The 69,691-nt window shown below is 41.7% G+C and overlaps 5 protein-coding genes across 7 annotated transcripts; 3 read left to right on the forward strand and 2 right to left on the reverse strand.

The window, feature by feature from the left end:
* Positions 1-4,386: 4,386 nt before the first annotated feature.
* LOC115829865 (pyruvate dehydrogenase (acetyl-transferring) kinase isozyme 2, mitochondrial) lies at positions 4,387-11,967 on the reverse strand. 3 transcript variants are annotated; one of them, XM_030794037.1, is made up of 12 exons: positions 11,668-11,967; positions 10,880-11,021; positions 9,330-9,401; positions 9,031-9,215; positions 8,403-8,492; positions 8,216-8,293; positions 8,107-8,109; positions 7,835-7,911; positions 7,617-7,715; positions 6,740-6,850; positions 6,284-6,397; positions 4,387-6,024 (listed from the first exon to the last, which is right to left on the reverse strand). In XM_030794037.1, the coding sequence occupies exons 1-12, from the start codon at positions 11,783-11,785 to the stop codon at positions 5,881-5,883; spliced, it is 1,233 nt and encodes a 410-aa protein (XP_030649897.1). In that variant the 5' UTR covers positions 11,786-11,967; the 3' UTR covers positions 4,387-5,880. The 3 variants fall into 3 exon arrangements, with proteins under 3 accessions (XP_030649897.1, XP_030649895.1, XP_030649896.1); XM_030794035.1 differs by lacking the exon at positions 8,107-8,109; XM_030794036.1 differs by lacking the exon at positions 8,107-8,109 and having other exon boundaries at positions 8,198-8,293.
* Positions 11,968-14,275: 2,308 nt separating this feature from the next.
* On the forward strand, positions 14,276-24,627 carry LOC115829197 (CMRF35-like molecule 7). Its single transcript, XM_030793259.1, has 7 exons — positions 14,276-14,324; positions 16,536-16,865; positions 17,176-17,471; positions 19,049-19,143; positions 19,774-19,793; positions 23,364-23,393; positions 24,620-24,627. The coding sequence occupies exons 1-7, from the start codon at positions 14,276-14,278 to the stop codon at positions 24,625-24,627; spliced, it is 828 nt and encodes a 275-aa protein (XP_030649119.1).
* Positions 24,628-34,598: 9,971 nt separating this feature from the next.
* Positions 34,599-40,018, forward strand: LOC115829875 (TANK-binding kinase 1-binding protein 1-like). The gene is made up of 9 exons (XM_030794046.1): positions 34,599-34,823; positions 35,399-35,524; positions 35,779-35,883; positions 36,796-36,979; positions 37,492-37,676; positions 37,894-37,952; positions 38,328-38,519; positions 38,882-39,536; positions 39,890-40,018. Exons 1-9 carry the CDS (start codon positions 34,599-34,601, stop codon positions 40,016-40,018), a joined length of 1,860 nt encoding a protein of 619 aa, XP_030649906.1.
* Positions 40,019-43,996: 3,978 nt separating this feature from the next.
* LOC115829198 (oxysterol-binding protein-related protein 7-like) lies at positions 43,997-54,367 on the reverse strand. Its single transcript, XM_030793261.1, has 22 exons — positions 54,230-54,367; positions 53,765-53,908; positions 53,628-53,681; positions 53,384-53,497; positions 52,697-52,873; positions 52,249-52,381; positions 51,807-51,925; positions 51,371-51,440; positions 51,232-51,245; positions 50,877-51,030; positions 50,143-50,276; positions 49,112-49,204; positions 48,748-48,925; positions 47,841-48,130; positions 47,077-47,214; positions 46,748-46,811; positions 46,392-46,470; positions 45,728-45,872; positions 45,195-45,345; positions 44,826-44,952; positions 44,494-44,616; positions 43,997-44,108 (listed from the first exon to the last, which is right to left on the reverse strand). Exons 1-22 carry the CDS (start codon positions 54,365-54,367, stop codon positions 43,997-43,999), a joined length of 2,751 nt encoding a protein of 916 aa, XP_030649121.1.
* An 11,151-nt stretch (positions 54,368-65,518) lies between these two features.
* aspdh (aspartate dehydrogenase domain containing) lies at positions 65,519-68,936 on the forward strand. Its single transcript, XM_030793478.1, has 8 exons — positions 65,519-65,585; positions 66,184-66,246; positions 67,189-67,333; positions 67,460-67,544; positions 67,801-67,950; positions 68,055-68,278; positions 68,394-68,533; positions 68,815-68,936. Exons 2-8 carry the CDS (start codon positions 66,192-66,194, stop codon positions 68,850-68,852), a joined length of 837 nt encoding a protein of 278 aa, XP_030649338.1. The 5' UTR covers positions 65,519-65,585; positions 66,184-66,191; the 3' UTR covers positions 68,853-68,936.
* Positions 68,937-69,691: the final 755 nt, after the last annotated feature.

The following is a 69,691-nucleotide window of genomic DNA, read 5'->3' on the forward strand; positions in this document are numbered from 1 at the left end:
AAAAATCACATTGTCTATTATTTGTATTATTGTATTATAATACAATTCATTTGATTAGTACAATTTATTATGAAAACTTCATTTTTCTTTCTGCATACAAGATATCATGACATATATCTCACAAATGCTATGGTAGGTTACCCGCATATAATTCACCTCGTACAAGCCTGTCTGTCTGTGTTATGAGTCATCGTGTTTGCAGCTTCAGTATTCACTAAGTATTCAGAGAATAATTGATAGTCATATCGTGTGGCTTAATGTCGGGGGGGGGGGGGGGGTGGGAGGAGCTGGTTGATATTAATTTCTAACTTCCTCTGTCTCTCTGTCTCTCTGTCTCTCTCCCTAGCTCTCCTTCTCTCTCTCTCTGATAGCAATGTTTACATAAACCCAGTAGATGCTTACTTAGAAGCTACACCTTCTGGAGTGGAGGAGAGTTTTACACACAGTGCAAACATTTAGTTCAACGTCCAGTTCCGAGCTCTCGTTTAGTCTCCAGTTGAACTGCTTGATGACTATTGTATCCTGTTTAAATGCTTCTCTATGGCTATCTCCACAAGGAGACCCTGAAATCTCTCAGCGGACTTTCTGTGCATTGACATTCAGATTTCTTTCTGATTTCAATGGTTGAAATATTCTAGAGAGCAGGCCACTAAGAGGATAGACTAGAATAGAATAGAATAGAATAGAATAGAATAGAACAGAAAAGAATAGAATAGAATTCTGGTGTAGATGCAAATCGGAAATTTTCTAGTGAAAATCAGCATACAAACATAACCTCGCGTAAGACTACACACTGTTGACAAACAAGCTGTTGAGAAACAGAGCAACTCTTATGAGTGATCTTGCAATGTTTGTGAAACTACTACGTTACTAGAATGGCCGTGCCTTAAGGGGACTGCCAAACAGCAGGGAATCTGGGTGTATTTGCTCTGAGTTTTGTTTGTATACCGGTGCAAGTTTCAATGCAGTCTGGAACAGTCTCGATAAGCTTGAACATGGCGACCGCAATTGATAATACTCGTGTTTAAAGCAACGATCATTAATTCACGGAGAAATAAATGGAAGATTATTTACGCCGTGCAAACAGTTCGTGTTAAAGATGCTATCATATGCTAAATGTGTCAAAGCAATATAGTTAAGCGACTTCCAGGTCACGATAAAGGGAGTCGGTTCCATCACATTTATGCCAGCGGGATGGTAAACGACAACACCCTGGACTTTGGCTATGAGTAATCAGGGTTGCCTATCGTGATCATTTTTCCGTATGTATGAATAGACCTTTTTGTGACACCTGTTGTTTGACCTCTGAATAAAAATACGTGTAGAGAGGCATATATAATTTACAGAAAGGGAAACCGTTACCATGGAGGCAGGGCACCAAAGCACACAACACTAACACACACACACACACACACACACACACATCAACGCAATTAGAGGTGTTCCAATGAGAAGAAGAAGAAGAAAAAGAAGAGATAACTGGTCTCAGTGGAAGATAAAGTCATTTGGAGACACTGAGACAGTCTAGAAAATGAGAGTAATCCAACCAGTGTTTTTTCTTTTTTCTTTTTTTTTGGTGGGGGTGGTGGTTGTACATTTTGCACCAAATGTACCCTAGAAAACTGCTGGTGAAACGGATTCCTACATTTCTCCCAGCAGCCTGTACAAACCTCTGTTTCCATCTGCTATCAGAAACAGAGAGTAACTAGAAGCCACTGGTTTTAAACTGGTTTCGGTTTGATTCAGGGGTTTGTGGTTTAGAGGTTTTTGTTTTTTTTCCATAGTATTAGTAGTAGTACTTGTGCTGTTTAAAGAGAATTCTGCTTCTACGTGTTAGACCCCACATTTTCCCCCAAAACTGTCATTTCTCTTTCCCAAATGTGCCCATCATTCACAGATAGGTCTTGTGTGAATGTGTGAACAGACAGGAGAGACAAAGGGAGGTAGGGTTTGTGCAGGGTACTGAATGTTTTAAATGCTTATGTAAGACGTGCTTATGTAAGAAATTCATTCACAGGTGAAAAAGATGTGCAGGTCTGTGTTTCAGATTTAAAAACCAACTATGCTCCTCTAACCCGAATAAAACGACGACTCAAACCTGCAAAAAAAAAACGGACCCGCACGGACCCTTGGATTTAGTATAGCTTTTAAAAAGTCATATTGAACAAGGCCAGATTGTATACGAACTCAACCCAGTTTTCGTTGGGCTTTTTTTTGGGGGTGGTTTTATGCATAACAACAGATGGTTAAAACTCAACGAGAGTGAACGACAGGACAGGAAACCGAATTGTCTCCTCCTTTTGCCCCACTGCCACAGGTTCCATGTGCATGGCCTTGGCCCCTTGTCTGCTTTTGTGCAGGTTTGATCTGGAAACTTATGTAAGGGTGTGCGTGTGTGCGTGTGTGTGTGTGTGTGTGTGTGTGAGTGCATGCGTCAGTGGGAACGGTCACAGTCACTTAAAGCCTCGTTCGCTTGGCTCCCATTTATCAGTCTGAGGTGTGTCTGCCAGCGCACGAATAAACAACATGACATGTTTACGAGCAAGTACAGTCCGCACGACCAAAGTCCCTCCAAACGGCAGCCTACACAAGAGCAACAAGTGGTGCCAGTTCTGGGAAAAAACCCAACCCCCCCCCCCCGCCTCCACCCACCCCCTCCACCCAGCCCAACCATCCCAAAAAAAGTATTGCTCTAGAACCTGCTTCTCCTTACTCATCAGGGCATTTCATACTCTAAGAGACAGAGCAGAACTATTTATTAATGGGTGGTGTAGCGCAATCTATTACTAAGACACCTGGTGCTAAGTTAAAGGCGGTTCGTTTAAGCAAGATGAAAAAAGAAAAGCACTTTCTTGATTTCGTTACTGAGAGCGCTGATAGCTCACTGCATGCTATTTTCAGGCTAATGTAACACAGCACAGATATACACTCTTGGAAGCAGCAGAGTCTGACAACCTCGATTCAAATATACACTCCACACAAGACATGGAAAAGAAGACTTTCGATGTCCAAATGTTGTGAACTGTGCTGAAGTGACATGACCGTGCAAAGTACTCAATTGTGTACCGCAACCTAAACTCCATGTGAGATATTTATTAACTAACACAGCCTTCACAGAGTCTAACCATTTGTGGATATTTGTATGCTGTTTGCTTAGCAGGTCTTATGCTAGTAATTATTCATTTGAACAGACTGCCTCTCAGCAGAATGAGTTTTTGAGATGTAACTAATGAGATGTAATTAATGGCGAGTGAAAACGATGTAATCTGGGGACAGTGGGGGAGAGAACAACTCTGATGCCTTTAGTTTAGGGTTCTTGGGCTCACATCATCCCAGTTTGATGTTAAGACGCCTACCGTAGGGCAGTGGTTCTCTGAGGGAACCCTGCTTTGCACGTTTTCCGTTTTTCCCTGTTCTACCTACCTGACCGATTAGTGTGATTAACATGCTCTTGAATAAATCAGGTGTGCTCAACCAATCAAAAGTGCCACTGATGAGTTCAGTCAGGTAAGCAGAGCAGGGCTCCCACCAGGAGCAGGACTGAGAACCACTGCCATAGAGGATTCAGAGAAAAAAAACTGTGAGAATAGTGAAGGTGAGGTTTAAATTATTAATGTAAAGGCCACTGGGAAATTGAGGTGTATGTATAGTGCGTGCGTATATTTATGTATATATAAATATATGTGTGTGTGTGTGTGTGTGTGTGTGTGTGTGTGTGTGTGTGTGTGTGTATTAAGGGTGTAACGGCTCCGAGACCAAGACCGAAACCGCGATACAAACGTCCACGGTCTCGTGTTCCATATTCCATATTCCATACTCCAGAGCCGCAGCCCCCCCCCCCCCCCCCCCCCCCCCCCGCCCCAACTCACTGCCAACCGCTGCAGGTGCAGCCTGTTGAGCTCTCATTACATTACTAATGTAACAAAACTCATTTTTCATTTCACAGTTAACACTGTAACACATGTAAATCATGAAATTATTATTCTATTTAAAGTTACATCAAGCTGTGTGTATATATATATATATATATATATATATATATATATATACACACACACACACACATACACACACATACATACATACATATGTATGTATGTGTGTGTGTGTGTATGTATGTATGTATACACACACACACACACACATATATATATGTTTGTTTCCACTGTGTGTTGAGGTTCAGGCATGGCCTGCCTACTAAACCAGTCATTAAGAATTCTATGTCTAATTTTCTGTCACTCGTTTCTCCCATCCTCTGAACGACATCTGGAAAGTCGATACACTACGATGAAATCCCACGTAGGTAAGTGATGCTGGCACAAGCGTGTGTGAGGCAAACACTGAACGGTTCTGAATAAGACAGGACAGAGTAGAGGAGTCATTGTCTTCATATTCAATCTGGTTTATTTTGAATCTGTTTTCATATAAAAATAAAGTATGTTCAACATGTTTATGTTTTATGTACACACAGTACAATATACACAAACAAAAGGTCATCTTCAGGAAATATATATATACTGTATATATATACTCAGCTGGACCCATTTTTATGGTATCATAACTGAAATTTTTTCCTCCTGAGTCACACAATAGGGTACATTTCTCTTCTATTTGGCAAATGCACAGAAAAAAACACATCAACTGGTTGTTAACAGCTACATTTTGCTCACAAAGAAAGCTGAATGATTTTTAAAAAAACAAAAAAACAAAACAAAACACTGCAGATAGCATATTGTGATGGTGTAGGTAGCACTCCGCATTTTCAGTATGTTTGCTCTCACAGCAAAATTGTTTTAAATGGCTTTTCACTCCTTATAAATCTCAAGAAACATTCATACAATGACATGTTTTTCATGACAAATGTAAGCACACAGCAGTAGCAAACATTGGGCAGTTTGTGTTCATTATTCACACGACAGTAAAATGTTAGACCTCCCGATGTAAGAATACAATTAATAACACTCTGGGAAAGTGCACAGCTAAATACTTTTTTTGCATTTCATGTATCCAACCCATGTTATATTGAAGCAAGCGACTGTATCAAATTTGCTGTGTAGACAATTCTGAAATGGCTGCCCGGACAATAGTGGGAAAAAAAATCAGGCGCTCAAGGTCATGAACAGACACGATCGCTCTGCGTTTCTGGACAAAAGTCTCACTTCCTGAACACACACACACACACAAAAAAATATTACACACACCCAGGGGTCAAAAAGAAGTATAATTACACGCTCAGGCCGGCGTAAAATGTTGAAATGAGACTGTTTCCGTGCATCCCTACATGTCATATCCCTCTGTACCTTACAAAGACTTTCAGTATTTCCCCCTATGCTTGCTATCGTCCCCTGCATTCATAAAATGCTCGTACTCCAGCTCTTGTGATTCTTAGTTCAAACCCTTTGTTTCCTGACTGCTGACCGAACTACCCTAATCGATACCCTCCACTTGCTATTAAGGCATGGGCCTCCCTTAGTATCTATGACGTTCTCCGCTGTTGCTGTCCTGTCTCAGAACAAGCAACCTCCTGCTGGGATGGATCCCGCCCTGGGAAATTGGTGGAGGATCATTGCCGCTTCCCATCTGAACCAAAAACTGAATTCACCCTGGACATTTCGGAATTTCAGTCTTTTGCATCGGCACATGTTGGTCGCATTGTGGCCCCAACGCAATTTCATTGGATTACCCATTCAAGGAACATTGGCAGAAGCTCCGAGAAGTCTGTAGTCCAATTAAGGAACACTGATCAGGGGCTGCAAAAAGCTTCCTTCAAGCTTGGTCCCCCCTTTGCCACTGTCCGTTGAGTTTAGTCAGTGGTTGGTCCCATATCGACCCCTCCTTTGGGTCAAAAGGCCATCTCTATGGCCAGCTGGACTGATGAGTTCACTTGGCTGCCCTGTAGACCGCCAAGTCTAGGGGCTCCTTGCTGGGAACACACCAGTCATTGGGTTCCTGGCTAACTTTATAGTGCCGTAGGGCGGTCTTGTTGAAAACGGGGAGTTTCTCCACAGAATCTGTTGACAGTGCCTGAGAAGAGAGACAGACCTCAGAATGTTAATGACTATGCAAATTGCACAAAAATGTATGCATATTATGGTTTTGTTTTGTTTTTTTACAGGCTATAATGTTGTTGTATTGTCGCTGACTTGAAGAGTTTAGGTTGTATCATGTAGGATTTATTGGGTTAGCATACATGGACGGGGTGCTATAGCATATGGCACAGGCTAGACACATTATAATCAGGAACAATTCCTTTTCAGAGTGCTGAATCTTTAGATCTACATACCTTCATGTGAATGACGGCATCTACACCAAGACCTTCCATTGGATAAAGCTGGAGATCACCTTGGAAGTAGCGGGCATAGAGTCGAGAGATTGGCAGCCCATACCCAAAGCCAGCCTGGTGAGAAAGAGATCATATCATGTATCATACCCAATACACATCCATCACTACAACCCATCACATCAGTACCAGCTAACCCAGTTCTAGATGACCCAGTGCCAGCTAACCCAGTATTAGATAGCCCAGTACTAGAGCAATGCAAGACAACGAAATCAGTGCTGAGCTAGATAACCTAATACTACCCATTGCTAACCCAGTACCTTATTTTTGCCCAAAACAGTGGATCTGCTGTCTAAGAGGTCAGCTGTAATACTTGACGGTACATGTAGTACCCTACTTTGAAGTGGTGAAGACTGTTTCCTATGTCTTTGTGATTTTATGTGTTCTCTGTACACTTACCAGTGGGGCCCGCTGGTGGTTTCCAATAGCTGGTCTAGGTGCTGTGGAATACATGTAGCTGAAAAGTCTTTCAATTTTTCTGAAAGGGACACCGCCACCTCTGTCGCTCATCTAAATGATACAGAGAGAAAGAAAAAAAAGAAAAAAAAACCCCCAGACTTAGAAACCGGAGTCAGTGAACGGAGGTTCAAGAAACTTTTTTGTTAATCATAACCGAAGAAATTGCAATTACAAATTGCAAAGCCTGTGGGCGCAGAGTTAGTTTTAATTACTCTGTCGCACTGGCACGCCCAGAATCTCGACTGGCCTGGTTCCAAGTGGGGCAAAGGTTGAAGATATTACTCATACGCCGACCGATATGATGTTCCAATAATGGCAGCACCAGTTTCCTTAATCCATTTAATCTGATCCAGGATTAGGAGTATTAACGCCAATTATTGGTGTGAAAACGACCTTATGTAACCTACTGAAATGTGATCTAGGGCAAGAGAACAATAGTTTGGGGGTAGCTTGGGCTTGTCACGTGGTGAATTATTGCAGGAATTCTCTCACAAAGTAGCGATTTGTTTGGGGGCAAAGACTAAGAAGAAATACTTATGATGTGATACCTTCGTGATCACGGATCTCAACTTAAAAACAGGCCAGGGTTACATAGATTTGCTATATTTAGATTCCGCTTACATGTTTAATTTTTTTCTTTTTTTCTATAATCACCACTCAGATTTGCTGCCTGCCTTGTGCACGAAAAGGCTCTTAAGGTCAGTGGTAACTTCACCGCTAGTCTCTAGATCGAACTGTGCATGTTGAGTCAGTTGAAATAAATCTAGATGTTGGCTCTAAGCCTGATGACAAATGTCGCAACCTTTCCCCTACTCACCTTGATTGACAGGTCCTCTCCCCCCAGAGCCACCATAACTTTGATTGGTGGCAAAGTCTTGCTAGCTTCATGGTTCTCAATGGTCGCTCTCATGGCATTCTGAAGCAAAGAAGAGGTAAGACTTAGGTTCCCATTCAAACAAATTTAAAAAAAAAAAAATGTCATCAGTTTATTCATGTCCACCCAAAAGGGCAAAGTTCCTGCTAGTCCGGACTTACCTTGAAGAGTTCGAAGAGCATGTGGTAGAGATGAGATGGCACATATGATATATAAATGGGCAGAGATTTGTTGTTCGCTGCAAATGAAACATTAATGCCATTAGATAAGCATAGCACAGAAATCTCCTTTCTTGCTGAATGGTACATTACTTAGGGGTCAGAGGGTTAGATAAGAGCTTGATAGTTAGATCTTATCTAGATCAAGCTGTTTTTTTTATGATTTAATTATGGGTACAAAGACTTTTGATTTGTGTCCAGGGATCAAAAACAACCAGCTCACAATTCAATCCAGGTAAAATCCAAAGTGTGCAGAGTGTGTGTGTGGGTGTGTGTCAGTAGGGTATTGTGCATACTGGTATTCACAAAGCACCCATTCCTTACCATTAATCTCTCTCAGTTCCAGCTCAGGGGCACCGAGATAATACTGTTCACAGAGCATTTTTGCACTCTCGTACGCATCTGGAGAGGAGACAAAGGAGCAGCTATTGAGCGAACCCGATCTCCAGCATACTAACTGTATTAATGCGTTGGCGAGGACACCGGATGATTTTTTAAACGACTCGGTTACCTCGGATGACTTCCGTGACGTCACATTGTGAGTCGATGCAGCCGATGGTGCTGGGGTGAGCGGGGTTTGTGGTACCATCAAAGATGAGAGCTGCAGAGGAGAGCGCAGAGGAGGAAGGTAAGAGGGGTAGAAAAGAAGAGAGGGAAAGAGAAGGTCAACCACATGATGTGCGAGAGTAAGTCTCCTGTGGCAACGGTTCAAAAGTTGACCAAAAAAAAAAACACAGTTTGACCCAACTCTGCCTGTTTGACCCCAGTGTTAAAAAATGATTAATTCAGCGAATTACAAAGGTAAAAGACCTCACACTGACATCCCTTTTGGTTCGAAGCCCAGAGAGTAAAAGGGGGGGAAAACAACATTTACCTCTATCCCACTGAACCCAAGATAGCCTGCAGGCAGTGGCTCGTTTACGTGGACTAAACTCACTCTTTTTAATATTTATAATCTGGTGCAATTTCAACAAGCCAGTTAGACAAAAGATTGAGAAGGTATATATTGCAAGTAAAGTCATTATGCCCTAGATTCCAGGCAGTTTGGTCGAACGTGTCGTATTGGTGGTTCATGCCAGAATGAACTGATGCAAGGTGAAGATTGGCGGTTAAACTTTTCAGAGCCTGCGGAAACTCACTGTGCTGGTTGATGAGCATGCGAATGGAGATGCGGCTCATGTAGAAACGGTCCAGGAAGTACTGTATGTTCTGGCTAGTGACCGGATCCTGTCCGAAGGCATCCTTGTATTCAATCACGCCCTGGGCCATGGTGGGCACCACATCGTTATGCCTGTTTCTAATGGTCACCAGGGTCTCCACAAATCTTTAAAAAGAAGAGGGTAAATAAGTGAGCAAATAGGCAAAGCTTAAGGAACGTGTTGACAAACTCTCACACATGTGGTGGACACACGGGTCGAGCAAACAGGGAGGGACTTACTTCTCTAGGACACTGTGGTCATCTGGGCTCTTGTCAAGAAACTCTAGGATCTCCATGAGACTTTGAATGTACCTGAGAAATAGAGAAGAGGGGGGGGGGGGGGGGAGAAGGATTGAGAAAGGGAGTCCCAGCACCCGGTGTCAGTGATGATGAATGAAGACACTTTTCCACTGATAGTTTTCCAGTGTGACCGCCCAGCGCAGTTTTGGATAGTCTAAACGGGGCTCATATTACCAGACCCCTCCGCATTCCTATGGCCTGCGTATATACACACCCTCAGACACACACACACGCACTCAGCTGCTCATGAGAAAAACAAGCTAAAGTGATGTCACGAGCTTGCAATAGTTTCGCACGAGGCGTTCTGTTTAACCAAATTTAGAAGCGTGCTGGTCAGAAATAAGGAGGAAGAGTTTATTTAGCCTACGCTGATCTACGAAGTCATATGCAAACACGTGAGAGCCAGACACTCAGAGGAAAACTGAGCTCTGTGTTACGCTACGTTGATTGTGTCAGCTGCGGATGATCCGTATTTGATATTTGAAAGTTGCAAATCGTTCAAGGATCAGTTCTTAGGCTGCGTCAGGAGTCCTCCGAGAAAATGCTTTGCAGCTGTGAATGACTGGCCATCGGCCATTACATGTTCCAGTTTTTTACATTTATTAACTCAGTTTTCTTCAGCCAGGTAATGATTCCTCTACATCGCGAGAATATATTTTGGCATTGCTTAATAATGGCCATTGAGGGTGTGCTAAAATAAAAATAAAAATAAAAATAAATAAATAAGATGGATGGACAGATCCGTACATGGTAGCTTGACCATCATTTGACATACAATTTTGAACAATTTTGAGTTTGTAGTGTAAATATTTTTTTTTACTGTGGGCCAAAATTCAGAATTCGGATGAACTCTCTGTCACCCTTTCACCCAGTCACCCAGACACAGGGCCTGTTGTCTTAATTGTTCAGAGATTCGGTATTGAGGACGTAGTGTTCCTGTCTTGCATTCGAGGACAAAAACAAGGCGTGCCCGAGTGTCAGATTTCAAGCCCCCATACGACCACTCTTCAGTACGCTGTGTGTGCGCGTGAGCCCTCATTGGCGTAAACAAGTCCTGGCCTATACAGTATCTAAGAACCATACAAACCCTTTTTCTTTCAAACCAACAAAGCTGTTTAACTGGGTATAAAATACTGATGAACCAGTATGATATTTTGCATGAACTCAGCACTGAGTCTTTGTCAGGAGTCCCTAAAAATGCTATGCGCAGAGCGGAACTTGAAGCGAAAACAACGCATGTGAGAAACTGGGACAAAGTTCACCGTGTGGTCCAACAGTATATCACATAAATAGCTATACTCTACATTACACAGGCGCGCGCATTAAAAAAACTTAGTGCACCAGATTCTGTTTTTCTATCTCATGTAAGGTTTTCAGACACATTTTCTCCAGTGTGTTTAACTAAGAATTCAGCAAAAAATAAAGTACACTCTATTTGCAGACCCTGCATCGCTCTGTTGTTATGCAACAGTCATCTTCCGGGTGCTTACCAGCTTTGGACGAGTTGTACTGATGGAGTAGAAAGCAAGCGGTCGGGTAACAAATCTATCTCTCTCATGATGTTGGAGAGCCTTACTGGAAGCTCTTGTCTCAGGAAGGCAAAAGAAGTCTTTTCACAGGCATTCGTGGAACCTGTGAAACCATTCAAAGAACATTTAATTTCGCTTTAGATATGAAATGAAATACCCATAAGAAGTTTCAAACGATGTTCGGCACTTTCTGGGATATTCTGTTTAGAAGTTTCACTCTGTTTAAAAACAGATTAAAATGGATGTACATACTAGTAAAAGCACAAGCACCATTGCCATCAACACCACCACCAATAGCATAACAACTCTATTATTATAATTATTATTATCATTATTGTTGTTTTTGTTGTTGTTGTTACTATCATCGTTATTTGGAATACATTTAGTTTATCCTCCACAGAAAAAAATAATGGAAATTTTGCAAGCACTACAGTCGTGGATTACAACAGAACAACTGTATATTTTATAAGTAAAAAAAACAACAACAAAAAAACACCTCTCTAAACCAGGGGAAAAGTTGGTCGTTAAATTCTATTCTATTCCATTTTAATATATTCTAATCGATTCTGTTGTACTACTCTTCTTTTCTACGACGTCAACCATATATTAATATTTTTCATGTTGAGACCATCCCTTTGAGACCCGGGTGCCTGCAGAGCGCTGCATTACACAAAGTTCCCTTTGCTTGTAATTAGCCTCCAGAGACATTGCTGTATTTGACATTATTCAAACTGCAACTCATTACTTACCGAAGTCCAGGAACTGCTTCATGGACAGTGGAGACGGAGAGAATTTTGAGAAGTGGTCGATATGCTTCGGCACATTGGCCAAGGCAGTGTTCTTCATGATAAACCGTACGAACTTCATTATGCCCAAAGTCCCAAGGATGCGTTAGAAAAATCCTCACGTGCAATCAATTATCGAGGGATGCTTAGAATGAAAAGTTACAGTAACGCAAGATTTTTCCTATTTCGAAAAATTCAAACAAAAAATGATGCTGCCGTACGTGATTTGTCTTCAATTATCCGTCCTATTTGGTTCATAGATGTGTGAGTACTCCTACCGTGGGTGAAATCTTAAAGTTTACTATGCAGCAAAAGGAAACGCCCACCAGAATCTAGAAATGTCCAATGAGACTGAAGGGGCCAGTACCTCGAGGCCCAACTAGAGGACGCCTTGTCAACAAGTAAGGCGAAAACACGAGGTGGAAAGGAACGGCAGCACTGATTTACATAATGTGTTTATGTCTCCGCCAACATGGAAAATTATCGTCCCAAGCTGATAGCAAGGTCAATTGTAAGCATCGTTGAGAATGGACATAAGCACGACTTAGTTTGCCGTTGTTTTTACCGTGGAGTTCTTGTCAACAAGGACGTCCTCCCAAAATTAAGAACAAGAACATGTAATAATGGAGCCAGTATTCTGTTGTAGCACACATCAAAAATCTCACGCGTAGACTATTCCAATTTGTTTGACAGATCAGTCAGTGACTTCAAGTAAAAAGATTTTCACTGAAATGAATCATTTAAAGGGGGATGACGGGGCCACCTACTGAGTATACTGTTAATGCAAAAAAATAAATAAAATATTGCAAAAATCCAAGCATCCACATAAACTGGTTTGGTTATTTTTCCTTTGCATTATCTTCCTAAGATAAAACAACATGATAATAAGTCCTTGACATATGCAGCACTTACACAACTCAGTATTTTTTTAGATTAACAGTGTTTACTAATATGGGCTGACAGGTCAGATGTGGACTGATGTTGTCTTTATATTTAAATAACATCCAAGTGCTAGTAATTCATTAAAAACAAATGAATCATTTTTTGTTTTAAAACAGCTTTTGACACTCCATTTTGGATAACGAATTGTGGGAAAGTCATAAGATATATATTTTTTTTTTTTGGGGGGGGGGGGGGGATGTTGATTAAATGTTGTGCAGGACTAAAATGAATAGCACGTAATAATGTTTCTGGGAAAGGCAGAAGAACAGTTGCAGAAACTACCAACACTGTGTTTTGAACATGATGCCAGTGGTAGGGAAAAAAAACCAAAAAAAAAAACCTCTGACCTGTTAAGCTTAAGTGTGGCTACATACCACCCCCTAGAGTAGTTTTACTGCAACAAGTAAAAGCCGTTGACACTCAGTTGACCCTGGAAGGGCAGCTGATACACTCTAGCGGACCGTTTAATAACCGTTTAATTACTCGAGTTAGGAGGTCAAGAAGACATGAAAACAACTGTAAGGTTTACCGTAAGCATGGGTCTAATGCTGTCGAGAATTCTGAAGGAAAAACGACTAAAGGTCCTGCTAAAACAACCAAATATGAAAAATAGCCAGTGAACTTCAGAGCGTTCTCTTATTTCAATTCCAGTCAGCCCATTGTGATGGAGGGCTAAAAAAAAAAAAAAATTAAAAATTTGCAACTCATGACTTGACTTCCACTCTGTACTGAGCAGCTCTTAATAAAATAGCTGTGTAATAATAACCGTAATCTGAAGTAGATGCTTAAGAATTCTGAGCAAACTACAAGTCAGCATATAATTATAAGGGATTTCCTTCCATTCATTTTTTTTGTGTAAACTCAGCTTCTGGCAATTCGTGCCCAAAAGCCTAGTTCTCTCACAAAGCCCTGAAGTATGTTAAAGAGGAATTGTCAACAGACTTTGTCTTTATTTCAACAGAAAATACTTTTACGTTGACTGAAAACTCTAAACCCGTGTCTGCAGGGACTTGGGAGGAACGCATTTTTCCTCGTGTAAGGATCAAGCATTTGGATGATTTTCAGTTTTTGTCTGGTTCCGTTTCCATCTTGGGTTTGTTCTCCTCCCAAATTCGCTCTCAATTTTTTTTTTCTTTCTTTCTTTTTTTTTTTTTTTAAGCCTTCTTTCATTAATGCTGTCTGTGTACATTTTTGTGTTTGACATGTCTTTTCGTCTTTTGAGGGTTTTGTTTTCTTTGTGTGTACTGACTTGTTAAACACCAGGTAGAAGACTGTGTCTGCATGTGCGTGTGCGCACGTGTGGTTGTGTTTGTGTGTGTGTGTGTGTGTGTGTGTGTGTGTGTGTGTGTGAAAGACAGGAAACATAGAGCGGATGTGATTTAGAAATTTTGAAATCAGGCTATGCAGCAATTTATGTGGAAGTGAGATTTGGTTCAAATAGGGCTGAAGTCAGGAACTAGACCACACACTGTCCTTATTCAAAGACTTAACCACACACTCAAATAAAGAAATTCTTTTGCTCTGAGACCACGGTTATTTGCTACATCCAGCTGAACCTTTGAGGGAAAGAGAAACTTTTTCTTGATGCAAAAGTAACCAAATTGGTACACACTCAAGATAAGAGACCCACATGGAATTTCTTCTGGCTCTCATCGTAGTATTTCTCCACGGCATTCCAGGTAAGTCGTTTCTCTTTTAAAAAAAACAAACCAAAAAAAAAAAGCCTTTTCGTGCCCTAAAATGCTCTCCGTAAACCAGCCCTCAGCCTAATTGTCTTGGCAACATCATAGCAGTCCACATTACTTTTAGTCTCACGTTGCGATAGCCGGGTTTGCTATTTACAGCAACAAAGGATTGCCAGTATTTCTCTAAAAAATGAACGAATGAATGAATGAATGAATGAATGAGGGATTCCTGTACTTGACAATCTAAAACTGTTAGTCCTCAGCTCTAAAGACAACAGAGTGTTGTCAGTCGGAGGCTCCTTCAGCTCCGCTGTAATAAGGACTGCTACAGGAAGTCATTCCTGCCTACTGCAATAACAACATACAATGACTCCCCTCTGTGCCAGGAGCGGAGACTTATTCCCTGAGTGGCAATACACAATGTACATTCTATATTTAAATTGTACAGTTAGAGTCAGATATGTTGGGGTTTTTTGACAGACCTTATTGAGTGTTTTGGTTTTTGTGTAAGTTATGTGTGTTTTTTGGATTTATATGAATTGCTGCTGCAACACTGCAATATCCCCTGGGGATCAAAAAAGTAATCTATCTATCTATCTGTCTATCTGTCTGTCTTTCTATCTATCTATCTATCTATCTATCTATCTATCTATCTATCTATCTATCTATCTATCTATCTATCTATCTATCTATCTATCTAAATGAATATCACATACGATGCATCTCATTATTTTGTGGTATGTTTTGACAGAAACAGAAATCATCAGGTCATTAACAGGGTTTTTCTACATAAAAAGGAACCTTTCATAATTTTTCTATATGCGTTGTGGAATGCCTCATTGACAATGAAATTCCAGGTTCCAGGTTTCAGTTCCATGATTTTGGAAATGTTCCTGTGACAGTTCCTGATAATTACTATGAAATCAGACGTTTAGAACAGACTTGTCTATAAACAAATCAGAAGCGAATTACACCGACAACGTCAACAACAATAACAACAACAAAAAAAAAATCCTTCGACATTTTCTTCGTTGCCTTGATGAGACATATTTTGTGAGGATTATCACGGCCTGACTGTGCCATATAACCCGTTGTGGTTTACCCCTCGTCACATAGTTGGTGAAATTACCAATTTGTGTAGTAATCCCAACCTCCAAAGTATTACAACAGCCTGGGGCATCTTCTGACGTCAAGCGCTGCATTGGTCACATTTCCCCGTGTGGTAACAATTGTTTCAAAATCTAATGTCCAGAACAGTCCAGCAGACTTCCCATTCAGAAGGGTCGCTCATTGAAAAGACCTGTGCAAGCCAGAGTCTGTTCACCACACCAGTGTTATATCAGGAAGTAAGAGCATTTTGTTTTCCCAGACTCTTAAATTTGCACTTACAAATGAGCTAGACCAGGGGTTTCACTCAAACTCTTAACACTAATCTAAAATACAGAGCGATCAGAAAATATTTTAAAAATAAACAGAAGAGGCAAGAAAGACGCAAGCTTCCATGTAAGTAAACAAACAGAGATAGAGAGAGAGAGAGAGAGACAGAGAGAGAGAGAGAGAGAGACAGAGAGAGAGAGAGAGAGAGAGAGGGAGAGAGAGAGAGAGAGAGAGAGAGAAAAAAAAGACATTTCATTTTAGATTTTAATTCAGTTTGTTCATTCAGGAGATGTTCTTATCTGGGGTGACCTACGAAAAACGAATCTTTCTTGATGATGTCATCACTTTTCCTGGTTGTGCAAAAATGGCAGAGACAGCAATATGAGTCACTGGTAGGAACTCAAACGGTGGGTTTAGCCGCAGTTTATCATTGACCCAACTGAATGTGTCTCTGTTACTTGGCTATTACGCAGTGAAACTTTTGAAAGCCACAGCAATGTGCCAATGAAATAATCTTATAGAAAAGAGCTGTATGAAATCTTCCACTTCAGTGAAACACACATACACACACAACTCCATTTGTGTGATGTGGTATGACTAAAGCCAGTATCCAACATCCAGTTATCAAAGTTATGTTCATGGCCTGCATCCAATAGTCTGGCGGTATGGATTTTTATGAATGTGGAGTGAGTGTCAAAAATGGTATGAAAAGTTGCATACACAGCAACTTCTCACTCTTGAGTACATTGATAGGGCATTGCAACGCTAAGAATGTTGGAAAACTGATTTCCACTTATATGACGATTCCAACATTTATCTCACCCTCAGGTTCCAATGGCCTATGGACCGTTAGCAGGCTAACGGCCAAAGCTGGCGGATCAGTCACCATACCCTGTCACTATCATAAAATGTTCCGGAATCACGATAAGTACTGGTGTAAGGGCAAGGGCTGGTCAACATGTATAGTCCTGGGGGGAACTAACACTAGACAGAGGAGAGCCAACATGACAGTAACGGACGACCCGACCGAACTGGTTATGACAGCGACCATGTCCAATCTGAAGACAACGGAAACGAACCGATACTGGTGCGCAGTGAAGATTGGAGGCTTCATGAAACCGGACGTCAGGACGTCGCTGGAGCTCACCGTCACTGACGGTAAAGACGTGACCAAAGTGTGAACGATGCACCGAAAATTTGGCAAACTTAGAATTAATGGAGAAAACAGTGACCGAGCTGTCCAGACAAAAACCCCCAGAAATGACACAATTTAGAGATAGCGCATGTATTGGTATGAATGGTCATTGTGAAATGGTCAATAACTGCTATTGCCTATTGAATGACATGAGAATCAGCATAGCAGCTCATTCTAAAACCATGGACAACTGTGAACATTTTGCCGCCAAAGAGGTTCAGACTAATTCCGATCTAAAATGACATAATAGAGCTGTTTCCTGTTTTTGTTTAGATCTTCCAGATTTGTCGGCGGCGAACTCAATGTTATCCGCCCAACAAGGAGGCAACGTCAGCGTCCAGTGTCTCTACCACAACAAGATGAAATACAAGGAGAAGAAATGGTGTCGTAGTGGGGATTTGCACTCGTGTCGGTCACTGGATGACCTCGAGCCCCCCCAGCACGGTTCTCTACAGATCAGCGATGACGAAAACGGAACGTTCACCGTTACCGTCGGCGGGCTGGAGAGGGAAGACATGGGCTGGTACTGGTGTATGGCTGGGGATGTGCAGTACCCAGTTCACATCACTGTAACGTCTAATGGATCTCTCGGTACGTTTTACTGGGTGAAGCTTTTGTGGCGCAGAGCAAATTCTGTTGTGTTAAATCTACTCCGAGAGAGTTCGTTTTAACACCGTACTGGTGTTTGTTTTGTCTTTAAAAGTGTTCATTTTAACACTTCCTAAAGTGTTAATTATACAACTCAGACGCAGTGTTAAAATAATTCTATGCATCGTTAAAAATGAACTGTGCTTATCACCCAAGTGTTATCTACCTGCTACAATGGTTTCATAACTCTTTAGTACAAGTTGAATCTCCAACACTTCTCAGTGACACCAACTCTCATATGCAATTGACTCCTTTAGTGTTACATCATATTTTTAGGGTGTCAATTCAACTGTATATTTAATACTTTTGTTTAACACTGGAAAATCAACTCTGAGAATTTTGCTGTGTTTGATGAGCCAGTTATGACCTTAACTGTGTTAACTGTGCGAGAGTTTTAACTGTGCAAATCCTCAGCAGCATTAGCTTTCTGTTTCTTCAAAAGGCTCCGGCTGGAAACTTCTAGAACAAATTATACCTCAGGGTTCAAACCTGTACCGACTGGTTCCTTATATACGCAGCAAGACATACATTGACGTATTTTCATAAGAGCATAAGATGCACAGCAATCACACCTTCAGAAGGTGCGCAATCCACCCCAAGCAAAGGTCTAAGAATCTCTTTCATTTTAGGCACGATTCCCACAGGACCAGTTCTACCTCCACTGAGCTCCACTCAACCAACAGCAATTTCCTCATCGACGGCTGCGCCAAATACATCTCCTGCTGGATCGTCCCCTTTACCAAAACCTACAACAAATCCAACCAAAACACAACCTCCACACAAAAACGCGACCTTATCACCAACACCACGTTCTACCACAACGTTGTCATTGTCTACTCACCAGCTATCATCATCCACAAATAAAAATTCCACTCTGACCCACGGAACAAGTAAAACAGTCACCCAACATCCTGTCTTTAAATCTACTTTGCGAATGACTGTTCCACTGACCTCAACATCTACCCAAAGGACTTCACACGCCACAGTCAATCGTGAGACCAGAGATGGGTAGGTCATTACAGGGAATTTCCCCAGTTTGCTATCACTAATCTTCATTCAGACTCCGTAACAGGGCTATCTAAACCGAAATCCTGAAGGACCAAAGTCCAGCCGGTTTTCATAGTAGCTAACTTCTTTGTCATCTGTTTAAGCGGTGTAGGGAAAAACTAAGAGGACTACGGCTGCCTTGAGTTGGATCGGGGCAGAGTTTCATGCTATGTTATATCTGTGTTCTGTTATTGTGTTTGAAAGATAAGGCTTGTTTAAGAGTTCCCATTTTCAAAGGTAACATCTGAGAGGGATGTTCGATGAAGAACACAGTAGGTTTGAATCTGGAAATAGCATAAAGGCGAAGATAAAAAACAAAATAACATTTGATTCCCTCGTCCAATGATTTAAAAGTTGCACGCGCATATTTGCCTTTGATGTGCGTCAGACAGCATTTTATTTAATACAGACTGAACACATGTACGTAACCCATTTCTCTCATTTGTTTCAGAGTTCAAAGCTGGATCACAGCTTTGACTGTTTCTTTTACCCTGTGTCTTTTGATGATATTAATCGGCGTTTCCTGGAAGTGGTGTCGACAGAAGAGTAAGTAGAACACCCCCCCCCCTCCCCCCAAGACCCACCTGAAATCTTAACTTCAGTTTTCTTTAATCTTTACTTAATCTTCCTCCTCATCTACATAGATTTTTTTTTAATCATACAAAGAAAGACTTAGAAACATTTCATTTTAAATGTGTCAGATTTCAGTTTGGTATATATTTTCATCTTGACCTGCATCATTGGCCTAAATTTTGTGTGTGTGTGTGTGTGTGTGTGTGTGTGTATTTCTGTGTTTTGAAATTGAAGGTGACGAACAAACCAGAGAGGAACTTGACAGCATAATAACAATAGAACGCAACGTAAGTCACGTAACAGAGGGCTGAAAAGGCTACAGATATTTCACGTTATTACATTTCGCAACCCGATCGAAACCGACAGTTACAGCACACCACAGAAATCAAACACCGCTGCGCTGAAAAATCAAAAGAGAGGTGATTTTTTTTTTTTTTTACAATATGAGACTCCGTCTGATCTAGTTCCATTTCTTTCAGGGACGGGACAGCATCAGTCTCGTGGGGAACGAGTGGAGAGGCTCCCTAGGTATCCGGGCTGGTTCAGACCCCTTTGCTGAACTGTGATGGGGCCCGTGTACAACCAGAATCACCCTGTGCGTAGAGATGAGCTCAATGCCAAACGTGGCCAGTGTCATACAAACACACTTCTCCGTTACACAAATATACTTCACAATGAACAAATGTTGCTGGGGGCTGACCTTCAATTCAAAACAACCAAGGCTTCTTATCTATGACATGTTTGGACCGGTCAGCTTCTGGAAGCTGTCACAAAGCTGGTATCGTCGACCTTTGTAATCTTGTAATCTTCTCCTGATTAATCTCATTTCGTCCCCGCTGATACAACTGACTTTTCATCTCTACGGCTTATTAATTTATTAATTTTTTTTCCCCTCACAAGCAGCGTTCATATAGTTTGTACGTGTTGTTTTATATTTTTTTATATGAATTTTTATACAAATTATATATATATATATATATATTGGGTATTGTGCTGTATGCATTTCTAGATAAAATCATGAAAACATGTTTACAGTGTATGCACTGGTGTGGAAAGTTCAGGAATTTTTACTTCCCTTGATGTTATTATTATTAAACAACCACTGCAACCCTTTGTTCTACTTGGTATTTAATGACAGACATATGCTTTCAACAGAGTTTAAGTTCATAGTTTATAAACTGATTAAATATTGGATGGACATAAATTGATTTAGATTAAAAAGAAAATACAGAAAAACGTGAAATAGGGTTTGGTGTTTGGATTTCTCTGCACTTATTTTATTATAATAAGTTTTTCTTATTATAATAATTATATTGTTTAATTATTATATCATTACTCTCTTTAGAAGTGCTAATGTGGAAATAGATTAATTTGTCCATCCGTGGAGATCTGAAATCAGTGATTACATTACCTACCATCATAATGGTTGCAATAAGGACAAATACTGGCGAAGCTGTAAGACAGCTGATCTTGGATCAGTTTACCTTGGTCCATGCAGTGGTATTTATTAGAATCATGAGAGACAAAAAACTGCGCTCAGTTAGGCTGAAAGACAAAGAGATAAGTATGAGTTTTGATGGAAGATTGATGAAGTGAAGTGTTCTGTTCAGTTCTGCAGGCAAAAATAGCATTCACTTGAGTAGAGAGTTAAAATTGAGGTCAAACCACTTGAAACAGCTCGAAGTGCGGCGTTATATAAATGCCGATTTGGATGGCATCCAGGAAAATTCTGTCTATGGTACACTGGTTGAGTTATCTGTAAACAGTGTTAGCAGTTGTACTCCCGCCGTTCCATTCACCCGTATTCTTGTACATGCACGAAGCTCTTCTACGACAAATACCCGCATCTTTTTTTTTTCTTTTGCAGTTCATTTTGTTCTGAACATTGAAAACATCACAATTTCACAGCAGTCTTGTGTCTGACAGCAGAATAAAATATCTTTGTTTCAAGCTAACAGGTCACGCAGACCGGTTTCATTGTGCACCAAAACGCGTTTTGTTTTCAAACCCACATAAACGGTGACAGCGGCGTAATCCACATAAAGCCCTAAACAAACGGCCACAAAAAAACAAAAAACAAAAACCCGACAAGAGGATTACGTAATCTTGATAGGTAAAAACACCATTTTGCTTTTGCTTCTCTTGTCTGATTGACTTGTAGCGACTTGCTGTGTAAGCAAACTGACCAATGGCAGGAGTCCAAGGGCCTGCACTGCACTCCACAGCAAAATGGATGCCGGCCAACCTGTTGCTTTAAGGCCACAGAGAAGAACGCAACAAACTCAAAGCAAGGCTAACCCTCTCGCGACCACAAATCAGTATATTCCCCAAGCTATACCCACGAAAACAATGAAATTCAGGAGTAGAAATCTTTAAAAAAAAATCGTCACCACCACTGATGACTAAAATACAGAAGTAACCAATAGGTTCAACGGACAACGAGCTCGCAAGGCAAATTTTTGTTTTATGTTTTTATGTCAGCAATAAACTCATGGATGAAGGTACATGAATGACGCGTTTAAGTAGGTTTTATGAAAGGAGATATTTGTTTTCTGACACACAGGATTGGCTCCCTGACCATCGCAGATTCCTCATATGACTGGTGTTGTTAACTGGAGTCGGCAAAGGGATGGACAGTGAAAACTGAGATGCGTTTGCTTCATAATACCAGGATGTGTTGATCTCAGAACATCAACACGCTCCACCCCCACCCCCCAACCCCCCCTTCTAGGAAACGCAGGTTCTTTTTTGGCAGTATTACTCCCTCCCAGTGCACAGCACCCCTCCACCACCACCTCGGCAGGGGTGGTGGGTGGTGGAGGATTGATGGTGTACTGCTTGAACTATTTCTTATTTCAAATGCCTTTTGAACTTTGCCCCTCCGTTGTTTTAAATAGATCTATTGCGAGTCATTCAGTTTTTTAACCTGCTCTGCATTTGGTGAACATTCCAGTATGGATTTGTGCCACAAAAAAAAACAAAAAAAACCTCGAAAATATTTTTGACACAAAATGCTACAACTGCACTTTTATTGATGTAAAACTGTCGAATCCTTGCACAGTATTGCCTCTGAACTATTGCACTCACAAGGTGTCGCAAGGATGTGGTCAGGTTGAAAGCCAAGTTTTTAGCAATTTGTGTCAGTCATACAAAGGCAAAACAAACAGTACTACTGGGTTCTCATGTGAAACATATGATAGTCAAGCCACAAACCACTCCTCATACACAAGATTCATTAGATACATTCAGTCTATTTAAACTATTAGATAACTGCCAAAAGTTGTAATTTTTCTCCTCCGGGTCATTCAAATAGGCACACATATGGTGTTTACAGTAAACAAACTTCTCGAGCCATGCGTTTGTTTTCATCACCACGGTGCCGTGTCACTGAACCGTGGATTCATAAACCAAGGGCCTATGGGTAATCCTGGTACCAAATACATTACAGTGCTTTGATCAGTTAAATTGATGAAGTAGTGACTGATTTTAAAATAATGAAGTCGGGGAGAAAAATTGTGTAACCTCAGAATGCCCGCCTTAAAACAAGGATCTTTTGACGTCTGAATAGTGTTAAGCCTGTGTCATCAAACATTTTCATATTTGCCTTTAAGAAAACACAATTTCTTTGTACTAATTAATCTTCAAACCAAATGCGCTTACTCATTTAAACCTAGTTCTCACAAACGATAAAAAAATGGCTTAATGAATTCACACCACACTAGTCATGATACAGTTTTTCCCCCCCGTAGGGTTCTACTAATTTGCAGTCTAAAATACTTAAATGAGTCGGTGTCTTGTTTACAAGAGTGAAGAGCGCAGGTGAGTATATCACTGCTCACGTTATGTTATCTGCTATCTCTCTCTATATATATACACACACACTGTGTATATTCTATCTATGCCCCGCATCGTTTTACCTCCACGCATGTTTCAATCCTCACGTGTTGTTCTGAATGCGTTTTGAGCTTTAACGTTGACGCACATTCAGATGTCTCCCTCTACAGGATTGTTTTGCCCTTGCATTTACATAAAATGAGTTCAGATAATTGGCTGCGTTTGGCGTCTTTCTATCCACCTCTAACGGAAAATAAGTCTTTGAAATGCTCACTGAAAATTTTATTATAATTGTATTCATGGATCTGTAAACAAGGACAAATTAGCATTGCCTTAGGGCTTTACTCTCTGATTTTACACGGATGATATCACGCTATTTTGCATTGTAAGTGAGTTATTTAGCAGTTTGCCTTGCTAAGCAACCTCCGGATTCAAATATCTCCTTAATTTACATTCCCTAAAAAGCGTCTGAAAAGTTATGTGTAAATGGACTGCTTGCAACACAGTTGGTAATGAAGATATCGGATAAATAGGAAAACACAACGCATCTTAATAGTGTAAATCACATTTATGAAAATCGTTTCATTAGTGAATCAGTCAACTGTTCATTAACGACCAAATCGATGTTGAATATAAATTTTTCAAACTCTAAGTGACAACTCACATGTAACTCACCCATAGCCTATACATTTATTATTTTACTACTAATAATAATAATAATTAAAAATAAATAAATAAATAAAAGGGTGGTGATTAATGAATGAGTGAGGAAAGCGCTTGAAATATTGGACAGGTGAGCTTTTGATTCGTTTCCAACTCTTGGATGCCAACACGTGCTCAGATGTGCTGTGACGGGGTTAAGGGTGTTTGGAGTGGAGGTTGGAGACCTTTAAGGGGGCATTTTTGAATATGAGAACACCGTTTACATAATCCAAAACGCTTCGGCAAACGTGAAATTCTAAAACAGCAAGTAACTTACACTGGGGTACATCATGAGTGTTTCTTGAGCACAGGCGTCATTGCAAAGAATGCAGAGGTTTGATTTTTCGAAACTATTTAGGTCTATACCCCGCACGGTAGGTAGGCGACGTATAAACTTAACAGATTTAAACAAACAAACAAACAGTGGTGTAAACTTACGCGGTGGCAAATCTGAAGCCAATAGAAAACCCAAATAAGTTAAATGGAATTACTGCGTGGGAGTTCTGGGTTCTCTCGGAAGTCTTAAGCTCTGCGATTTGCCTCTTCTATAGGGTGCAGCCGGACACCATTAATCATATCACTTTTAGTTTAACATGGGGAAAATTTTATGAAAAAAAAAAAAGATAACTTAATTTTTGTGTTATTTGTGGCTTAAATATTTCCACCATGCACCTTAACACATACATTGTGATAGTCTTCAAATATCCACATGTAAAAGAACGCTATGGTATGTTCCGTGGCACAATTTCTTAGGCCCATAACTCTACATGAAGGGCAATCTAATTACACTCTGACGTCACCCATCCCGGTGTCTGACAGAATTTTTTTTTTTCTGCTGATGCTGGCACTAGTGCAACGTGAGACGTAAAACACGTTGATGAGCTCTGTGTGACTCTCGTATTCTTTCTTTCAGCCTTTTGAGGTGAGAAGTGGACAGTGTTCAATTTTGCCTTTTCTGTAAATCTCACTGAAGCAGGCTGTTTGTTCGAAGTCTCCTTCAGTCCCTCGTAGGGTCGAGACGCGCCTGATATGCTGCACTTGGTGCAGTTGGGGAATTGCTTTTATTGATTGTAAAACGTGGGAGTGAGGTTCGGTTGAGAGGCGTATCAAGCACACTCTTTCTCTGTGGATGTTCGCCGCGAATGTACAGTCCTGACCCGTTTCCTCGCCATGGCTCTCTCAGCGTCCTCCAGTGAGAAACGTAAGTGCAAAAAAAAATTTCATTGTTTACGTTAATGTTACGACTTGGAAATTAGGTGACTAATACGTCAGTGCGGCAAGCCGCAAACGAGCATATCCTGAGATGATACTTAAACGCCATAGTGGTTTACAGCGAATGTTTATGTTACGATGAGAGTGAACCGAATACGCGCATCCAGCCATGTTGTAGCATGCAGAGGGTAGCACTAGGTGGGAAAGGAATCAAATGATCACCGTAGCACGCCACTGCACGGTACTCGTTTTCTGAATGATGGAGGCTACAGACTCAAATGCTACGGATGAGCAAAACAGTAGCAGTTGTTTTCCTTGTGGTTTTTACCGATATCCGCTCTCTGTGACTGATTGTGTATTGACAAGACTTCTTGGACCAACTGAAGCGTTGCTATATAGAAGGTCCCATGCGTTTTAGTTTTCTGCTTTCCATTCAAAAAACTGATTTGAGATGAGCTTTCTTCATCCTTGCCTCGTCCATTATCAATAGCTGAAAATCTGTAAACAGACCTTGGATGAGTTGCACAAAGGCGTGAGGTGTTGACAACGACAGAAGATTAGCACCACGGCAATGGACAGCTCCCTCGCATTGCCGGATTCGTCTGGAGTGTTTTAACTTACTGCCAGTTCTCAGCATAACCGGGGAATGTATTTTGTGGCGAATACTTCTGGTGCCTATCGGGCATCGGTATGTAGGACGAAGAAACACACACGCACGCACGCACACACACACACACACACAGAGAAAGAAACCGTATTTTCTTAAACCGTCTTTGTACTTGGAGAGAACACTGACTTTACTTGTAACCGTGAGTAATTCGTTCCCCATTAATCGACCGAAGCGAACCCGTTGCAGATTATCACGGAGGGGGTGGCAGAAAAAAAAAAAAACTTTCATATTCCATGAACGCCCGGGCAGTACCAGCGAATCCGAAGCACTGACCGTGAAAATCTCAGGACACGGTTTTTACACAAGTGGCGAAGTGGTGAATATATCAGGCATACGGCCCTCGGTGATCATTTAAATTCATAAAATCACTTCGTACAGAGATGGTAAACAGTAACTTGTTATGTGAACTCGAGAGGCCTTTTACACAAACATGCGGGGATGCTCAAGCATACACAACAATAGTCATAAATTCATCCCATCAGCTGTCAGGAACAAACAGGAAAATGATAATATGACAAACAGAGGCAATAAAATGATAACATACAGACAAATTATACACCATTTGCTCAGCACACAGCAAATGAACTGTAAGGCATTTATGTTGTCTTCACAAGCAATATATTGTATGACCCATCTCGACAATATAGACCACAATTCCACAACATATTCACATTCAGCGCTGGGTAATTGGAATTGATTCACATTGTATCAAGATAGTTGTACTATCATTACTGTACAAATGACCAAAAATCAGTTATCAGACTGTTGTACTTGCATCCATTGGAAGAGTGCATAAATTGTGAAAGCCAGCCAGCACAGACAAACCTGATGTAAAAAGAAAGAAAGAAAGAAAGACCCCCCCCCCCCCCCCCCCCCCAATACACTCACGCGCAACCTACACATTTCCACGGTACACTTGATAATCTTTGAACTACATGTCCTGCCAAGCTTTAGATTAGGTATAATAGGAATTTACAATGATTGCTTAAGGCCTTGACAACACATTGATGTCAGTTGATCATTTCAGAGTTGAGCCAGGGTTGCTTTAACGTGTGTGCGCGCTGTACGCCGGACGAGTTGTTAACTTGAGCCGAGATGGTTTGAAAAACGAGAGCTCGGCTCGAAGGGCCCGTCCGTTAGTACAACACGCGAAATGAGAGGAACCGTCGGTTCGTCACCGGGGTTCGAGGAGCGGTTTTCTATGTTCGTGACGATCATGTCTAACCGTGCGACACGGGGGTTATATACACCGAGCCTCGTAAGCGGTGGTGGCGTCTCCGGAGTCATTTTATGAAGTAGGAGAGAAGCTTTCCCATCGGCGCTGGCCCATCAGTGCTTCTCAGTGTGTTCCTGACGTGCTTCAGTGCCCTCTCTCGTCAACGCCAGCTGCTCACAGCGTGACGTGCCGAGCTATACCGCTGTGGAGGGACAGGAGCGGGTCATCCATTCTAAGCAAATGGGCATCTCAAGGGCATTTGCCAAGTGGGGGAAGAGGGGGAGGGGGGTGTGAAGAGAAAGAGGGAGAGAGAGAGAGAGAGAGAGAGAGAGAGAGAGAGAATGAGAAAATGTCAGTTGACATTAAAAGTATAAATGGAATTTGGATTTCTCTCACTCTCACTCTCTCTCTCTCTCTCTCTCTCTCTCTCTCTTCCCCCCCCTTCTCCTTTGGGGTGTATGAGTAAAGAGTTTTAAATGTCCCCTGGGTCAAAAGGTGGTGATTAAATACGTTGCGATTTTAGAATTGACATCATCTTTCTCTACCTGTTCTTTGGGGGGTGTACGAGCACCGGCACTTTTTTAATTGTCTGCCTTGTTAAGTTGTGGTGATTATATGCAGTGAATTTTTTTTCAAACTGACACCATTTTCCTCCTTCTTCTCCTCCTCCTTCTCCTCCACCTCCTTCCTCTCCTTCTTTCTCTTTTTTCCTCTTCATCTTCTACGTCTTTCTCCTCCTCATTTCCCCCTCACTCCCTCATTCATTTTCCAATCCCAATCTCTCTTTGTTCGGAGCAGAATTCGGCGGTCGGTGAACGATGCTAGACAAAAATAACGCCGGTGGAAATCGTGTCAGCAAACACCATGCATTTAGAGTGCTGCTTATGTGGCTCTTATTCACTTTGTGCTATCAGTTTTCAGCAGAAGGAAGGTAACTCGATTGTCTGTGTAGAGGGTTTTTTTTTTTTGTTTTTTTTTTGTCTTTTTGTCTTTCCTCAGTGGAAATGAGAGTTGTTATCCATATGATTATGTTTCCACAGTGAAGGGCCTCTAATGCTACGGCGTTTTCTGTCTACAAGCCGTTGCATAAGTGACTGTTTTGACCATTGAAATGCACTCTCGAGTCCTGGTTAATGGTTTGGGGTGTGTGTGTGTGTGTGTGTGTGTGTGTGTGTGTGTGTGTGTGTACGTGGGCAGGCGGAGCAGAGAAAAGTAGTCCATTTACTGTGCGAATATGAGAAAGCATATCATTAATATATGGATTGCACATGTGACGTTAACATATGGGTACCGAGGAATGTACCTCGAGGTGATACTGCTGACTAGTCCAACTGCCCTCATTACAACCCTGTTACTGTGTCCTCAAATAGGAGGGGGAGGGCTCTGCGTGTGTGTGTGTGTGTATGTATGTGTGTGTGTGAGTGTGGACAAAATATCCTTATGATGCTAGGAACATCTGACAAGTGGTGGTTTTCTGGGGACATTTGCTGGTGCCCCACAACTTTAAATGTTTTTGTTGTTGTTGTTGTTGTTGTTGTTTCTAAAAGATATAGTTGTTACGGGCAAAACAAAAAGTGTCAAAACATTTCTTTGGGTAGTGTTAAGGGTGAGGGTTGTGGGTAGGGTTAGGGTTAGATCATTCATTTTTAGTTGCAATATAATGGGAATCAGCAAAGATTCCACACTAAGATATGAACACAAATGTGTGTGTGTGTGTGTGTGTGTGTGTGTGTGAGCGCGTGCGCGCATGTGTGTGTGTGTGCATACGCACATACATGCACATGTGTTTTGACAGTCCATCATGTATATTCTAAGTCTCATATATACAGTAGAAACATTCCACTGCTCCTAGAACCGAACTTACATTTTCAATCCACAAAAACCCAGTTCCCCAGTTCATACATAAAGCTTTTGTGCTGTGCACGTCACAGAACCGAAAAAAAAGAACATCCCCTTGTCTCCGTTCCTTACACAGATATTTAAATCTCCTTACCAAATCCCCTTTTACAGTCCTCTTGCCATTTCAAGGCATCGACCACTCTTGATTTTATAAACCACCTATCATATTTCGTTTTTTTAATAAGCACACTCCTCCCCTCTGGCAGTAAATAATGTTCGATTCAAAACTAAAAGCTGTTAGTGTCTGAGGGGTATATAGTTCTACTGCACTGCGACCTTGTAAGTTTGAGTGTGATGGGGACAGAGGCTACCCGCAGACTAGCTTTTCCGATGTAATGAAATGGTTTGAAATGAATGTCTAGGTTTTTTTTGGGGGGGGGGGGGGTATTTTTGGTCTCGTTCGATTTTCCTATTGTTTGTTGCAACCTGCTTTGTTTCCTTCCTGTTTGTTGAATGTCACAACAGTAAACCAAACAAAACAACACAAAGAGCCAAGACAGGTTTAATGTCATGTTCACATGTACATTGACATTTATTTATTGATGACGTACATAAAAAATACAACACGTACGGTACATGCACAGCGAAGATGAAAAGAGACAACAGAAAGTTCTAGAAGGCAGGCAAGTGCCACAGCGGTAAGGGCTTTCATTTGATTGTAAGTAACATACAGCAGCTTTGGGAACCGAACAACCAGACTGTAACGTGCAGATTACAACTGCATCCTGTAGCATCTAAACTAGTCATGCATGGTTATTATATGTTAGTAATATATATGTTATATATTATAACTTATAATGATTATTAATTGTAATAATGACTCACTACTAATTGTGTCCTATTACAATCAGTCAAAGCATTTATCGACGACCAGCTATGTAAAAAAAGACAAAAAGATGTTCAGTTCAACCAAGGATTTCCAACACTACTAGTCCTTGTACAATATGGAAATCTAAATGTCTAGAAACACCGGAGCAGATCATGGTGGAGCAGGTCTCCTGAGTCTTTAGATGCCTGTAGAATGTATAGAGAGAGTTAGAAAGTTCAGATTTTGAGAGAGGAGGTCCATTCCACCACTTTGGAGTGACTTTTGGATTTTGGACTTTTCCCGAGCGACGGTAGCATCAGACATTGTCACCAGACATTCTCTGGTGCAAGTAATCTGATGATAGACTGCATATAGGCTGGTGCCGTCCTGTTGGCATCGCTGTGTGCCAGTGCCAATGTCTTAAATCTGATCTGGGCGACGTACTGGTAGCTGGCGCAGGGACACCAGTAGTGGAACAGCATGACCGTGCTGAAATGCATCGGGGAACCAGTCTTGCCGCCGAACCTCTGAAATGGTTAAATCGCTCCCGCTAATGGCAAACATTGTCTGAAAAGGAACAAAGCTCTTGAAATAGATTCCTCAGGGAACATTCCGAAACAATTTCCTTGAGCCAGAACACGCGTTTTGGACAGGATTTATGTCACGGCTCTGACAGGGCCTCTTAAGGATTTGTACCTTGTCTTTTTTTCTTTTCTTTTTCGGTTCCTCAGCCAATTCAGCGTGATCATAATAAAAGCCGGCCCTCTGTTCCAAATTTAGCTCGTTAACACGGTATTCATTTAATTATGATGAAAGTCTTCATAACCTCTTCATAACCAGTATTTTATCGTTCCGATGACGTTCCTTGGCTGGTGGTGGTCCCCCCCCCCCCCCCCCCCAGATTGTGTCTGATACAGGTCTCTATATGCAGGCCTTAAAGTTACATCTAACGCAAAACGTTTTTCTTTTTTTTTTTTTTCAATTCCAAAAAAATCCCTCTTCACGTGTTTGTATATTCCAAACGGACTTTCTCCGAGAATTATTTTTCTTTCTGACGCTCTGTCGTACAGGCCGGGGCGACCGCGGCGTTTGAAATATTGCCGCGTTCACACTCTCGCCGATTGAGATTGTAAAAGATGGAAACTCTTTCAGAATTACCCTCTTCATTGTTCTCCTTACTGTGCCGTCCAGTAAGGAAGGACGCCTTGACCCATGAATGGGCTCTGTGGCGGCGAAGCCTTGGAGATTTATAATTATTATCTTGGCTGGGTTCCAAGCTATAACCGAGGGTTTTCTCATGGCTTTTGTCCCAGAGCTCTTATAAAAAAATGACTGCTACTCGTAAGTAAGAGTGTTGTCTTTGAGACGCTGTGATTCTTTCTGAAATCCACGCTGGCGACTGCTGTTCATTTACAGATGGGGGAGCCGATTTATGCGTGCGATTTTTTTTTTTTTTATTTTAAACGGTCGGTCTCAGCCTCACCAATTTGCTCTTAATGTGCTGTTACAAAAGAGAGTTTCTCTCTAAGTCCCTAAATACTGAAAGTTAGAAATTTAAGGGAAAAAAAATGTTTTTAACATGACCCCCCCCCCCCCCCCCCCCCCAAAAAAAACAAAGTTTGATTCAGGACAATGAATCAGTTCAATTATTAACACATACGATAGTAGCTGAAGGACATATATGTCTATATGTCACTGATGTGCTATAGGCACGGTCTGTGTAACCATGGCAACTGTCCACTCCTTGTAGCCTTGTAGCATCCACAGAGAGGAAACACCACTTTAACAGCCAATGACTCTTCCCCGTGCCATGTCTGCGGCCTCACGCAGGGTTCCGGCTGGCACGTCTGGCCAGGTCTCCTTCAGCCCTGGTGGGCTTGGCAATATATATATTATCCATCAGGCGCCAAGCTCAGCACCCCGCCATTTGAGCCTCATTAGCGCCCCCCTGTGGAGGGGTTGATGCACGCGGCCCAACAGTCTGTTAGCCAGTCTGTTGGAACACCGTGACCAAGGCAGCTATTAAAGTCAGTTTCGTTATATCAGAGAGCCTCTCAGTCAGTGTTTTCCTTCCTTTGGTCGCGTCGTTCAGCATGAAAGCAGAGGTAACTGTCGTCTCTCGTCTCGGTGCCTCGCTTCGCCCTCTCGTCGTCGATCGTGATCAGAGCCACGGACAGCGACGTCGTTCGTTCGGATGGTTTTTGGCTGGGGAGAACAAAAAAACCACAAAAACAGACACTTAGAGCCGGACCCCTTGCGGTGTTTGCCAAAAAAAGAGACGCCCCTCTGTCTGGCTGTCTGTTTTCCGCCCTTTTCATTTCAAGCTAGCTACTCACGCGGCGAGACTCAACCTGGCCCATGCTTAGAAGAACCCCTTACATGACTGCAGTACATTAGAGGGGGGGAAAAGCTAATTAATCGTTTGCGAAATGTTTTGTTTCAAGCCTTTTTCGACGTCTTCCGTTAGATTTTCAGTTTTAACCAAAAGGCGGGGAGGCATTCAGAAGGTGCAATCAGTCATATTTTTATCTGTTTATTGGGGGGGGGGGGGGGGGGGGGGGGGGTTGTGTTCTTTTGCAATAGAACATAGAGCGACGATCCAGCATTTCCAAGCCTTTGATGATATCAGTAAGGAAAAAAGTCTGTAATTGATTCGTTCTCTTTGAGAGGAACTAGACACAGAGAGGCGACTCCTGCATTGGCTGACATCAGGCAATCGATGGAGCATGGGTTAACTATCAGTCTAATCTGGAAAACAAAAGGGACAGATGGAACCGAGAGAGGAAGACAAAGGTCCGTCTTTTCTCAGACTAATTACCGAGGAGGAGGACGACACACAGGGAGTCGGTCAAGGGGTGGGGGGGGCTTTACGTCGATGAAGGTCTGAAAATGACGAGAGAAAGGAGAAGGCAAATGGCACTCATCATGGTGTCGTTTTGGGGGGGGTTGGGGGGGGGAGAATGGCAAAAAAAGGCCAAGTGCGTCAATTCTTTTTGAAAGCCTTTTCTAACCTTTCTGGTTTTAAGAGGAAGCCTTTGAAAAAGATAGACGACGCTTTTGCAGACCTTTGAAAAGAGAAAAAAAAAAAACGTGAAAATTGGACATGGGACTTTCATAATGGGAACCATTTGTTCTACTGTATGAAGCCTTTTTGTTCGTTTTTTTTCGTGGCCAGTGGGTGAAATGAGTGGGAAGTTACTGCCCCCCCCCCCCAAACCACGTGCGCACACACACACAGACACACACACACACACACATACACTCCCACCCCCCACCTGTGCCTGTTATATGTTTGTACCAGCCAGCTAATCGACAGTTTTAATCCAAAAATTAAATCAAAAGCTGTCCTTTGGTCTACATAGTAGAACACATAGTTAAACATGACATCTTTCCCCACACTGAAGTCAAAATAATAAATATTCATTTGAATCTTGCAGTTCCAAAATCATTTTGAAAAGCAAACATGGCACATGCCAAAGTTTGAACAGCCTGTCAGTCAGTGTGTGGTATCTCCTCCTTTAGCGTGTGTATATATATATACATATATACATATATATATATATATATATATATATATATATATATAAAACCACACATCTCAGGATGTCAGCTGAGAATTTTTCTCTTCTTTTTTCTGGGATTTTATTTTTTGTTGGGTTTTTTTTTTTTTTTTTGGTCTCAACTTTTTCTTCTCGAACTCCTCTGACTCTAAGCCTATTCTTAGATCTGCCTCGTACGCCCTGCGTGTTTGATATTTCCCCGAAGATTTTCGACAATGTTCAAATCAGGGGATTTTTGCTATTGCTAAAACTTTCATCTTTCTTTCCTCTAAGTAGGTCTTTGTTAGGTTTTCAGGTGTGCTGCAAATCATCGTGTTGCAAAAATATCTAATCTCTTTTCAGCTTCGGTTTCTTAATTCAATAAAGGGTCCTTTAAGGTTTGCTGATATATACTGGTAGACACAATAATATGTAATTGGTTTCATTATTCTGTCTACCCACAGAATTGTTCCTGTTTCACTGGCTGCAATGTAGCCCCAAAGCATAAAATGTTCCACCATTGTATTAACACAACTGCCAAATATTTTACATATTTTTCTGCTCCAGAAACATGTCCGCTGTGGTCATTGTGAATGGTCCAAAACAACACTTCAAAAAAAAAAAATGTTAGGCATGTCAGGATTTTTATTTATTTATTTATTTATTTTTGCCTTTTTTCTTCCTCCAAACAATGGTTTGAAGAACTCCACAAATGCAGATTTTTGTTGCAAGAGGAAGTGATGACGTTGAAGTCGTGAACAACTGTTCCATCGTCAGATAAACTTTTCGTTCGCTCATTTGCAACAAACAATGGGTTCTGCTTTGTCGCCAAAGCGCTTTGTCTTTCAAGGTCCCGTTTTATAAAATTCGGTCATCTTCTTTCTGAAGTTTTCAGATGAGTCTGTAGCCGTGCCCGTGGCTGTCAAAAACAGACGTAACCATAAACGCGGTCTAAACCAAACCAGTACATTTCAGTTCACAGACCCCTTCTTAGATGGTACTCACGGAATGATGTGAACCTAAGTTTCCATGGTGATCACTCAAGGCATCTGAATACAGGTTACGTGTACCTGCTCTCCTCTCCTCCTAACAGATACAAACAGTTGTGTCCTCGGCTAACTGTGTCATAACCACCATACTGTTCACGAGGTGTGAAATGTTATCGAGTCACCATTAGGGTTTACAGTCGGGATAGTCGATCCAGAAATGTTCCACTGAGAGAAACTCTTGATGAGAATCTTTGGCTGTATGTGATGTCATTTGCATCTGTGTTTATCAAAGCCGTGAAACTCAACTGAATCCCTAAGCGTTGGCGTACGCATGACCGTGTTTGCTCTAGTCGTTATCCATAAATTCATCTTCGCATTCAAGCCGCGCTTACCCGACTCCCAACCCCACCGCGCCGCACACCGTGTTCACGCGACGTTACAGAACGATTCGAGTGTTGTTCTCTCCCTTATATATAAGCTTTACATTCAACAGATTACCAACAGCTCTTTCTTTTTTTTTTCCCTCTCTCTCTCTTCCTCTCCAGGTCGAGTGTGAGTGATGGAGTCTATCTTCGGAGGGGAGCTTGGTCTGATGGGTGGAGGGGAAGGTTTGAGAGAAGACAGCTGTGGAGTGGGGTGGCCCACTTCCCCCCTGCAGGAGGACATGTACCCGACGTCTCATTTCACCCTGGTGGCGGCTTACCACGACATCAAGACCCGACTGGCCAGCCTGGAGAGAGAAAACAGCAGCATCAAACGGAAGCTGAAGGGCTACGAGGTCAAGGTGGGGACGCTTCTGGCGTTAGGGTCAAAGTCGTTTTCGGGGGACGAGTTTATTTTTTGATCCGACCGCTCTTGAACTCAATTCGCGGCCCGACCCGGATCAACCTGATTCGGCTCTGTGGTGTCTCACCTGTAGTCATCTGTCCTTGTTTTCGTTCCAATATCTTTTCATTGGTTAAGTGTTTTTTTTTTTTTCTGTTCATTGGCTCTGTACAGAATGTCTCCATTCTGTTCTGTTCTGTTCTGTTTTGTTCTATTTCTGTTAGACTGTGTTCTCTTCTCTTCTCTTCTCTTCTCTTCTCTTCTCTTCTCTTCTCTTCTCTTCTCTTCTCTTCTCTTCTCCTCTCCTATAGCTACATGTAAAACCACCATAAGTATGACAAATTTCATTAAACTTTCTTTGTTTTGTTTCTCTCTCTCTCTCTCTCCCCCTCTCTCTCTCTCTGTCTCTCTCTCTCCCCCTCTCTCTCTCTCTCTCTCTCTCTCTCTCCCTCTCTCTCTCTCTCTCTCTCTCTGTCTCTCTCTCTCCCCCTCTCTCCCTCTCTCTCTCTCTCTCTGTCTCTCTCTCTCTCTCAGTTCCCTATGATTAGTGAGTTTGGAGAGGAGAGGAGCATCTGCTGCTCCTGTGAGCCTAAAGAGGCCAGTCTGTCTCAGACAGAAGCCAGCAGCCTACAGCAGAGAATCAACAGCCTCACTCAGGAGGTCAGACAGGCCCTCTCTGTCTGTCACACGTCCAACACATCATTTTTTATTGTTTGCTTGGAACTAAGACTGAGGGCTCTAATAATAACCAAGACCACAGTCACATAGAGAAGTAAAATCTGGGGTTTAAAGAGAACTCAACCCAGGACTTGAGAAGAACTCTTTCTTAAGCACTCTCTCTCTCTCTCTCTCTCTCTCTCTCTCTCTCTCTACTCCTCACTCACTCCCACTCTATGTTCCATGTCTTTTTGCAGTTGCAGAAGAGTAAGGAGCGAGAGGAGAGGTTGGAAGACGTGATTCAGGCTTATGAGAAAATACATTTGGAGAAGAGCAACGTCCAGAGGGACCTGGACAAGATGGTAAGAAACAGCGCACCCTAGTGGAGAGTTTGCAGAATGACAAACTGAGAATCTTGGCACATCTGCTAAGGACCCCGAATTTATTTATATATTTATACAGTGTATGGACCGAGATTTCCTGGATAATTGAGGGATTAATGAAAAATTATCAAACAAAGCCATTCCAGAACTATCAGACAGAAAGTTTGTGTTTTCATATTGTGAGAAATGAACTGATTGGTTTGGTGATGAATAAAACATTTTGCATGGGCTGAAAAAGACCATGAATATAATAATTTATGTAAAGCAGCCTAATTAGATATGACGCACACAAGACGGGCATTTATTTTTCATTTGTGTCACGATTTATGTTCCTCCAGATACACACTGATGAAATTTCCCTAGATCATCATCAGTGTTTATCTTTGTCCCTTGCTCCAGCAGTCAGATGAAATAAACTATAGATTATGATGAAATGAAGTCAAGAACTTAGAAGTTGTCACAGCACATATGGTAAAAGCACTGATGAATGTCCAGGTAACTTTGGCTGAGGTCCAAGTCATTATGATTGTTTACCAAGGGTGTCTCTTTGTTTGTGTGTGTGTGCGTGTGTGTGTATGTGTATGTGTGTGTGTGTGCATTTGTGTGTGTATTTGTGTGTGTGTTTGTGCTTGTGTGTGTGTGCGTGTGTGTGTATGTGTATGTGTGTGTGTGTGTATTTGTGTGTGTGTTTGTGCTTGTGTGTGTGCATTTGTGTGTGTGTGTGTGTATGTGTGTGTGTGCGTGTGTGTGTGTGTGTGTGTGTGTGCATATGTTTGTGAGTGTGTGTGTGCGCGTCTGTGTGTGTGTGTATGTGTGTGTGCGTATGTGTGCGTGTGTATGTGTGCTAATGTGTGCGTGTGTGTGTGTGTGTGTGTGTCCACCCTGCTGTAGACCACTCTCGCAGAACAACACGTTGAGCGAATCCGAAGCCTGGAGGCTGCCCTCCGACAGAGGGACAGTTCGCTCCAGAAGAAGAGCGCTCTGATGCACGCCGGGAAGGACATGCCACACCTGCAGCCTCGCAGCAAAGAGATGCAATACCTGCAGCTGCACGCCAGCCTGGACGTCCCCTGCGGTCGGTGACGGCACCTTTACAACTATTACAACTAAAACCGTTTATGCCGTTTACATACCGCGTGTCCTTTTGTTCGGTCTAATCGGGATGCAACTTTAGCTTAGACCAGGGGCGTCAAAACCCGGTCCTGGAGGGCCGTCCCGGGTTTTTGTTTTCGCCTCTTAGTTACTTGTTGATTTTCACCTTGAAAACGGGTGTGAACGCTCTTCAGCCAATCAGAGATTGTATTTAGTCGGTCGACAAGAAAAAACCGCAGGACCGTGGCCCTCCAGGCCTGGATTTTGACACCCTTGGCCAAGACGTTTGATAGCAGTCTATCTCAGAGCCAGTATTCTTCCCACAATCCTGAATTTTTATCACTTCTCTAAAAAATTCATGTCTGTCAGCTCAAGTGAAGAGATGAGATCTTTCAAGGTCTCTCCTTTTTTTTCACGTTTAGCTGTGTTTTTATCTTTTGTGTGTGTGTGTGTGTGTGTGTGTCTGTAATATATTCACAGTGATGGACTGTAGAGGCCCCACACTTCAGAGCTCTCGTAGCCTGGACGCTCTCTCCGATCTGAAAGTGCAGCGCCTGGAGGCGGAGCTTGAAGGTGCACGGAATGAAGCCCAGGGGGCGTGTCAGAGGGAGGAGGAGCTGAAGGCGGAGCTTCAGCGGTTACAAGAGGAGATCAGGCAATTACAAGAAGCCCAAAGAGAGGTACAAACAAACATATGTAGACACAAATTTTCTAACACATTTTTCGTGCAAAATATTCACACATTCATACAGTCACATTCTCTAATTAGTCAACAATAATCATTTATATCTGCAATATACACTTATATAAAATGATATGTGTGTGAAATAGCAGAAAATGCAAATGTAATTTCATATGCGTTGATCTCTAACCAATCATATTTTGTCCTAAAAGGAGATGGCCACACCCTGTGAGCACTGTGATATGGAGTGGATCAAGAAAGCTGGTGATGAGCAGTGAGTGAGAGGCAGCTCTAAGCCAATGAGCAATCATATGCTAATTATCTTAGATTACATTCCGTAAGCACTAGACTGTCAGAGAATCAAACTGTCAGCCCTGTCTTGTCATGCAGAAAGTAATCTTACTTTTTTGAGATTATATTAATGCATTCTCCTTTCCTGACGTAACAATAATGGCCAAATATATATTTTAGGAATCTATTTTATTCATGAATTCATGAATATTCATAAATATTGCATGTCTTATAACATCATTTCACACGGCAGATGGATAAAGACTGCAGATGGATAAAGATTAGTCACATTTAACATTTATTTGGCCTAATGAAGAGTTTATCTCTCTCTTTTTTGCTCTCATTATCGTTCATCCAGGGTAAATTTGGCACTTGCCTACACAGAGTTGACAGAGGAGCTGGGCCGTGTGCGTTGTCTGGTAGCCAAACAGAATGAGATCCTCAGACAGACAACGCAAGAGCAGAAAAGTCCTGGTCAGTTACACACACACACACATACATTCATACACACACGGATACACACACACACACACACACAGACATACACACACACATACATTCATACAGACATGGATACACACACACGCGCACACACACACACATACACACACACACACACACAGACATACACACACATACATTCATACACACATGGATACACAGACACACACACACACACACACACACACACATTCATATACACACGGATACACACACACACACACACACATACACACACAGACATACACACACACACACACAGACATACACACACACATACATTCATACACACATGCACATACAGCTTTCTGAACAGTCATACAAAAGTGGTATCAGGTGTGGTGCATTAGGTCTGCTTAGTGTTTTACGGGGTGTTTTCTCCTCGTTTCTTTGTTGTTAATCCTTTTTTTTTTCTCCCACAGTTCCACGCCATTCTCCTGCACCTCAGCGTCGTTCTCCCAGCTCTCCACGCCCCTCCCCTGACCGCCTCCGTCCCTCCTCCCCTCTCTCTCCCCCCTCTGGTCCCGCCTCCTACTCCAGCCGACCCTCCAGCCACCGCCTGCGCGCTCGCTTCCAGGGTCGCCGTAGTTACTCCGAAATGGCCGACCCCTCCGCCCACCAGCATCCCCCTCACCGTCTCCTCCGCGACCCGGTCTCCACCCTGCCGAAGCCCCGTCCCGTCGGCGACGGTTACCCGCGGCAACAGCAGCAGCGGGCTCCGCCCAACAGCCCGCGTCCGGCCTCCGCTCACGGCGGCGGCATGGGCGGAGCCGTGAGCGGGAGCCCCTGCCACGCCTTAGAGTTGGGTTTCCCGTTGGCTGAGATGCACCACCTGTGCCACCTGGAGGACCCCCCGACGCCAGCCCCCCTGGTCACGCCCCCGCAGTCCTCGGACGACGAGGAAGAGGAGTGGCCGTGTCCCAGCCCCGCCCACAGTCCGCCCAGAACGCTGGGAGTGACTCCGCCCAGACCACCTTTCCCAGCTCCAGATGCTCCCAGTACACTGGCGTGTCCCCTGCCTGGCTACTTAAACGCCGAACATGCACAGTCTTGGCCTTCCATTAGTGTGAGTGACAGATCACGGTTTGTCACTCTGTACTGCCTGAAAACAAATAGCAATTTTTTTTTCTTTTTGCCGTTACTTTGTTGTTCATCTTGATCTGATTTATGATATGTTTTTTGCATATATTTTTTTGACTGGTGTATGAAATCCCATTCTGTATTCTCTCTGTTTTCTTGCTGTTGTCAGTACAAACTCTAGCACACGCTCGCATTATCTGTTACAAAATAATAATGAAGCATTTTTGCGTATTGGCTAGTTTACGTCCTGTAATTTCGGCGTGTTTGGGTCTGAGCAAATTCCTCAGTCTGTTTTAGGTGCTAACGCTTCTGGGTTTTTGTTTTTTTTTTTTTCCTCAGCTGTGGATGGAGTCGGAGGACAGCGATGCTCGGAGCTGCCCTCTGTGTCAGTTAACCTTCCCCACCAGTTACCCTGACGACGCTTTGATCAAACACATCGACACTCACCTGGAGAACAGCAAGATCTGAGAGCAGCCACCTCCCTCTCTCTCGCTCTCTCTCTCTCTCTCTCTCTCCCTTTCTCTCACTCCTTTTTATCGTCACGTCAGGAAACACACTCAGCGGTTATGCAACCTTCGACAGATCGGGCTGGCTGAGGTCTACTGGTCGGTATTCCATTAAAAGGATTTGTAAGGACAGCTGCTGCCCCCGCTGGAGATTGTAACTGCTACATGTACTACATGTTGCTAACAAAGTCATCCAAGAGGTTTTCAGGGCTGTAATGACAACTACTGTTCACTCATTTTTCATCCAGGACTCTGACTGTTAACTGGTCAAAAGGAGAGAAGCCTTCCATTAAATATTGAAAGATGTATTACTCTTACAGTCACTTGATTATATTGAGCTAGCTAACTTTTTTTTTTTTTAACAAAAAGACTTGGGGTGACCCTGAGAGACGGTCAAAAAGGGATTTTTTTTTTAGAGTGGCTAAGACATTTAAGCGTCCTTCCGTAGAGTTAAAAACTAGAAGGAGCACTCTCTTTGACCTTGATTGTCTCTATTACAACCACAGCAGCATGGAGCACCATTTTAAAATAGTCCTATTTCTTCTTTGGTTGATTCTGACATGTGTTCGTTGTTTGATAGTCTGCCATCTGCTGGATGTTCTGAGTAAAAACATTCAAGCAATCACTAGTGCTCCCGTGCACTGGGTGTCTTGTCTTCAGAACAAGACGCGTAATCCAAAGCTCACAGAGGGCTGCTGTAATATAAAACTCCTATATTCCTTCCCCTCTAAAGAGACCTTTGTAGAAACTAGAATCTTAATATATCTTGACTGAGTGAATACGAGTTAAAACAAGCCAACAAATAAACACCAAAGCATTCACCGACACCGGTAGGGGGTGTCAAAAGACAAAAAGATGAAAAACAAATACATGCGCTTATTAATCTCGAAATCCTATCCACGCTGTTTGTTTATATTGTTAGTGTAGTGTGGTTAGGTGCTCCCTCTAGTTATTTTTAACTCTATGAGTTCCCAGTTCCTCTCTGAGCTGGTTCCTGCTCCTTTGTTTCTCTAAAGGGCATGCATGAGCCACAGAGCTCTGCAAAGTTCTGCTAGTGTACAGTAGTGACTGAATCTGGAGTTCCTGATCATAGTTGATCGTTTTTGAAAATGCTTGTACCGTTGTGTTTTTTTTTTTTTTCTTTTCGAATTTTGTTAAGAAACGAGAAAGCGTAAGAATCTTCCGGATACGGATACAGCGTAGAGCCGGAGGAACGTTTTTTTGAGAGCTTTAGAGGTTTTACCGGAACCGAGAAAAAGCCAGGAAGGTAATGTTGCATTCTCTTCCAGATCCTGAACATTGTAAAATGTTCGGACATTCAAGCCATTGTCAAACAACTAACAGAACTGCCAGTTCTACATTTGTGTGGAAAATTAAAGAATGGTCAAGGGTGTAGAGCAGGGGTGTCAAACTCCGGTCCTGGAGGGCCGGGGTCCTGCTGTTTTTTCGTGCAGACCAACTAAATAGAATCTCTGATTGGCTGAGGAGTGTCCACACCTGTTTTCAAGGTGAAAATCAACAGGTAACTAAGAGGTGAAAACAAAAATCAGCAGGACCCCGGCCCCCCAGGACCGGAGTTTGAGACCCCTGGTGTAGAGAAAAGGAGGCAGAGGGAGTTGGTTTAGGTTTGGTCAGGTAATGCCGCCCTTTCCAAATTTTTCAAACGTTCCATTTTGTGCTGGTTCAAAAAAAAAAAAAAAAGAAAAAGAAAAAGAATGCTAATAAAATAAAGGCATAGTTAATTTTTTACTAGATGAAGAAGGCAAAGAAGAAATGATATAGGAATATTCACTGATTCCACTCCTTTCCTCGCTAGTGTTTTTAATTTAGGGTTAAACTTCACGTGGTTGACACATTCGGATTAGAATTAAAGTGTTACGAAAGTCATCTAGAGGTGTGTATGTAAATAAAAAGACTCGAAAAGGCTAACATCAACTATATGTCTCATGTATACGTTTATGGTTCTGAACGGCACTTGAGAAATGAGAGGCTCTTTTTGAGTTTCAGACGTGTGTGTAATTGCAATAAACTTTGAGTGGGAAACCAATGGGAGAGTTTGCCTTATCTGAGATGTTTTCCCCTCGGTGCAAATGAAGCGTGGTTCCGCGCTGACTTTCACTGTCCACGGACGTTCTTCACTGAAAATCTCTTTGTTTGCCTGCCTAGGATTTCTTTTTTATTTGGAAAACTGTCACGGAAATTCAGATTACGGGATTATGGGAGCGGAAAATGTTTGTATTAGGTTATTACTGGTAGGAAAGCCTGAGATTAAGCCTTTCATAACCTAATAACTTATAAGGACTTGATTGGTCAATGTGACTACATTGAGTTAGACTACATCTAATTATAAGGACCTGATTGGTCAATGGGACTACATTGAGTTAATAGACTACATCTAATTAGCGCTGTTATAAAAGGCTTAATCTCAAATTTTCCTACCCCCCCAAAAATTGTCATATACACAGCCAACCTGGTGATGCAGACGTTGAGATAGATCTATAAAATCAGTGGATAAGTTCAGAATCGTTCTGAATTTTACATTTGACTTCCTCGTATTATACCCTTCTCGATTAGTCCAGTTAGAGAAACAGCATCAGAGGAATTTGTTATAGCGATGTGAATTCAGTCTGCTATAGCTCTAAAGAGATAAACATGGTAAGAACACATTAAAAATGGAATCATTACATTCCATTAAACGCTGAATCTTAATGAAGTAACTTGCAGCGAGAGGGAAAAAAAAAAATAACAGAGGTTGACATATATTCTAATATTTATTTGAGTGTAGTCATCGTACAAAGCCAATTACACTGGAGGTCTCCCGAGATCCATTGTAAACATTTTACTAAAAATTTGACAACAGTTCTCTTTTCCACAAAATGCACCGTTGAAACATCCGCAGTTTAGAAAAAAAACCTTGTCATCATTATTTCAACAGGAATTTACTTCAAAGACAATCTATAACATACAACACATTTTAAAACTACAATCTACACAGAATTAACAACTAAGAAGAAATGTTAGTTTAATGAAAAAAATGGAGCACAAAAAAAACAAACAATATTTACAGCTTAGCTTTATACAAGTAGGGGAGAATCAGTGTGTTCAAGTATCCTTCATGACAGATGTTTAATCCATAAAAATATGCAAAAAAAATTCACACTCCAACTAAATCTACAAATAACACAAAGTCCAGTCCCAGGGTACGGAAGGAAGCCCTTTTAGTGTCAACACCCAAGTAACTGTCTGAGAAAGTCTCCCTCCATCTTGTCCTGTATATAGTGTAATCACTTCATGCATTTAAATACATCTTTTCAAAACGAATATCCTTCAGTTTACGTGAATAATTACAGAGTTGTTTAAAAACTAACTTAGTGTTGAATAAATACATTAATTCTGAAGAACAATCTTGTATTTTTTCCCGTGTAAACACCTCAAAATGCAAGTTAACTCTTCAAAGAATCCTCTACTTCATTTCAACTTGTTAACACCGTTTAGACGGCAGCTGACGATAGCATTTTTATCGAAAGTCGGAACTCGGACGCAAACTAGCCTAACGGTCCTCATGTATTCCGTGTATCATCAACTCCTCTGCATTTTTGGCCGTCAATCGTTCATCAGGGTGCAGTTCCAGAAGAGAAATGCCAGTCTCACCGGTTCTTCTCTCACCAAAGAGGTGCTGACTGCATCACATTCATATCAGAATATATTCACATTACAGTTAAGCAATGTACAGTTAAACAATTGTAAAACTAATACTAACATAAGTGTCTCCCATTTAAGTCCACATCCTGTTAAATAGTAGTGTGTGTGGTAGTCATTTGACTGTAGTATGCAGAATATTTGTCGTGATTAATGGGCGATACTAGAGTCACAGGGTGGCAGTACATTCTTTCAGGTACTGGGATCCGAGGACAGGAACCTCGAAGCCTCCAGACAGGCTTCAGCACCAGAGATCCAAGTTCTCAGTGTTGGCAAATCCAGGGTTTTCTCGGACTTTCCAGTATGTTTCGTTGGTTACCCAGACCTCCCTTCCAGCATGATCGAGAGTTTTCCTAAAAAAAAAAAAATCGATAGGAAAATATTTTACAGTTAATCGTTTTCACTATACTGATGGCAACAGGGGATATTTTTCAGTTTTTTGTTGTTGTTTTTTTTTTAAACCGACGTAACATTACAAAACTTTACACAGCTGAACTCCAAGAGCTTTATAAATACCAAAGGGAGGAAACTATTCTGAGCAAATGTGGCTGCCCCACTGAACAGAACATTAATGAGGTATAATTTCCTCCTCGCATATGGAGATAGATAGCATTAAATATTTACTAACACCTTGCCGTTTCTAATGAAAGGAAGTCTAAGAGTGATGAATCTGTGGCTTGTATTAGTGATACATCTATATCTATATAGATATATCTATATATAAATAATGGGACTGACTTGAAGAAACGGGGCACGTGTTCCTCTCCTTTCTTGGCCATTTCTTTTCGTCGTTCCCTCTGCTTCTCCTCCACCTCATCCTTTCTCTTGTCGGCTTCCGCCATCTTGCCTTCTTCCAACAGCCTGCAGTGGGGGGGAGGGGGAAAGAAAAATGGCGTGAGAATCAATCCATTTCATTCAAAGCTCAAAACGGTCAGGGTTTTTTTTCCCCACGGTTGTCAAGTACAGGGTTTATCCTCTGGCGGGGTAAGACGGTTGTTTGTGACGCGTATCGGGCGGAAAACGGGAGTTTTAAGTGCATGGAGGAAGAGGAGGAGGAAGAGGAGACCCACCTTTGGTCTGGGCGGAAGCGGGTGTCGGTCGGGGGCAGGACGGCCTCAAGTTCAGGAGTGAGCTCGTTCAGTTCTCTGGCGTACTGAGAAAAACCGTAGTATTCAAAGTGGTCGTCGGGTTGTGTATCTGTGGATTGAAAATGAATGCAACACTTGCTCAGTAAGGTTTCAGATTGCGTCTGAGTGTGTTACTGTTTTAACAGGTTATTCAGAATGCACTCCTCAGAGGGGAGATTGAAATTGAGGTTTTTAGGGGCCTCGGAACCCACATTGTGTGTTTTAGGTTTACATTTGTGACATATAAAAGAAGTTTGGGATTATACTATGAAGTTTTTTTTTAAACTGTATTTAATTATTTTAATTACTCACTGGGCTTCCAGATGCATTGTGGGTTGGGCAGAGTATCACAGAAAATGCCCTCATGCCAGGAGCCACCAAAACGATGGACCACCTTTCCAGACCGGTCCAGAACCTGCCCCTGCACTTCATTCTTGCCGTTTTCTGAACCCCAGTAACGAGACTGCAAAAGCAGAGAGAGACGTTTCAGAGGAGGAAAAAACCAAGAGGGAGTGACTGCCATGTGATTTCATCAGCTGGGTTAACCTCCTCAGTCTAACTGCAACATCTAACCAAAGCAAAATGCATGGAGCCAGAACAGACTATTCTAGAATCTTATCTTCGTCTCATCTGCGAGTGACTCAGCGTCAAGCCAGAACATTTCAGAGATAACGACACAACACGCAGGCACCATTAACGCGTGACCTTGAACGCCCTTCTCTGAGGAGTCAGGCCTGATAACGGCGTCTGATCGACAACTGCTTGCTCCAACTCCCCGGGGGAGGAAAGCTGGCGATAGAGCAGCGTTATCTAGATACAGGGGACCCTCAGAGTAAAAGACTCACCTTAACGAAAGTGATCTTGCAGGTACACTCGTCGCTTTTCAGGTTGCGGATGGTCACGTCTCCGTAATGCTCCAGCCACCTCTGCTGACTGAAGACGTTGTGGATACAGGTCACTGCTTTGTTCCACTCGTAATGGTCGCCATACCTAATGAAATACAAATCACAGAATGGATGAGGAGAGGATATTCATTCAACTCAGAAAGAGAAGAGATTAAAATCAGGTTTTAGGACACGTTAGAGTTGAATCTAGACTTGGATGTAACTGCACTGTGAAGTGCTGCTCAGCCCCGGGATAGTCTTGATCTTAATCCTTGTAAACGAGCCCATGAGGTGAGATTAGGCAAAAGGAGTTTTATCCATCAATTTAGGCAAAGTCATAATGGTTAAAAACTGAGACTATAATGGTTTTGGTCATACAAAAGACTTTATATACAGCAGTCATAAAAGAAAAATGCATTCACAGAAGATGGTTCAAAAATGTGAAAGATCTGTCTTTAAAAAAAATAAAAAACATTTTCTTTGAAACTGTAAGTCATGAAGCTGACAGGCTCTCTATAAAAGGTGTTTTCGTTTAAATTTAAGATTCAACACTGGGGTGTCTGTATGGTCAAACCTGATCAGATCAGGGGACATTACAAAGAGAGGCCATTGTATAAACACTCACTTTGGCAGTGTAACATTGACCATCCCAGTGGATACGATCTCAACAGATTTCCCCCAGAATTTGTTCTTCCATCTTTGATCTGAAGGGGCAAGAAATGAGTTTACAACATGAACACACACACACACACACATATATATATATATATATATATATATATATATATATATATATATATGCATATACACAGATGTTTTTACCGAGAATTACTGCATACAGTGACAAATGAGTGACGTTGCATCATTAACTATAAATTGCAGTTCAGTGGTTAGCATCTGTAAGCATAGCCTACAGGCTTATTGTAGTAAGAGTCTGTATGACTCATTAGCACCAAGGTGTTTTCCGTCCTACACACTAACCTTGCCAGAAGGTGAAGTTTTCTGACTCAGCATGACAGGCAGACAGAGGAGGGTGATGGCTGACCTTAAGGCGAAACACAAAAGAGTAAGTCAATATTAAAGATATTAGCCCTCAACGCTAATTCCTCATATATAGCACCATACTTGAAAACTTTGGCTGTACTGTATTCTACGTTATCTTGAGACTGGCTTTATGACTACATTCACAGGACACTGAAGTTAACTGTAGGAAAAGCACTGACAACAATGACTGGTTTTGGATTGCAAAGTCAGCATGGCCCTAAATTGTTGGCTTGAAGTCCATTATTGGCATCGAGAAGGGGGCATACCTGCTCTGCCATGTAACGGAATCCCCGATCCTCCCGAACGCTTTCGTAGGTCTCCCCCAGGACAGGGTTAAAGGGTTTGTAGCGGTAACGCCAAGAAGCCCACGCGTATCCTGAGATGGAGAAGGCAGCCACATAAACCTAAGACAAGATGTCAGGAAAACGATTAAACAACGAGAACATTGACTAGAAAAGAAAATGAGAAACAATGAACCCATTTGTCTAGATATGGGCTTCCTAATAAATATGCTTAAAAAAAATGACATAAATATTCAGTCATCTGCACAACTATTGTTAACTCCCAGTCTAATTGTTCTGGGTCAGGTCGTATTCTTTTTCCAGCATCTCTGTTCCAAGGAACTACTTACACAACTAATCACCATCACATCAGACCATGCTTAGTATGTTTAGTTGGCCTGTGGAACTTCGTAAATTGGTTTTCATAAACAAAGATGGAAACACTCTCTTACAGACTTGGGTCAAAAAGTATTAAAAGTGTTTGAGTTTCTGGATCCTGGGTCATGACAGTTACTTGTGCTCATTTCTACCAGGTTTTTTACAGTTTTAACAGGACCAAGCCTGTTGAAACAACACCAAACAAACATTACAGGAATTCTTTACAGGATCTTCTTTAAAACTGTCACAACATATCTTGATAATTAATGAGTCACATGGAAAGGGAGCCAATGAAGAGGACTAGGATCGGGCCCGGTTATTCAAACACTTCTTTGACCTGCTTGCTAACAGAAACTTGTGAACAGCTTTACCATTCTCTGGTAAGGGTCGTCTGTGCGGTTGGCGATGTCCAGCAACTCTGAGTATTCGAGCTCTTCACTGACCCTCTGGAGCAGGCTGAGGGGTTCGTTCAGGGCCACCGGCATGGACACACGTGACAGATCCTTTCCGATGTTGTTGTAGAGGATGGTGAGGATCCCGATGTGGCTGTTATCGCTGCAGGGTGCAGGGAGGACTTTACGGCGCCCCGTGTCCGTAGGAACGTTCGTGGGAACATCCGGGGCACTCGAGACGCTGTTACGGTACTTCAGGGTGGATGTTGCTGCAGAAAAACGGGGTCATTTATTGCTTGGGTTTTTGGGGGGTTTTTTTTTTTAATTTTTGCATACTGTAGATGTGTAGCAGGTTATACCAGTACGCCGCAAAGCAAATAACAGAAGCTAAGTTCTACCTGAAATGTACATTTTGTCTATGGTGCTTGTAGTTCACCAAAACTATCATTGCAATATTAGCAGCATGTTTCTTCCGGTTTAAAACAACACTAAAGCCAATGTTCAGTACCAGCAAAGAGAGCTTTAGAAGGCCTCACTTTATGTACTCAGACTTAACACGAAACTGTGTGTGCAAGGCTTTAGTTAAGGAAGTATTTTTTTTTTTTTGCAGACAAGATTAGTTGCTGTACAGGTTTTACCCTGTTTGCTCAGGGGAAAGACACAGCAAAGGGGGGAAAAAGTAAACGAAAAGTGAGCTGGCAAAAAGCCAGAGGTTGTTGAGCAGGAAAGAAGCATTTTGACTGGACAAATGTACCTTTTGTTGGTACATTCACTAAATGCTATCTGACTGACAGATCTTACTTAAGCAATAGCATTCAGGTTGTATCTGATGTATGAAGGTCAGTGCGTGACAAGTCTGATGTACAATCTGTAATTGGCAACTTACCATGACTCTCATCAGGCTCAGAGTTGCTCGTGGTGACATCGCTAAGGCCCGACTCATCCGAAGCCTCGTTTTCCGACGAGCTTTCACAGACAAGAACTTCGCTAGCATCGAAGAATTCTGATGTGGACTCAGTGAGCGACTGCTTGCGTTGTCCATGTCGGCTCACAGAAGTCATCGTCTAAAGAGATAGCAAGAGACAGGATGTAAAACGAGAGAAAATGGAGGAATACGCAACTTGACGGTTAACCTAGGTTCCTTAATAATCATCCATTCGCAAGATATTAATTCATGTGTATATACACAGAGACACACACACACACACACAAATAGTAACACAAATACAAAGACAGACAGACAAACGCACCTGGTCTTGACGCACTGTGCAGAAAGATTCATCTGTGGAGTCGGAGGACAAGGAGAGTGAATGAACCTTGGTGAGACGCGACTGAAGCTCCACCTAAACATGACAAAAGAGTGACATAAAAGACATAAGAATGTGGCAGCATTTTTTCCTCTTACCTTTAACCTCTGAGTGATGTCAACAGACATGATCAAAAGAATTTTCTAGAATAAACGACAGCTATTCTTTTCTCAGTTCCTTTGTTCCTATGGAACAGTGAGTGCAGACACTTAAAATGAAACATCAGTGTTAGTAAGGCCAGGCGGGATACTGGCAAAAATACTCAAGACGTCCATTTTTAACTCAGACAAAAAAAAATCACTGCTCCTTTAGGTGAACTGAGTTGTACTTTTCACAACAGAACCAAAAAACTGGTTTGTCATTTGTTTTGCTCTCTGACTGAAACCAGAACAAAGTTGAATCTGTGGTTTTAGGTTTTTTTTTTTTTCCTCATTGGCTCTTATGCAAGTATTTTTCATTCAACAGAGAGAGAGAGAGATTTTGAGAGAAACCCCGCCCAAGATAGGCCACCACACCGTTCAACCCAAACAGCCCTAACAGGTTCTATGGAAGTTTCGTTCACTAGAGCTCACAAATATCCTGAGACGTTTCTTTTTTTAGGGGGGGGGGGGGTGTCATCAGCATTTGAAACTAGTTTGACATGAGAATGTTCAAGTCTCTAACTCCTACACAGCATCCTGCCAACTCTCGAAAAGCAGGTGACTAAACTTCCTTGCGTTGGACAAGGGGGTGCATTGTTGGACAAGTCAGCTGATCTGGTCATGGAACTGTGACTTACATAATAGTCAAAGTTAACAAATTAAAACCGAAAAGGACCCAGTCACAGCAGCGCTACGAGTCATAAATCAATTACACTGATCATTATTCAAACTTGTGCTGACGAATCATAAATGAGGTAGGATTTTTACCTCATTTTACCACGACTCTTAAGGTTTCACTGAAAGAGGTTCTATGAGCCCTAGCTGAGGTCCTACCTCTGAGAGTGTGGTGCAAAGCGTGGCCAACTGGTCTGAGGTGGACTGGTGCAGCTCTGGGCTGGTCCAGGCTTGCCTGAGTCGCTCCCTCTCCAGATTCAGAACTTCGTGGATGTTCCTCAGTGACTCATGTACTGAGAAAGAAAAACAGGGAGAAGGGCATTTAAATTCTGGAAAAGGAGTTAGACATCCATTGTCGTCTGGCCATCCATATCATCTCTTGATTTGATATAACCTTTGGCAAACTGATAAGAACATGGCAATGATTTGTGTGCATGAATCTTGGAAGCCCTTACTACCGTACAAAAAGAGAAATCGGCTCTGACCATTAGTTGAAGAAAACTTCCTAGCCCTGAACGCACCCCCTCCCCCCCACCACTTACAATGGAAGAAAGAAATATGTTGTTTTAAGACTACCATCACAGAGTTTCTGTCATCATTGTAATGATTAAATGTCTGTCAATATGTTAAATGTGTGGATAAAATGGTGGCTACATTTCATGACGTCAATGAAGCAACATATCTTAACTTTCAAAAGCTGCCATTTGCTTTGGCAATGACAGTTTCACCAGAGGTTTATGATTGAAAACAATGCGCCTTAATCTTAGCACAAAACAGCAGGCCTCCAGATACCAGATCCCTGGAATGCATTGTTCTCACAGGAGCCTAGTATCAGACCATTAAGTGAATAGAAGTTAAACGCAACCTTGGGTTCTCTCCGGTCGTTCACTTACTCTTTTGGGACATCTTATGGATGTCCTGCTGGAGCTGCTTGCCTTCAGGTGAAGTACCCCCTGGGGCAGACAGCTGGGAGTACACATAGTCTGGGATTGACTGGACGGAGCACCCAAGACCAGACGAAGAACTCAGCTGACTGGTGGACATATTCTGAAAAGAGAGAGAAGAGATGAAGGGTTGAAATGAAAGGAAAAGAATGAGGGGGAGGGGGGTTTAAAAGTAGAGTGGGAATTAGTGAAACGTGAGAATTACGGAATGGGAGAGCATAGTGAGTGGAGAAACATTAATTAAAAATTGATGACAGAGGCACTGAATGAAGAATGTTTTAACAGCAAGACTGAAACAAAACACCAGTGGAAGAAAACCTATTTGGTGAGGAAGAAAAAGAAAAAAAAAAAAAAAAAAGCAAAGAGAAGACTACTGAGTACACTGGGTACCATTTGGTCTGGTCTAAAGATAGTCAAATATGGACAAGATGTACTTACGATGCCAAGTGATAAGGCGCGAGAGTGGCCAAAGATCTTGCCAGATTTCTTTCTGGGCTTCTCAAGAGTAAGATTCTGCAAAACAATGCGAACATTGAAACGGATAATACTCTCTGAGTATCCTGTGTCTGAGAAACGCCTTCATACGTAACTGTCAGATTTTCAATCAATGTAAAATTCAAATGATGGCATAATACTTAGGCTTGCTTGTTTCTAAAGAGACATTACACAGCTAGCTCTGTACCGATAACCTAGACACATCTCGTTCTGAGCATACATCAAAGGAGTGGCCTAAGGTACTCATCAACCTTTAACAGAAGTAAGAGCTTACTATGAACCAATGACAATCTCAGAGCCATTACATTATTCTTTACATAAGAGACTGTTACAGGTGAAAATGCCGAGACGGCATAACACAGTTTGGCATGTCCCTACCCTTACCTGCATGCTGATCCGGCGTTCCAGGTCCATGTTTGTGATGGGTAGACCACCTTCAAGGCACTGCAATCTCTGGATCAGACCACCCAGTCCGTCCAAGTCCAACTGACATCTGGCCAGCTCTGCAGGGTTAAAGGGTTAACGCGGATCAGATTTCCTGCTCATATCATATGCTGACTGCTATGCATATTCAAATGTTCGTTAATAGTTGGATGGCTTCCACATAAATAAACGAAACAAGCTTCTAATTTCACATGTATATATAAACTAACGGTCCCTTTCCAAGTCCTAAACAATAATCGAGCCAAGCAGCACGGCATCGGCGGAATAAGCCATTCGCTAATTCTTTTTTCAGATGACGCCAACAGAGACTTTCTGTCCATACTTACCAGTTTGAGGATTAAGTTACAGTGCAGTTAACGGTTTTAGTACAGGGTTGGCCTACCTTGCTGGCAGCAGTTGGACTGATGGGTCTGCATGAGCCAGGCGGACACTTTGCTGTTCACACCGGATGAGGAAGATGGTGACTCCGTCATTTGTCTGTTGTAGACAGAAGTTGTGCTCTGATAATGAGGAAGCTGAGAAAATGAAGAAAAAATGAAGACTTGGCAGTTAAGTATGTGAGCTCATTCAACATCACAGTACAAATTCCAGAGTAACAATTAGTCTATGTGCACTCAGCACTTCAGCATAATCAGAATGGGTTTAAACTCATCACACACCACCACCATAACCATTAGAACTAGTTAGTACAGTAAATTCCCATCACTTTTACACAAATTTGCAGCACTCGGCATCTCAGTCCGTCAGCGTGCTATCATGTCAGTCGTACAACCAACCCATACAAGTCTGTCATGCGGTCATGGTGCTAAGCTTGCTGTAAATGGACTCACCGTGTCGGCAATCCCTCGGGTTCTCTGGGCCAGGCTAGCCATGACAGGGAGGGAGCCTGGGACCCCTGACAGTGCCTGAAGAACCCCCTGGTGGAGGTTCAAAGCTTCATTTTTCTTGTAAACCCGGTGGGCGCTCAGTTTGGTCAACCAAATGTAGAAAAGTTCATGGCTCTTAGCCTGAAGGGATAAATCCAGACACTCATTGGTATACCAATTACAATAAAAGATGACAGAGATGACAGAAATGACATTACAGAGATAGGCAGCACTCCAGTCTATTTCTTGAATGAGACATGCATGCATGGTGCAGAGGAATGCGGGAGAAAACGTCATTACGTTGTGTTTCCACAATACACAATATACAGACACATCCTGTTACAAAGCAACCTTAAACGTCACCGGGCCAAATGTCAGAAGGTACGGCACCAGAGAACTCTGATTTAAGTTCACACAGAGTTCACTGCTAATGTTTAAACTGGATAGCCTAATAATACCATTTTTAATTATTTTTAGCTTGAACACACACAAACACACACTCTCCCCACCCACTCAGTCACTCAATCAGGAGGAGGCCACAAAAAAACTTGGAAGGAGTAACACTCCAGAAGATGTCAACTACCTGTATTAAACATTTTGGATCAAATGAAATGGGGAAACCTATTCTAAACAGAGCACTAAGGCACAAACCTTCACGTGGAACAAGTTATCTCCGGCATCCAGGTCGATACGGTTAGATTTCTTGTTTACGGACATGGCAGCGAGACTGACATCCAGGGCACCATGATACTTTCCTCTGAGGACCTGAAGGGAAAGAAATGTTCAGTCTCGCAACACACAACAGAAACGTATTAATATTACCATGGTTAAAAGAAGAAGTGAAACAATGGAAAGCCACTGAGAGAACACGGGAGGTAGAAGAGCGAGCACTTACATCCTGTTGGGTTTTGGCGTATCTGAGGATCCCCTTTTCCAAGATAAAGTATCTCTGATCGAAAAGTGAACAAAAGAAACATTTTAGACCAGATGCTAATGCAAGACAAAAAAAACCCAAAGAGACTCGTCCCTCACCTTATGCCAGCCCTTGAGCGGGTGCTTCCTTTTCTTCATCAGGTACCCCTCGCAAATCCCGGGAATGCCTGCACTGTCAAAACATCCCCCGGTACCCATGGTCATAGTCTGGAGGTCGTCCATTAACTCCCAATCTCTCGAATTCTACAGTGGCCAGAGGGTACAACGAAAAGAAATCAGAACTGTGTAAGGAGAAGTCACCAGGCAGAACTTGTTTAATCACGTTCATCTTTTATAGCTGTTCAACAGGTTGAGCTAAACGAAATTTGACATTAGGCTGAGCAAATAAAAGACACATCATCATCATCGCCTGTTTAAAGCCAACGGTTACAAATGCTGCCAATTTTCAAGGCTAGTAACAGGGGCTAAATAAAGACTTTGGGGAATTTTACGTTAAGAAAACGAGTGGAAAGGTCCAAGGAGATTGTAGATTACGACCTCCGACCTCAGCTAACGCTCACTGACCTGACGCGAGTGTCGGGATGAGGAGCCGCCGCCGCTGTTGTTGCGCGAGTGGGTGGGTTTGAACGCTGCAACGGGAGACCCATCCAAGCCACTCATCATGGACTGACTGCTGGTCAACGTGCCCCCCGACTGGTCCATCGCCGCCAGGGACTGACAGCTCTTATCCAGAGTCCTCAGGGACTGACTTGCTCTCATTGCAGCAAATCACGATACTGTGAGAATTCAGAGAGAGGGCGTTAAGTGAGAAGAAACCAGTCCAAAAAAAACAGTTGAGTAGTGTTGATTTGGTTGGGGGGGGGGGGGGGGGGAGAGTGGTTTAGCAGGATCCTCTGCCTTAAACTCTTAACAGTGAGGGTAACGTGTATAACGAAATGCCAGAGTTATGAGGAAGACTCTTAGCTTGCATCAGATTTCAAGAGCTGTCTTTGACTTTGTTTTTAATTTCTGGTTTTTCGAGGCACAAAACCAGAGGCAAAATCCTGAAACAAACGTCTTCATGTTTTGGAGAGAAAAACCAAAACAGCAAAATCAAAGTTGAACATGAAGAGAGAAACTTATAGAAGCAAACCACCCTTTCACACTTCCGAGTAAAAGCCAACAAATTGACAAACATTGCATTTCAAGATAAGTCACAAAACAAGTCGCAACAGTCTAATCACCCAGCCATACAGCATAGGACAAGAAATCCTAAATCAATCCCTTTTCTGTGCTATCAAAAATGGATCATCTAAAAAGACATGATTCAAAGGTTAAATATTGGGTCACATTACTAATTATCCAAGTAACCCCCCCCCCCCAAAAAAAGTGCGAGGCGATTGGGTATATTTTGCTGCTGTTGCTTTTCTTAGGGGAGTCTCAGCCTTAAACATTTCATTCAACAAATGGCCAAAGCATGGAGGGGGAGGAAGAAGTGAGAAAACCTTCCAGGCTGAAATCACAACAGCTCAACTTAAGGGTCAGAAGCTCCATAAGGGTTCAGTGGGAGATTCTGGGAATAAGGTTACAGAGTCATAGTTCCCGTCTATTGAACAAAAAGAAGTTTTCATATAAAATTTGCAAAATTTTGTTAATCCAGATACGGCCACAATACCTAATCTCCAACAGCTGAAAATGCAAACAGTGCAAGCATAAAGAAATGAAACTGGAAAAAAAAAACTCCACAAGTTTCCAATCCACTATCCCCAAGCCACATGCGTTATAAATTCTAGTACAAATAGTCCCAACTCCATCATCCAAGGCCATGTCTGCATTTGAAAACACAGTTGATAAAAAAAAAATGGCATTTACCTTAACCTTACTTCGATTTGAAATGAATCCGTTTTCTCTCCAAATTATCCCAAAATCCAAACAAACATTTCTCAAAAGACAATTTAGAAAGAGATCCAGAGAGGTAAACTGTTCACACCTTGTATCACTGAAACTACTGACTGACTGACTCTCTCCCTCTCTCCCTGGGTGAAGATGCATAAAAACAAGAGGGGGCGGGAACTGGGCGGTGCCCTGACTGAAACCAGGTAACCCACATACCAAAGTTGAACACACCAGAGAACCACCGCATGAGGACCATCTCTGCCCAATGAATCATCCAAAATGTGTCAAATCTGACCTCCTTCATTTTTAACTCAAAACAACACTGCCACAGTGAAATTCAGGGTACAGAATTTTACACCTGAAATACAATGAAGTCCCAGTAAACGGATACAATTGAGACCTCTTCATACAACGTATAACAATATAATAATGCAATTCAACTGATTACAAAGATAAGGAAACTTAGTTAAATTACAGACACATGAATGCCACCATTTGCTTTTAGTATTGCAGGTAAAGGTGACGGTGGCGTTGGCGGTGGTGGGGGCAGACCAGACCTGGAGTAAATTGCTAGTAAAGCTACAAAGAAAGACCCATTTCATTTAACAACTACTTCAAGGAGTGGCAAAGTTTTACAACAGTCATTAAGGAAACTTCAGCTGTTCAAATGAGATGATACGAGTGCCCCAGGTATTAGAAAGATGAGTTCATTTCATGCAGGAGGAAATGCGTCTGACCATTAAGTTATTTTTGCAGACTGGAATCTGTAACATTTCTTGGAGAGGGCCTATTCCAGAAACAGATGTTACTGCAACTTGATTCAGTTTACATTCTTTGAACTTTTCTTCACTTCCGATTCTTGGAATTCTCATGCCTCTAAAATGTTAAGACTGTACTTTGGAACTCAGTTAGTGGATTCTGTAGTTCTTTAATGATTACTAAAATGAAAATGAATCAGTTATGAGCTGTCATAGCCAGTGTGTTGTTTCTTGTTTGTTTGTTTGTTTGTTTGGTTTTTTTTGGGGGGGGGGGGGGGGCTTAAGCTATTTGGACCAACTTTTTAAATGTATCTATACACAGCACTGTCTTACTCACATCAACTGGAGAGACTCAGAGGTTACTAAGATTTCTCTGTTTGCTTCAAAAGCATTTAGAGTCAATTTTCATTTGGTTCAAACCTCAAATGAAAAAAAAACAAACAAAAAAACAACAGCAGCAGCATGACAGAACCAGTACTACTTTTTTCCAATGACAAAACAATCCCTTCTTTTTCTACTCCAATAAAAGACTCCTCTTTAGCAATGTGAAAAACTGCAACGTCATTTTAAAAACAGCTCAGTCCATGCACCATTCGCTCCATATAAGGTCTTTAGCCCTTTAGAATGCACAGTGATCAAAATTCCATGAGTCACTAATGATTCCAAACAGGGGTTGTCATTAAAATAGGTATAGGCATGGATTACATTGGCATGCATTCACAGGACATGACATCAGACCATCTCCATTTCAGTCATTACACGGTGTACGTTTTATTTATTTAATTTTTTTTCTTGTTTATGTTGAGTCACACAGTAACTAGGATGTGTGCGAGAGAAGCGCATCACAGTGATTCTATGTAACAATTTGGAAAATGTTGCCAGACTGGTCACGAAAAACAATGGTATTTATTTGAAGATTTTCAAAACTGTAGAAACTTAGGTATGACAACTGTGACTTGACACTTCACACTCTCGTAGCCAATTTTTTTTTAAAGAAGTTTTGCATTTAACCAAGTAGTTACACATTTTTATAACACCAGCACTTCTGACTTACTTTTTTCCCTCCTAAACTGATATGCTGTAGTGTTGAAGTGAACCAAACCAAAAAATACCTCACTGCTGACCATAATGATGCTTTTAAGCCAGTCCTAAACTAAATATCTGCTCGTCATATTCTATTTAAAAGCACTGAACCCATCAAAAAAAACAGTATTAAAAACCAACCACCCTTAACCAGTCTGTTACATTTTTAAGCAGCTAACCACAACAGAGCTGGATCACAAAGCCCTGAAACTGGTTTTCATAAACTAGTCTATATCAACAGCCTCGCCAACTGAAGTTGAGGGTTGTCAAAGTTTGTGAAACTCTGGTCGGTGAATCACCAACTCAAGTTGACTTTCTTTTAACCACTGTATCCTCAGGCAGAGAAAATGTGAACCATGCAACCGAAAAGATCCTGCTACCAAAATAAAAAAAAAGGTGTGGTTTGACCAGGAAAATGTTTAATATCGATTGATAGATGTCTGAGGGCTTCACCGGCAGCCTCTGAGGTCATCCAAACTGGAAGCTGAGCGAAAACAAACGAAGACATTGGCAAGAACCAAGGAGTGATCGGACCGGTTCTGGCACACAATCTTAAGGAATGTGCCTGTGCTTGGGTGACATCAAGAACCGCTGCATGTGGGTTTGTTCTCACGTGGTTCAAAGAAAGGTTCTCATCTATGCGTCTTTCTGTTTTTGCCCCTTTTTTGTGTGTGTGTGTGTGTGTGTGTGTGTGTGTGCGCCAAAGGGGACTATTTGATGTTCCCAAAAACACTGCATACCAGTTAAACAACAGAATCAAGAGTTAAGGCACTGCGTTCAAGAGGAGACACCTAGTAGCAACAGTATAGCTGGGATATCTTTAAAAAAAAAAAAAAAAAAAAAAGGTTCTATAAAAAGAGAGTGTAAAAGAGAGAGGGACAGACAGAAGGACAGACGCCCACAAGTTGTAGACTTGACACTAACAAGAGAACAGACAGCATGTAACTATAGAAACATAGACTTTGTGATGTCATCTAGTCTGAAGGCATACAGATGTAACGCTCTCTCTGTTATGACGACACTCCTCGGGACTAACAATGACTCGTTGGCTTTTAAACCCTATCATCTCGCATTTAAAGGAAGTATAGACCGTACATAAAATGGCTGTTGTCTAGACTGAGCTCCTCTTCAAATCAACTGGAGCAACACCACGCGCACACGTAGTTTGGAAGCTGCCAAGGGGAAATCCCTTGACTGTCGGTGAGCAGTGGTGTTTATCAGACCTTTGTGTCTGCACACTGCAGTCCTTTAACACAACACCGACTTTGCCGTAATTTACTACCGCTATACGACTGTGATAGGTTTTTCTTTAGAATTGGCGGACGTTGCGATAATGCGATTAATTTCAGGAACATAGTGAATATGGCGTTATTTGGGAGTTGTAGCCTAACACTTCCCTGTAAAACTCTTAAAGAAGCCACTGATATATACCGTTACCCTATAAATTCATAAATGTTAAAGCTTTTCGAAATAATCCGGGCAACGAAGTCATTGGTGAGCTTTTTATTCCCTGTGTATAACAGGTGCATCGTCAAAGCATGGATTAGTATAGCCCGAGGGTAGCTGCAATCTAGAGGGAAAACACATTTCTGTAGTTTACTCTCCTCTAAGTCAACAAACGGTAGTTTCACCCTTATAAAACTGATAACTTTCACAGCGAGCTCACTTTAAACCGTAAAATACTCTCTTGGCTCCAAACTTCGATCCTCATTCACCTCATACAAATTCTCGTTTATTCCTCAGCCTATAAAAAAAGCTCCAGATTTTGTGTTTATTTAGGAAAAGATGCAAAACACGAAGAATACTGGTTAATGCAATTTACTCGATTTTTTTTCTCAAATATTTTAACGTTTAGAGTTAGTTTACAAATAAAGAATGCGTCTCACCTTACCTGTTTCTGATGAGAGCGTGCTACCAGCAAACCGACCAAATTGCCTTTCTTCTGAAACTGCCACAAATTCCCAATATTCCTCACCTCTCTGTCAAATTAGTTGGTTACGTCACTCACACCTCGATACTTGGGCGTCGTATCTGAGGAGAGGTGTGCTCTTGTTCACCTTCACCTCCCGCGGCCTAAAACTGCCCCCCCCCCCCCCCCCCACACACACACAACCCCGCATCACTTTGATGAGTGTACGTGCACGTTCGCAGATGGGCCTGCATGCAATTACAGCGGTCTTAAAGAAGAGTGTGTTCGTGTCAGAAAAACGTGACAACATTAATGCATGCTTTTCGAGAGATTTATGACAGAGCAATTTGAACAATTTGCTCACAAGTCCCTTGTTAAGCTTCTTGTTTTCTTGTGAAACTTTCATGTGAAAAAAATAACTTTTACTAGCACTCGTGGAAATTATTGCGTCCATTTGGAGAAAAATACACTTTAATTACTGACTGAAGGTAAGTAAAAAGGTGTTGACAAAGGTGAGGCTCCCATCGAAACAAGACAATACAACACTCTTGACCTCCACCCTCCGTCGTATTATATGTGTCTTTTGCGTTAATGTGTGGCCGAAACCGTTGAAATGAATTGAAATATCTTTAGGCAGAGCGTACCAACCTATTGACGATAGAACGTAGAGCTGTACGTCACGCCGCTAAATTAATCATTATTATTAATGAATGAACATAAAAACCGCCCACACAAAACAAACAAGAAAGCATATTGCTTGTGGCGTAAAAATGAGTAAAATCTACGATAAAGAAAAAAATGCAAACAAAAACAAACTGAGGGAAGAGAACTTACTCAAGTAGTATAAAAATCTATCGTGTTCCGTTTACGACTGAGCGTTTGCACTAATATGTCCTTGGTGAGCATTCCTGGGCATGTGACAAAAGCAGTCTCTGTAACATTGATCTGTGTTGAAAACTTGAAAATTATTTTAGTGTGGTGTCATGTAAATATACTATAGTAGGCTATACTCAATGGTGCCGAAGTGCCAAATGGTCACTGACGCTACTCTATAGAGTACATGGGGGATGGCAGGTTAACAAGGGGGATGCATTTTGGTCATTATGCTAACGAGGGGGGGTGGCATCCCCCCCAAATCCCCCTACAAATCGTCTACTGGCTATACTGACAGCAAAATTTTCATTTGAAAATCAGATTGTGGGACTAAGTCTTGTCTCCCTCCTGTTATCTCATTTCCACTCAAGGGTCATCTAAAGTGACTGTACTGAGACATTCACGGTTCATCTAAAGTGACTGTACTGAGACAGACTACACATTGCTTAAGTCCTCAGACATGGGGTACATTAACCCTTTCACTGACACAGCAGTTGTGTTCTGAATACATATCGTTTCAATGTGTACCTAAGTACACTGTTTGTACAATTAACTGCTGGTAAATCTCTTTTTTTTCAGAAGAATTTGGCTCAGAAAAACAAAAATATTCACGTCTTCAGGGGCATAAGTCCCTTAGAGACACGCAAGGTCATCTGTTATGACTTTTTGTACTTCATATTGACGGTGGAGTTCCTGATACCATCTATATATGACACTTTTGCCCCAAAACAGACCTTTGGCAAACATTTAGTGAACAATCAAAACGAACAACAATCCTTTAGGTTTTTCTGGTAACAGAGAGAATAGCTTTACTCAGAAGCCTGAGGGAAAGTGTTAGAGGGGAAAGGGTATGTCTGGTCTGCTCACGTGTGTGTCTGCGTGTGTGTGTGTGGTGTGTGTGTGTGCGCGTGCGTGAGCGTGCGTGTGTGTTTGTGTGTGAATGTGTGTGTGTGAGTGTGAGTGTGTGTGTGTCCACTCAGCTGCATTTCTGTTGAATCAGGTCATGACCTTTTGAACCTTGCTCCCGAGAACTAACCACACTCACAAACGGTGACCATGGTCTCACCGATAATTATGTATGGTATGAAGACTATTCTAGAAAAGAGAGAAGAAGCTATTAAACAGCTCACACGACTGTCTCTCAAGGGCCTATCAGCATTTTGATCAGATGATTAGAATACCTCTTTAAGGTAATTATGATTCAAATGATAAAGCCCATAGGTTTTTCAAAACATTCGTTATCACACGGCACATGTTTGTTTATGTCACCTAATTGTTTGTTTCATAAAATAAACAAATGCTTCAAGTAAGGCCGACAAGGTGCTTTGAACCTCTTCGAAGCATCAAGCTCTTTTCGCCGCCGCTGAAGCGAGAGAACTGAGAAACGCTAACGGGATGAAGAGAGGAAACAGAGGTTAACCTTCATTTGTGATGAGTCTCTGAATCAAGACCAGTTTTGGACATCATGTAAACCGTTCTCTATTCATTTCACCTGAAGCCTCACTCTACAAACCACCAACCACAGGCGCTGCTTTAACTACTGCCTCTGACCTACTGATCCACTTCTGCTACATTTAAAAAAGACTTTTCATGGCTTTAGGTTTCACCAAGAAAGCGTGAGAATATAAACTCTGCCATTTGCTTTTTGATAAGACATTCCCTTAATGATTCCACTCCGCTTTCATCGGCGCTTTGTCCTTATTTTGAAGCTTATAAAATGTATTTCCGTGTCCAGGTTTTGGTAATCAACTACTGTTGATTTTACCGAACACATAACGAGCAGCTCTGATCTTAAGGTTCTGCGGATCTGGTCCATCTTATTTAATCATTTCCTTTTGGACCGAAAAGATTTCATTATTGTCAAACGGTGCCAAATACAGTTTTAGATATCAGTGGCTGACGATCGGTAATCTTAACTTTTACATTCATATTTTCCTAACAGTCTCATATAAGAGCATGCTTAAGTCATTTTTTTCTACATTAGTACCACAGTTTACATCGATCAAATTTGTCTCTTTGGAGTTTTAGTCACAATATCTTGGGTCCTTGCTTGAATCCATGAAATACATCTTAGGGACCATTGTTGTTCTAGTTTGCACCTTAACACCATTTTCAGATGAACACTGGAAAAAACCAGAGGCTTTATCTCATCTGTTTCTGTTCCATGTTTACAAGGGAATTTATACATACATGCATAATAGTAACACAAAATTTCCTGTGGTCATTGTATTTGTCTATATGATCTTTAATAGCCCTCTTCCACCTCCTATGTTTGTTTAACAAAGGCTTGGAAAACCTTAAGGTGCACTTCTAGTCATCAGTCCCCTGAGGGAACTCCAGATTCACTGTCACATTTTCTCTAAGGCGACTGGGACCTGTTGAGCCAGAATGGCGGCTTTTTCATCCATAAAGTTTATTGTCAATGAAGACGGGGCCAAGGCTAGGCTCGTGATGGCCCGCAGAGTTATCTGAGGAATGGCTGGCATTTCTCCTTTTCTCTCTGCCCTTGACAACAGTATCGATGTGTGAGAACTTAGTAGGCCACTCAAAGAAAATCTGTCTATCAACACACACTGTCACACGCAAGCTTTTCAAACGGATACCCAGGTAGAAAAATATATAACGGCGTGCGGGCTGTGGGGGTGCATATTTCCAGCTGTACCGTAACGTGTTTTGCAAATTAGGACTCTGAACATCGTACATTCCAATACGTGTCAATACTTTTTCACTCTTCGCCTCCTTTATTTTGTTAGATCTGCTTAGCCTTTGGAACAGTATGTAGTCGGTTCAGAACGGTCACCGAACCATCTATGTACAAACATTATGTTCTGCGAACAAAATAGGAGGAATATTTCAACCAACAAATCTTCGTTATTATAATATCCACTTTATCCTCTTGTCATAAAATAGAAAGAGAATGGTAAATTATCCAATCGTTTGGGAACGCCAAATGAGTTTCTCGGGGTTACGCTCATGTCAATTGACAAATTTAAAGCTATCACAAAAAATACACCGTGACTTTTTTTTTTTTTGCGTGTTTTGCGTTGCATTCTGAAACTAGGCTGTAGGTTGTTTACCATGTAGATAATCTCCAAACTGCTGTAACCCCTAAATAAACGCGTCAACTTTCTTGTAAGGTTGCTCGCTGGAAATTCACCGACAGCTGGCTTGCATACATGAGTCAGCTCTGAAGCACGATAAACATTCGTTGAATGATTCATAATGATGGCAAGCTTGGTGTGCTATGTTACGAGGTGAAAGACGCGTACTCATTTAAGATTATACATGTATACAATTACACAATCATCACCGTTGGTAACTAACAATCTTCGTGGGCTGGTCGCCATGTATATAACAACCTGCCCAAAATAAATAGGTAAGCAAAACCTGAAAAGTGGTTTGGACACATACTTATAATTATATAGACGTTGATACGTAACATGTGCAGAGGAGAAGAGAGAAACTAGTAGCTTGTTTTTATCCTTTAGACAAACTTTCAACCTACAAGGATTGATTGTAAAAAAAAAAAAAAAAAAAATTAAGACGTACTCTTGCACATCTGGATTCTCATTAGTAACACATCAGATGCCCTTTGTGTGACAAGCACTAAAAAATTATGGAAGGACTGTCAACTAGCAATATTTACAGCAGGACAACTAAAATAGATAATAATAATAATAATAATAATAATAATAATAATAATATTTATTTAGAGCCCAATATCACTATTTATAGTCTCAAAGGGCTTTACATGTCTATAACAAAGTCAAATCAAAGTCAAAATTATATCATGCATAAGTTCGATAAAATAGATAAGTCTTTAGTTTTGTTTTAAAGGTATTGAGAGAGTTTGCCTCTGTAATTTCTGTAGGCAAACCAGGGAGAGCTGTAGGAAAAGGCTCGGTTGCCAGCAGACTTCTTTTTAACTCTTTGAATGACTTTATATCTTGAAGATATAAATGATAGTACAGAAACACACACACCTAGTGCTAGAGTTTCTCAGAAGTTCATCACCAAGTGGCTTTTTGACTCGTCTAATGGCAGAGTCACAGAGTCTTATGCAATCATTTCAACCCTTTATTCTAACCTTTGACTCCCCTGTGACCTCTATCTGCATAGCAGCAGCAGAAAGGCCCTTAGGTTCCTGTACAGAGGGACCAGTCCACCAGTGAGTGACCCTACAGCAGTAAAAGGGCTATGCTGTGATGTGCTGCAGTGACCGCATTACTGTCCTTTGACCTTTCTGACCCGTGCCCTTGTTGCTAGACGGCTGTGGTGAGTACCTGTGTTTTCAGTGCACCTGCACTTGTCTCAAGGAGGCTGTCTCTACTGTCTTCTTTTTCTGCATGACAACAATGATAAAAAAACAAAGGTTAGGACACGTAACCAAACCATAAGGACAATCTATATGTAATGTATATATTACATATATTGCATGAATATATTTATACATTACATGAAGTTTCAGCGAAAAGCCTTATGTGATCATTGAAGGCTGAAGTGACATACATTTTACATTTGCATTGATCCATTTAGCTGATGATTTTATCCAAAGCAACTTCCAAGACAGGCAGTAGTGATTTGCTATCACTGCAGCGAATCACTACAAACCAAATGCTTTCTGTCTTCTCCTAAGCACACATTGTGAAACAATGTCTATACAATTAAATTATTTCATTAAAAAAACTACTCAGGCATGTCTAGAAATATCAGAGTAATATTCTTCATTTTTCTTTTTTTATGCTGAAATATAAGGCACCTTCAAACTTGTCCAGGGCACATCGTCACAGCAGATAGTAATCACTGAGTCTAGTGTAAAATCTCACCACTAGGTGGTGCCATTTCCCATTTGTCCAGCAAATTATAAGACTGCTTGAATGGGGTTTTTTTTTTTTCATTTTAATACACACAGGAGAAATTCATCGCTGTTGTATTAATAACTGACACTGTTGTGTAAGAGACTAAAGTCAAAACCAACGCACTGGCTGTAACACAGCGCTGTCATCCCTGTACACAGAAATAATACAGAACGTAAATAGATCAAATAAAAGAGATTAAAGTGATTACAGTTAAAAATATGTTGCAGAGTTGCATATTAAGCATTATTTGTATAGTGTCACAACTTATGGTTGTCTCAGTGATGTTTTACTGTTTTTTATTTCTGAATATACCTATGTTTCTCATTTAAGCATAAATCTTCGCAAATGCCTGTGTACTAGTGTTTTTTTTTTCTTCCCGTGCGTCTCTGTTTTAAACCTAGAAAAACTCAAAAGGGCAGAAGTTCACATAAAAAGTTTACTTATTACTTATTAACTGTTTTTGCAGGATGAACTTTGACCCCACTGTCCCACAATCCTCCGGTGATCAGACACTGTGAGAGAGCAACTGGAGAGAGAGGGAGTCTAGCAGAGGAGAGTGACAGGTAAAAGCAAAATTAAGAACAACAACAAAAAAAAAAAAAAAAACAAAGAAAGGTGAAAAGAGGAGAAATATGGAAGTAAAACCTCAGTAGATGAAAATTGTTTGTGAAGTTTAGAGACAGGTACTGAGATAAACAGCTGTTTGGTTATAAATAGAGCAGAGATACATAGAGATAAAGCAGAGAGGGACGGTCATTAATTAGATTGATAAGGGGTGTGTATGTTCTTTACAGTCACGTTTATTACTGTAGACAATATATCAAAGTGACTATGATATTGTTTATGATGTCTGGTTTTGAGAAGGCGATGGGAAAGGTTACGTTGGTACATTATGGAAATAATGAGTTTGGACTGTTATAGACTGGAGTTCAGAGAGACAATATGAATATAAAAGTCACCACAGAGGTTTCACATGTTACCTCTGACTTCCTCTCTGCCAATTCTCCAGTAACGAGTTTACGTGACATGGTTGCAGTGTGACCTGATAGCGCTGTGTGGCAAAAAGAATAGAATACCGTAATCTAATTGAGCAAAGTAATTCTTACTCTTCAAAGAAATGGTGTGTGTGTGTGTGTGTGATAAATTCTTTTTCTCCACCAGTTAGAGACATGGCTGACAGATCTTCACCTATCAGAGTTGGAATCGTTGGTTACGGTCATTTGGGTAAGTTTTCTCTTAATGCTGTCAGTCAAACTTTTCTGGGTTCCCTCTACCGGTACCTCGTGCAAATGGAACGGGAGCGGTCTTTTTTTTTTTGCCAGATGTTCCTTTACTGCTTCTCACTCTGCTCTTTCGTAACCTGGTACAATTTCCTAACCCCTCTCAACGGTCTCTGCATGGAGACCGGTCCGTTGTATTTGAGTTTTGAAACAAACAGTGAACCTTCATCTGCGTTTACTGGTTATAACTGTGACGACCCTTTTTTTTCAGTGCGCAAACAAGTCAATTGCCCTCTTTTAAAGAGGTAATCAAAGTTAGTGACAACAGTGCCTGGCAATGCAAGACCACGGTTCAACTGATGGAATTCTTCATAAGATGGATTGGTAACTGCCAGAAAGAAGGAGTCTCTTAAATAAATGCGAGATAAAACATACACGAGATGGTTTTTCCGTACCTGTCAACATATAACGATGTAGCGATGAACGAGTATTCATGTTTAGGTTCGTGTATGGAAGTGTTGGACAGGCCAAGGTTACACATTCATTAGATTACCGTGGCTTTATGGTCTATATGTGTGATTTATATAATATTCACCTGAAGAGGAATCGTGTTTCATAAAATAACAGGCATTATTTTAAAGTTTAATCTTAACAGCTGAATTACAGCTGGGCAAAAACAGCATTCGGAGCACTAATGTGGCAAACAAGCTGACAGTTTGAGTTGCCAAACAGGCTGAATGCCAAAAAAGATTTTAATACACCTCCCAAAGCACCTCAACACCACTTAATACTTAATTTGTGGATACAAAGACATGTGGATGTGGTAGATATCACAAAATATACAATGTATGATACATATATAACAACATATGTAATATGAGGAATATTATAGAAATACATTGTGAAACATCCACCATACACACCACCTCTCTTTTCATCTTAACAGGGCAGTTTCTGGTGGAGCGGATCCAGAGAGAGGGACAGAAGGTTGGTCTTGGTCTGGCGTTCGTTTGGAACAGAAATGCAGAGAAACTCAGAGGATCCATCCCTGAAGAGCTCATTTTAAACAATCTTGCAGATTTTACACAGAGGTATACACACACATACACACACACACTCACAAGTATAGATACCAACCTATCAATCTACCGGATATTTTTAAAATGTATATCCACACACTTTATGTATTTGTGCGTGTGTGTGTGTGTAAATTTCAGGGGGGCCGATGTGATTGTGGAGGTGTGTCACCCACAGATAGTGAAGGAATTTGGGGTCCGCTTCTTGTCACAAGCTCAGTTCCTGGTAGTCCTTTTTTGACTTCTGTGTGTTCTATATGTGTGTGTGTGTGTGTGTGTGTCTGTTTTTCTGTGATAGAAAGAGAGAAGGATAGTCAATAGACTGAAATGCATGGATCTGTGATTCCTCATATAGTGACGTTGCTTTGTGTTACCGACTGATTCTCAGCCTGAAGGAGTGAGTGAATATGTGTGAAGGCTTGCTCGTTTACACAATACTCATCTTCAGGCTACAGTAAAGTCAAACGTTTGTCTGCCTTCAGGTGGGCAGTCCTTCAGCCCTCTCAGATTCTCAGCTGGATCAAGAACTACGCCAAGCTGCAAAGCATTATGGGAACACACTCTATGTGCCTTGTGGTGCATTATGGGGAGGACCTGACATCCAGAGGCTAAACGACAGCGGAGCGCTAAAAGTGAGAGAGGATCTTTCTTTCCCGACGACCTTCTCCGCCGCTCCAAATGGACTCTTTAACACGGAAGTTCATTTCATCAATTCATTCTTTCCTCTGTTAAACAGGCTCTTTCCATTCGCATGTCCAAACACCCCTCTTGCTTTCGGCTCTCTGGGGGTCTGCTCTCTGATTGGTCGGAGGGGGAGGGGAGGCGGGTCTTGTTCCACGGCTCGGTGGCGGAGCTGTGTCCCATCGCCCCTAACAACGTCAACACCATGGCAGCTGCTTCCATCGCGGCGTCGACGCTGGGGTTCAAAGGAGTCACGGGGGAGATTGTCTCTGACACAGCGTCAGTTACTCATCATAAAGGAAACTTCACAGAAAAATTCCCTCAAAAAAGTTTCCTCAAAAGAGAAATTCAGCCTCATGTCAAAATGCTCTCTCTCTCTCCTTCTCTCTCTCAGTTTGGCAGACTATCACCTGGTTGAAGTTGAGGTGACGGGTGCAGATGGATTCTCAGTGAAAACAGTTAGGAAGAATCCAGCCAAACTCGGAGCGGTTACTGGAAACGCAACATACAATTCATTCTGGAGCAGCTTACTGGGTATGTGTGTGTGTGTTTGTGTATGCAGGAAAGAAAGCTTTTTTTGTGTGAGCTTGTGTGTGTGTGTGTGTGTGTGTGTGTGCGTTAGTTGGAAAAGCCATAAAACACACATTTGAAGGTTTGGAACAAGAAAATCTGTTGGCTTTATCGCAAGTCTGTTACACAATGCTAGTGTGCCAGCAAATATTTTTCTAGATGTGAAAAGGAGAAATAGTATATCTGTGTGTTTATTTGGAAGTCTGATGAGTAGCGCTCCTTACACCTCCTTTTCTCTCTTTCAGTTTGCAGGGGCCACGGGGGGAGAGTTTATCTGTGCTAAAAATGAAGAAGCTGCAGTGATTAACATGGCTAATCACATGCAGTCTCTCCCTGGACAAATCACACACAAGCTCTCACTCTGAGCCAATCAGACACACCCTCTCTCTCTCTGGGCCAATCACATGCACTACCTCTCATAAGCCGTTTCTCAATATGGAGCATGTCGAGTACGGACTCCCATTCTTGGGAGTTCGGACTGTTTAAGTACAGCTCGGGAGTCCAGACTTTGTGTGAAATGCATTGTGGGAAACTTGACTACCCAAGTTTACACAAATCACCTACTGATGCATCCTCGATCAAATCCACAAATCGAGGACACATCCAGGTATTTGATCTGTACTTGGCTAGATGCAAACTTTGAATGGGAGCAGAGATCACAATAAGACTGAGCGTCAATTTGCCCTTTCGTGTGACATCAGTCACAGCACTTAGGCACTTAGGCTGTGACTGATGACATTTCACAAGTCCATGAGAATGCAAGTACAGAGAGCACATACTGAGAAACAGCCATAGAGTGTGTCAAGGGCACCTTTGTGTTTGATCCGTAGACGATGCACTGATGTACTTCAAGAGAAACAAACCAGAAATAAACTAAAAACGAACACACCCCATCGTTCTGCATCACACTTTGTATAAGCGTCTTCTGTCGTTTGAAACGCACATGGGCAGAATAATCAATGAACAAACAAATACATACATAGATGCATACATACTTTAATTCAGCCAATGGGATCTAATTCCTGAACCAGATGTAACATAGTTTAACAGTGTTTCCACAGAATTGTATTCTCCCTAACATCCTCCCATGAATGCCACAAGAAGGCTAAGATGAATCGATGA

The sequence above is a fragment of the Chanos chanos genome, chromosome 16 (genome assembly GCF_902362185.1).
Source record: "Chanos chanos chromosome 16, fChaCha1.1, whole genome shotgun sequence".
NCBI lineage: Eukaryota > Metazoa > Chordata > Actinopteri > Gonorynchiformes > Chanidae > Chanos > Chanos chanos.

What these genes read in the sequence shown, in the direction of transcription:
- LOC115829865 (XM_030794036.1), bottom strand. Translation starts at nt 11,785, where the DNA reads ATGAAGTTCGTACGGTTTATCATGAAGAACACTGCCTTGGCCAATGTG. An exon ending in GTACAACTCGTCCAAAGCTG is followed by an intron (nt 9,402 to 10,879) that starts GTAAGCACCCGG and finishes TCTATTTCTCAG; the next exon opens with GTACATTCAAAGTCTCATGG. An exon ending in ACCACCAGCGGGCCCCACTG is followed by an intron (nt 6,398 to 6,739) that starts GTAAGTGTACAG and finishes CTTTCTCACCAG; the next exon opens with GCTGGCTTTGGGTATGGGCT.
- LOC115829197 (XM_030793259.1), top strand. Translation starts at nt 14,276, where the DNA reads ATGGAATTTCTTCTGGCTCTCATCGTAGTATTTCTCCACGGCATTCCA. An exon ending in GGAGCTCACCGTCACTGACG is followed by an intron (nt 16,866 to 17,175) that starts GTAAAGACGTGA and finishes GTTTTTGTTTAG; the next exon opens with ATCTTCCAGATTTGTCGGCG. An exon ending in GAAGTGGTGTCGACAGAAGA is followed by an intron (nt 19,144 to 19,773) that starts GTAAGTAGAACA and finishes CCCTGTGCGTAG; the next exon opens with AGATGAGCTCAATGCCAAAC.
- LOC115829875 (XM_030794046.1), top strand. Translation starts at nt 34,599, where the DNA reads ATGGAGTCTATCTTCGGAGGGGAGCTTGGTCTGATGGGTGGAGGGGAA. An exon ending in CACACACAGACATACACACA is followed by an intron (nt 38,520 to 38,881) that starts CACATACATTCA and finishes ATCCTTTTTTTT; the next exon opens with TTCTCCCACAGTTCCACGCC. An exon ending in AGTCTTGGCCTTCCATTAGT is followed by an intron (nt 39,537 to 39,889) that starts GTGAGTGACAGA and finishes TTTTTTCCTCAG; the next exon opens with CTGTGGATGGAGTCGGAGGA.
- LOC115829198 (XM_030793261.1), bottom strand. Translation starts at nt 54,367, where the DNA reads ATGGACCAGTCGGGGGGCACGTTGACCAGCAGTCAGTCCATGATGAGT. An exon ending in ATAACTTGTTCCACGTGAAG is followed by an intron (nt 52,874 to 53,383) that starts GTTTGTGCCTTA and finishes TTATCCCTTCAG; the next exon opens with GCTAAGAGCCATGAACTTTT. An exon ending in TGAGCCTGATGAGAGTCATG is followed by an intron (nt 48,131 to 48,747) that starts GTAAGTTGCCAA and finishes GTTTTTCTGCAG; the next exon opens with CAACATCCACCCTGAAGTAC.
- aspdh (XM_030793478.1), top strand. Translation starts at nt 66,192, where the DNA reads ATGGCTGACAGATCTTCACCTATCAGAGTTGGAATCGTTGGTTACGGT. An exon ending in CGTTGGTTACGGTCATTTGG is followed by an intron (nt 66,247 to 67,188) that starts GTAAGTTTTCTC and finishes TCATCTTAACAG; the next exon opens with GGCAGTTTCTGGTGGAGCGG. An exon ending in TGTCACAAGCTCAGTTCCTG is followed by an intron (nt 67,545 to 67,800) that starts GTAGTCCTTTTT and finishes GTCTGCCTTCAG; the next exon opens with GTGGGCAGTCCTTCAGCCCT.